A 72,089-nucleotide genomic window follows, 5' to 3' on the forward strand; every position below is an offset into this window, starting at 1 on the left:
CAGGCCCTTTTTCCTAGTCTGTCTTAGTCTGGAATCTCAGCTGAAACCTGTTCACCATGAGTGACCCTGCTGGCATTTGAATACCAGTGGCATAGCTTCCAGCATCACAGCAACATGCAAGCCCCCACAGTATGATGAACTGAGAGACACATGGGGGTGAATAGATATAACTGCCAAATTTTATGATGCTGGAGTGAGGAAAACTTTCCTTTGTTTTGCCAGCCCTTGCAACTGACTGGGCTGGATGTGTGTAAACTTGACATTAGAGGAGAAATGCCAAAATATCTAATGACTGAATTGTATATGGCACCTTGCCGCTGGCCATGGTTCTAAGAATATCGGTCAGCCTGCATTCTCCTCTGCCTCTGGGCTCTCCATTTGTTTCATATTTTGACAGAGGGCTTCTGGGCACTGTTGAGTGATGGAATGCTATGAGAGCTCTGTACTTACAGGATCTGGGGAGAGTTTCTTGTTGCTGACTACTCCTAGAGATGTTGCCCAATGCTGGATCTTCATGGGAATTTGCCTAATATTTTCATTTTGTTTTGCCCCCCAATCTTCCCCAACTGCCCTTCTGAACTCTTGCATGCTTTTCCAGTGAGCTGGAAGTTTCCCTTTATACTCTTAACTTTTCTTGGAAGTTTTGTTGCTTCTATCAGATTTATATTGCACTAGTTGGTTTTTAAGTACTCTTTGAATGATGTTGCTGTAGTTTGCTGATTTTTCATACTTTAAAAAAAGAGAAGTCATTAGCAAAATGGAGTAGTTCATCAAGCAGAAGGGCTATATTGCCTCTTCAGAAAAATCCACCTCTGTGAAAATTTGAGAATCTTTCATATAATGTAGGAAGCTCATCAACAAGTTTTTGAGGCAATTGGAAAAATTGCTTCAGACAAACAGCATCTTAAAAAAAAAACAAAACCCAAACACTTTTACTTGGATGCTTCTGTGTACCTAGCATTAGAAATTGATTCCCAATTTATAAATATTTCTTTGTTATCATGATTAGCAGAAGCCCTGGTGGCATAGTGGTTAAGTGCTACAGCTGCTAACCAAAAGGTCAGCAGTTTGAATCCGCCAGGTGATCCTTGGAAACTCTATGGGGCAGTTCTACTCTGTCCTATAGAGTCGCTATGAGTCAGAATCAAATCGATGGCAGTGGGTTTGGTTTTTTTTCTTTTTTTTTTTTTAATTCATGATTAGCACGTCTATCACTTCCTTGTTACTTGGGCTGTAGATTGGGGGTACAACATGAGAATCACAATGCTATAAAACATGCCAGTCATTTTCATATTCTTTTGGGGCTTGTTAGAACCAGGCTGTAGATACACATAAGAGAGGGCCCTATAAAAAAATGGTACCAGCTGTTAGGTGGAAGTCACAAATAGGGAAGCCTTTTCTCAGTTTTGTGGATACCCTTTGTATGACAGCCAGGATATATGCATGTCCTCTGAGATCACTGTGCGCATGTGCTAATATAGAAACTGATAAACTTCTAAAAGTGACCACACTGAGTAATTCTAAGGAGAATTTAGGAAGTGGAAGCTAGGTCTGGCTTGAGTGTTAACAAGAAGCAGGGTCAATTCAGTCATTAGATATCTTGGTAATTTCTACCTAAGAAGTAGGAAGATTCAAGTGAGTTAATTTTGTGAACTAATTGTTTTCTACTTTGAATTTTTTGTTGATACCGTGTGTTTTCATTAGCGGAAGCATGCTGAATCATTGTGTCTGAATTTTTAGTAGGTAGTATTTTTTTTTTTTTTCTTGTCCCTTCCCACAAGCCTACTCTAAGTGTTTAGTGGTACATATGAAGTACCACTAATTATACCTCAGAGTGAGATCTAATGGTACACATGTGTAACAAATAAAAATTGTCAAAATTTCTATTTTTCCTACAAAAAATTCAGATGCCTTGTACGATACCCTGTAAAACAGTAATTTGTGGTACATACCTGTTTCTTCATTTTCAAACTGTCATAAAGGCCCCTGCCTTGAGGCAACACGTGCAGCAGCTTCCCAATAAACCTTCAGAGGCAGGAAAAGTACTTGGTCCCTAGAGGTACCTGTGAGCACCAAAGGGTTAAAGAAAGCATATTGATTCAGGTTATCAGAAGAGGGGAATGCTTAGCTATTTTTGACATCTTGTCCTCATCTTGTGGAAACCCTGGTGGCATAGTGGTTAAGTGCTATGGCTGTTAACCAAGAAGTCAGCAGTTCGAATCTGCCAGGCTTTTCTTGGAAACTTTACAGGGCAGTTCTACTCTGTCCTATATGGTCGGTATGAGTCAGAATTGACTTGACAGCAGTGGGTTTGGGTTTGTCCGTATTTTGCTACAGACATAATCACAGAAGTGTTTTTTTTTTCCCTGGCTTGTTCCGTCTTAGTCAAGGAGTGACCTTTTTAATTATTGTTTTTAGCTTACAAGGGTTGTTTATGTTCAGTTGGGAACGTTATGGCTAACAAGTTAACTGCCATTTCCAGGTTCTTAATGCCACTGATAGTTTTCTCTCTCCATTTATCTTTATACTTTGCTGAAGATAAGATGATTCTACCCAAAGACAGTACACACTACTGGGGAAGTCAGCACCACTTGTACAAGGCAAAGTCATGGAAGCTCCATAGACACATCCAAACTCTCTGAGGGACCGAATTGCTGGGCCGAGAGCTGTGGGGACCATGGTCTCAGAGAACATCTAGCTTAATTGGCATAACATAGTTTTTAAAGAAAATGTTCTACACTCCACTTTGGTGACTAGCATCTGGGGTCTTAAAGCCCAGTATCTAGGATACTCTACTGGTCTTACCCCTTTGGGAGCAAGGAAGAATGAAGAAAACTAAACACACAAGGGAAAGATTAGTACAAAGGACTAATGGACCACATCTACCATGGCCTCCTCCAGACTAAGTGTAGTACACCTAGATGGTGCCCAGCTACCACCACTGACTGCTCTGACAGGGATCACAGTAGAGGGTCCCAGACAGAGCTGGAGAAAAATGTAGAACAAAATTCTAACTCAAAAAGAAAGACCAGACTTGCTAGCCTGACAGAAGCTGGAGAAACCCTAAGAGTATGGCCCCTGGACATACTTTCAGATCAGTAACGAAGTCACTCTTGAGGTTCGCTCTTCAGCCAAAGATTGGACAGGCCAATAAAACAAAATGAGACTAAAGGGGCACACCAGCCCAGTGGCAAGGACTAGAAGGCAGGAAGGGACAAGAAAGCTGGTAACAGGGAACCCAGGGTTGAGAAGGGAAAGAGTTGACATGTCATGGGGTTGTTAACCAATATCATAAAACAATATGCGTACTACCTGTTTAATGAGAAAATAGTTTGTTTTGTAAACCTTCATCTAAAGTACAATTAAAAAACCCCAGACCTTGGTGTTAATCATATTGACATAGTGGGTCTAATCCCATAGATTCTTCCATTGTCCTCATATGCTGGAATAATGCATGGGTTAATTGATAATATGAGATTTGCTTTATTTGGGAATTTGCTGTTAAATTTTCTTCTGTGGTTGGTGCATACTGATTGCCTAACAAATGAGTTTCCCATAGATCATCACAAAGAGTGCTCATAGCTGAGGCCTGTGGGATTAGTACCTGTTCTCCTGAACATCTGTACTCCAGGTACTGATGCAGGATCAAAGAATATAGCCCTCTTTAGTTATTTTTAAGCTGAAGAAGAGAGGAGCTTCCCAGAGGGAGACATTTCTCATGTTGCAAACCTTAGTATATATCTTATTAAATCTCTGTGTGTGTGTGTGTGTGTGTGTGCATGAGAGAGAGATATGAGGATGTTTCTATGTCTGTTATGCTCATGCTGAAATAATCCTTTGAGTACTCATTACCATTAATATTAATTGAGGTTTATTAGTGTTAGCACCTGACCCAAGCCATGGTATTTCCAATCCCGTCATATGCATGTGAAAGCTGGACAATGAATAAGGAAGACCAAAGAAGAGTTGATGCCTTTGAATTGTGGTGTTGGCGAAGAACATTGAATACACCATGGACTGCCAAAGAAGGAACAAATCTGTCTTAGAAGTACAACCAGAATGCTCCTTAGAAGCAAGGATGGCGAGACTGTGTCTTACATACTTTGGACATGTTGTCAGGAGGGATCAGTCTCTGGAGAAGGACATCATGCTTGGCAGAGTACAGGGTCAGTGGAAAAGAGGAAGACCCTCAACGAGGTGGATTGACACAGTGGCTGCAACAATGAGCTCAAGCATAACAACGATTGTAAGGATGGCACAGGACCAGGCAATGTTTCGTTCTGTTGTGCATAGGGTCGTTATGAGTTGGAACCAACTCGACGGCACCTAATGACAACAGCAACATTAGTGTTAGACAATTTGATTCCCATGTATTATATTATCTATAGCTAACTAACTAACTAAATACTGTCATGAGAAAAGTTCTATTGTGAGAAACGAGATCTTGAAAGCTGAATTAACTTGCAGAGGGACACTGCTGGTGAGAGGCAGGACTGGGACATGAATCACATTCTAAAACCAAAAAAACCCAAACCTGTTGCCATCAAGTTGATTCCGAGTCATAGACCCATTCTGTGAGATTCCAAATGTTGTGTTTTTAAATACTACCCTCTGGTAAAGCATGCAATTTTAAAGGAACATTTTGTATATATAGACACTTATAGATAGTGGGCTCCATCCAATAGTACGGAATCAAAATCTCCAGGACTGGACTACAGTTATTCAGTCTTTAAAAAACATTTCCCTGGTCATTCTAATGCTGCTGCCCATTGGAATTCGCCCAGAAGTTACATGGGAGAAATGCCAGGTGATCTATTTCTGTAAAGATTACAGCCAAGAACATCTTATGGGCCAGTTCTACTGTATCACATGGGCCCACTAGGAGTCAGAATTGACTTGATGGTACCTAACGACAACAACAAATGTAGGCTACACACCAACATAGTTTTTAGCTAGGAATCTGTCCATAATATTGCTTTTTATCATCAAGCATTCATTTATTCAACATTTATAGAATTTATATGTGTGAAGCTCTATTCCAGATGTGACCAAGTCAGAGAAAGAAAAAGTATCTCAACTGCCTTACAGATAGTAGGGAAGGTGATATTTAAGTATACAGCATATGTATACGTGTTACATATATGTAAGTTATATGTGAGTCACTCCAAAGACAGGAAGTGATAAATAATATTTATTGATACAAATGGAGTGCTATGGATATTGATTGTAAGAAGAAATTACTTTCAGGGGTAGAGGGTTGGCAGCAAAAAAGGGTCAAGCTGGGAAGACTTCATGTAAAAATTGACTCTTGAAGTAGGATTTGGGCATATGAAGATGTATTGTTTTACAGAAAGCCACTGTATGTGGCTTTCTGGCTTTGAAGAGAGCTGCCATGTGGTGATAGGACTTTCGGAAAGGACCGTGTGGCAAGAAACTGTAGGCAGTTCCCAAGAGCTGAGAGCAGCCCTCTGCCAGCAGCCAGCAAGAAGGCAGGAATCTCAGTACTACAGCCACAAGAAGATGAATTCTTCCAACAGTCTGAGGGAGCTTGGAAGCAGATCCATCCCCAGTTGAGCCTCGGTTGAGAACCCAGTCCTGGTACACCTTGATTGCAGCCTTGCAAAGGATGAAGCTAAGCCAGGTTGGGATTTCTCGCCCACAAAACTGTGAAATAATAATCGTGTGTTCTTTAAGTCACTAAGTTGGTGGAAATTTGTTATGCAGCAAGAGATAACTAACACAGATTTTGGAATTACACCACAGATTTAGTTCCTTGTTAAGCAATACTCACTTTCTGGTTTTGGCTTCATAAACAGTACTACAATAAACATCTTTGAAGAGACAGCCTTATGAATTTGAACTTTGATTTCTCTAGCTTGGTTTGCAGGAGTGAAATTCTGGTTGGCAGGATTTTTCTTCTTCTAAAAGTATATTTGCCAGATTCCGTGTAAAGTGAAATAACACTTCAATCTTCCATTAATAAAGTAAAATAACACTTCAATCTTCTATTAATAATAATAATATCCTTTTCCTTCTGTCACAGCAAGTAATAGGCATTATCATTTTTTTCTCAATTTTTGGCAGCTGGATGGTGTAAAGTGGTTATCCTTATTTTAATTTACATTTCACTATTAGTAAGATTGAGCAACTTGTCTATGTCGGTTGGCTTTTGGTTTTGATTTCTTAAAAAGAGGCACTGTCAGTTAGCCAGCCTGGTTGTTTGCATGTACAGAAAACTAGAAATTGAGGCTTAAATTAGAAGCACTTTTTTTCTGATCCCATTTAGGGCTTCTTTCACCTCGTGGTTTCTCAGGCTGTAGATCATGGGATTTACCATAGGGACCATAATGCCATAAAACATAGAAGCTGCTTTTTCCTGCTCTTGAGTCTCAGTGGTACTATGGTGTGGATACATGTAAGAAAGAGCCCCATAGAAAATGGAGACTGCTGTCAGGTGAGAGGCACAGGTGGAGAAGGCTTTTTTCCTCCCAGCTGTAGAAGATATCTTCAAGATGGTGGCCGGGATATATGTATAGGAGAAGACTACAACCAACACAGTGAACATCAAGTTAAACCCCACAAAGACTGCTAGTAGCGTGATGTTGAAATCAGTACTGGAGCATGCAAGGGCAAGAATTGGAGGTTCATCACAGAAAAAGTGGTTAATTGCATTGGATTTACAAAAGTTCAAAGAGAAGGTAAAACTTGTGTTTACAGAGGCGTTTATGAAACCCATGAGGTATGAGCCAACTAACATTTGAATGCAGACTCTCTGGGACAAGACTACTGGATAGAGGAGTGGATTACAGATGGCCACATAGCGGTCCACCGCCATGGAAGCTAGGATGTAGAGGTCACTGGTTGAAAAAATACCATAGACTAGCAATTGTGCCATGCATGCCATAAATGAGATAGATTTTTCTGCCCCTACGAAGTTTTGCAACATCTTGGGAGTGATAGCAGAGGCATAACAGAGATCAACAAAAGCCAAGTGTTGGAGGAAGAAGTACATAGGGGTATGAAGGCCAGAATCAATCTTGATGAGTAAGATCATCCCAATATTACCCAGTAGGATGACCACATAGATCACTAGAAACAATATGAAGAGGATATGCCAAAATTTGTGTTGACCAGCAAATCCCAGGAGAATGAATTCGGTGACTTCAGTACCATTTTCTTGTTCCATGGGTAGCAAAGTTAAAATATCAGCTGAAAAGTTCCAAATAAAAAAAAGTGGAGAAAGGTAATATCATTGTGGTCCTTTAACTAATTTCAGAATTGGAAATGGTTTAATATTTGGTTTCATAGAGGGGCCAGAGGATATTTTCTGTGACATAACTGATTTGCACATTATAGACAATGTTGCAGGTGGCTGAAACCTGCCACCAACCTTGACAACTTTATTGTACAATTCGAGGACATTGCCATGGGCCAGTAGCTGTGTTCTCAGCGTGCAAACTAACATCTCATAAATACATCAACTAAGAAACATTAAGAAATATACTTTTATTTAGTTTTGTATTCTTTTTTATGCACTACATTTTTAATTAAAATATACCCATATACCTGAATACAAATTATTTTATCTGAAAATCTTGAGTCACCCATGGAGTTCTTTATTATCTTGCTCCTACTTAGCTGCCTTTCCTCATCTTGCATCTCTCGCTTCATTTCTAACAGTGCACTAGCCTGAGTGAAAATGGCTGATGAATGAAACAGGAATAAAACAGGATTTCACCACAAGCCCTGCAGATGTAAAAACGATGATAAGGAACTACTCTGAACAACTTTTATTTTTGTTTTTTAGCTGCGGTCAAGTTGGCCCTGACTCAACACTATTTAAAAACTCCCCCCCCAAAAAAAACCCAAAAAACAAAACAAAAAAAACTTTGGTGTCAATCTAACAAAAACCTGTACAGAACTTGTATATGGAAAATTATGAAATGCCGATGAAAGAATATCTAAATAAATAGATATACTTGTTCATGGATTAACCTGTTTCCGTCCATGAGTTGATTTCAACTCCTAAAGACCCCTATAGGACAGAGTAGAACAGCCTCCATTGGGTTCCCAAGGAATGGCTAACAGATTCAAACTGCCAACCTCTTGGCTAGCAGACAATTCTCTTAACCACTGACTGCCAGGGCTCCGGTCATGGACTGGTAGACTCAATGTAGTAAAATGTCAGTTCTCTCCAAATTGATATACAGGTTTAAGCCAATTTGTATCAAAATCTCTGTAATAATTTTTAGTTATAGATAATGTTATTATAAAATTGATATAGAAAGAACAGAACTAGAATAGCTAATACAATTCTGAAAAGAGGGAAAAAACTGAGTACATTAGCCCACCTGGCCTTGAGATTTATTATGTAGCTAAAGTAAAAAAAAAAAGTAATAAGGACCGTGTTATTGGTGGAAGGGTAGAAATAAAGATGGAACAGGAGAGAAAACTCAGAAATATATCCATGCATATACAACTAACTGATTTTTTTTACAAAAGTGCAAAAACGATTCAATAGAAGAAGGAAAATATTTTCAACGAAAGGTGCTGGAGAAATTGGCTATCCATAGACAAAAAATCAACCATGAGCTAAACCTCACACCTCTTCCAAAATTAGCTCAAAATGGGTTATAGCTTTATATGTAAAATATAAAACTATAAACCTTTCAGATGATATCATATCTTTTAGACTATTCCACAGGGACCTAGGGCTTGGTAAAGAATTCTTAGAGATGATACCAAAAGCACAATTCATTAAAAAAAAAAAAAAATCAGTATATTGATCTTCATCAAAAGTAAAATCTTTTGCTCTGCAAAAGACCCTGTTAAGAGGATGGGAAGAAGTGTTACAGACTGGGAGGAAATGTTTGCAAACCACGTATTTGACAAAGGACTCATATTTAGAGTATATGAAGAACTCTCAAAACTCAACATTAAAATCAATCAATCCAATTAGAAAACAGGCAAAAGTCTTGAATAGATATTTCACCAAAGAGGCATATATGATGGTAACTAAGCACATGAAAAGGTGTTGAACATCATCAGAGAAATACAAATGAAGAACACGATGAGATATTACTACATACCTATCAGAATGGCTAAAATTAACAAAACAAAACAAAAAACCACAAAAAACAAAAACAGTGACAATACGAAGTGTTGGTGAGGATGCCAAGAAACCATCTCTCATACATTGCTGGTGGGAATGTAAAATGGTACAGTCACTCTGGAAAAGAGCTTGACAGTTTCTTTAAAAAACTAAACACACACTTATCATACAACCCAGAAATTCCACTCCTGGGCAATTATGTTCACACAAAACTTATATCTGCACAAAAACCTGTACATAATTTTTAATAGCAACTTTTTTTTTTTAAATTTGTAATAGCCAAAAAGTATACACAACCAAAATGTCCTACAATAGGTGGGTGATGAAACAACCTGTAGTACATTTATACCATGGAACTGTACTCAGCAATAAAGAGGAAAAGCTATTGATAAACACAACTTGAGTGGCTCTTGAGTACATTATGCCGAGAGAAAAAAAGCCAATCTCAAAAGCTCATATACTGTATGATTCCATTTGCATAATATTCACACAAATGACAAAATTATAGAGATGGAGAACAGATTGGTACCTGCCAGGGATTAGGGAGAAGTGTGAGTGTGGGTCTAAGTGGTAGTACCAGGGAGATCTTTGTGGTGGTAGGATAGTTCTGGATCTTGATTTTAATTGTGGGTACACAAATCTACATGTGATAAAAAGACACAGAACTACAAACATGCCTTATACCAACATCAGTGATGTCCTAGCGTAATTGTGTAAGAGGTAACCATTGGGGGAAAACTGAGTGAAGGGTACATGGGGTCTCTCACTGCTGTCTTTGCAACTTCCTGTGAATTTATAGGTATCTGAAAATAAAAAGTTTAAAAAAAAAGAAGGGGAGGAATAAGTAAATCCTGCTTTTCAAAGATGCGAGGTTCAAGTGAGCAGATTTATGTAAACTTCCCAGCACAGAGCCGCGTACTGAATGGGCTCTCCACAAATGACAATAATAGCGCAGGCAAACAATACATTAAGGTCATATAATATTGATTGAATCATTCATTCGCTCAATTTTTCCATGATTTGTTCATTCATATCCTTTCCCAGCCAACACTCAACCCAACTCAGTTCCCTTACTCCATTTCCTTTACAGCATTGGCAATGAAATATTCTGCTAGGTTTTGGTGTGAAACATACTCTAACTTGATCTCTGACCCTTTTGTTCTGCCACTTCCTGTACAAACTGCAATGATATTCAGCTAATTTTGAAAAATGGAATTTTCTTTGCTTTACTTACACTAGATTTTCTTCCTACACCTAGCGAAGGCTGATTGCCCACCAATGTCTATCTCTGTGGTTCCACCCGATTAGGGGTTTTATAGCTGAGGCCTAAGGGATCAGTGTTGGTCCCTCGAGATTTTGAGGTTCCTGGGACTGAGATGGAATTGGGGAAAAACAATATCCATTAATTATTTTTTGCTGAAGAAAGTTAAGCTCTCCAGAGGTAACAAATTTTATTTTTATGTTGCTGCCTTATGGACTTCTTGCTTTCTTTTTTGAGATTTGCCTTTCTATCTACCAACAGCTTTTTACCCTTCCTTTCTGCTGTTCTGTCTTCCTTATTCCCATAAACACAACACATTCACACAGTAAAAAATTCAAAAGTACGAGCATAATACAGTAGAAACTAAGTTTCCCCCCTTTCTCTTGATTCCTAGTCCCCAGTTCCCCTACCTGGAGGTCACCCACAGTTAAGAGCTTTTGTAATTCTTCTAGAGTTAAGCCTGGCATTTGCAGACATGTTAATATTTATATTCTTCCCCCCTCCCCCTGAAGCTTGCATTTTCACTTAGTGTATCTGGGTGATCTGTCTACATCAGAGTGGAAAGAGAAGCCTTATTATTTTTCATGGTGTATTATATTTTATTGAATAGCTACATTCAGATTTCCCTCAATTGGTAGGCATTTAGATTGCTCCCAATATTTTGCTAATATAAACAGTGCTATGATAAATGATAAATATTAATGTACATAAGTATGAATATATCTCTAGGTTTAAAAGATATTTGGGAGAGGCATCTCTGATTCAAAGAGCATGGAGCAATGTATATTTTGATAGATATTATCCAACTGCTCTCCAGAGAGAGGCTGTATCAATTTACATCATTTCTAGCAAATCTAGAGTGCATATTTCTCCAACACGATGTTAAGAAACATTTATTAAACTTTGTCAATATCTTAATATTAGAGAAAAATAGTATATCAGAGTTTTATTAGCTTTTTTCTCCTATGAACAAGGTTGAACATGTTTTCATATGTCTAAGAACCACTAGAGTTATGTTTTCTGTGAACTATTTATATCTGTTCCCCTCTTAAAAATATTTTATGTGTTTTTTAATTTACATATATTTTTTACTGTGGTAAGTGTATTTACAACAAAACGTTTGCTGCTTCAACATTTTCTGGTTGTACAATTCAGTGACATTAATTACATTCATCACGTTGCGCAACCATCATCACTATCCATTTTCAAAGTTTCCTACAACCCTTAACAAAATCTCAGTGCCCTGTAAGCAATGATTCCTTCTTATCCCGTTCCCTTCTACCTCTGATTACCACCAATAAACTTTGGTCTCCATACATTTGCCTATTCTAGATATTTCAGATAAGTGGGATCATATATTTGTTCTTTTGGGACTGACTTATTTCACTCAGGTATAATGCTTTCAAGGTGTAGCATGTATCAGGACTTTTCTGTTTATTGTGGTTAGATGCCTTTGAGTTGGTTCCGATTCATAGTGACCCTATGTACCACAGAGGGAAAACATTGCCAGGTCCCGCGCCATGGTCACAATTGTTATGCTCAAGCCCACTGTTGCAGCCACTTTGTCAACTCATATCGTTGAGAATCTTCCTCTTTTCCGATGACCCTCGACTTTATTGACCATTATGTCCTTCTCCAGGAACTGATCCCTCCTGACAACATGTCCAAAGTAGGTAAGACGAAGCCTTGCCATCTTTGCTTCTAAGGAGCATTCTGGTTGTACTTCCTCCAAGACAGATTTGTTCATTCTTTTGGCAGTCCATGGTATACTCAATATTCTTCGCCAACACCACAAATCAAAAGTGTCAATTCTTCTTCTGTCTTCCTTATTCATTGTCCAGCTTTCACATGCATATGATGTGATTGAAAACACCATGGCTTGGGTCAAGTGTGCCTTAGTCTTCAAGGTGACATCTTTGCTTTTCAACACTTTAAAGAGGTCCTTTGCAGCAGATTTGCCCAGTGCAATGCATCTTTTGATTTCTTGACTGTGGCTTCCTTGGGTTCTGATTGTGGATCCAAGTAAAATGAAATCCGTGACAACTTCAACCTTTTCTGCATTTATCATAATGTTGGTTATTGGTACAGTTGTGAGGATTTTTATCTTCCTTATGTAGAGGTATAATCCATACTGAAGGCTGTGGCCTTTGATCTTCATCACTAAGTACTCCAAGTCCTCTTCACTTTCAGCAAGCAACTTTATGTCATCTGCATAATGAAGGTTGTTAATGAGTCTTCCTCCAATCCTCATGCCCCGTTCTTCTTCATATAGTCCAGCTTCTTGGATTATTTGCTCAGCATATAGATTGAATAGGTATGGTGAAAAGATACAACCCTGATACACACCTTTCCCGACTTTAAACCATGAAGTATACCCTTGTTCTGTCAGAACAACTGCCTCTCGATCAACACAATTAAGTGTTCTGGAATTCCCATTCTTTGCCATGTTATCCATAATTTTTTATGATCTGCACTTGCCTTTGCATAGTCAGTAAAACACCGATAAACATCCTTCTGGTATTCTCTGCTTTCGGCCAAGAACGACTTGACATCAGCAATGATATCCCTGGTTCCATGTCCTCTTCTGAATCCAGCCTGAATTTCTGGCACTTCCCTGTCAATATACTGCTGCAGCTGCTTTTGAATGATCTTCAGCAAAACTTTGCTTGTGTGTGATATTAATGATATTGTTCGATAATTCCTACTTTTTGTTGGATCACCTTTCTTGGGAATGGGCATAATATAGACCTCTTTCAGTCTATTGGCCAGGTATTTGTCTTCCAAAGTTCTTGGCATAGACGAGTGAGCGCGGTGCTACATCCGTTGTTGAAATATCTCAACTGATATTTCTTCAATTCCTGGAGCCTTGTTTTTCGCCTATGCCTTCAGGGAGGCTTGAACTTCTTCCTTCAGTACCATCAGTTCCTGATCATGTGCTACCTCTTGGAATGTTTGAATGTTGACCAATTCTTTTTGGTATAATGATTCTGTGTATTTCTTCCATCTTCTTTTGAAGTTTATTACGTTGCTTAATATTTTTTTCCCATAGAGTCCTTCATTATTGCAACTCGAGCCCTGAATCTTTTTCTTCAGTTCTTTCACCTTGAGAAATACTGAGCGTGTTCTTCCCTTTTGGTTTTCGATCTCCAGCTCTTTGCACATATCATTACAATACTTTATTTTGTCTTCTCCAGCTGCCCTTTGACATCTTCTGTTCAGTTCTTTTTACTTCAGCATTTCTTCCTTTTGCTTTAGCTGCTTGACATTCAAGAGCAAGTTTCAGAGTCCCTTCTGGCATCCATTTTGGTCTTTTCTTCCTTTCCTGTCTTTTTATTGATTTCTTGCTTTCTTCATGTATGATGTCCTTGATGTCATTCCAGACCTTGTCTGGCAAGACTCAAAATGAGAAGAAACAGCTATAAACATCCATTAATAATTTGAATGTGACATGTATGAAGTATGAATCTAGGAAAATTGGAAATCATCAAAAATGAAATGGAATGCATAAACATCTATATCCTAGGCATTAGTGAGCTGAAATGGATTGGTATTGGCCATTTTGAATTGGACAATCACAAGGTCTTCTATGCTGGGAATGACAACTTGAAGAGGAATGGCATTTCATTTTTGACTCCAAACCAGAAACCCCTTGCTGTCAAGTTGATTCCTACTCATGGTGTCAGTATAGGAAAGAGCAGAACTGTCCCCTAGGGTTTCCAAGAAGTGCCTAGTGGATTTGAACTACCAACCTTTTGGTTAGCAGCCATAGCACTTAACCACCACACAACGAGGGTTTCCTTTTTGACTCCAGGTATGTTTAATTGATGGGCTTTAACTATATAGACTTCCTATTTAAGAATTTGATTAATCTTATTAATTATATTGAGTAGATAGCCTATAACTTAAATTTTTTTGACAACCTGATTTGTCATGGACTGGACGAGGTGAATTAATATTTAGTATTACTCTTGTGTTTATTTTGTCCATCTATTTCTTTTTTTCTTCTGTATGAATGTTAAAGCCATATTATTTAGCACACGGAATCTCGATGAATATCTCACATTTTTGCACAGTCTAGTTTCTCTGAAAAAAGGTATTTAAAACCAATTTAAGACTGTTGGTATAAACAGACATACCAGGATAATAAAGCTGAGAGACACCTCCCTCTCTAGAGATGGTCCAAGGTTGTAAAGATAAAGACCTCTTTTTCCTCTTTCTGGAGAAGATTTGCTACACTCCAGTCAGAAGTTAAGGCTTCTATCTCCAGAGGGCAGGATGGGAAAGTCACCAGGAACCCTACATGGGCAAAAAGTTTCCTAATTTAGGGATTCCTCCTGTAGTGTCCATGTGATTTCTCTTGCTATTGTTTGTGTTATGATTGGCTTCCAATGCTAGTGTTCTTGCCTAAGCCCATAGATTTGGAACTTCTGGAAAGGTTGAGAAAAGTAGTTCTCTGTGGCACCACATTCTGCATTGGGTATTGTTTTACTAAGGTGTACAGTTGTGATGAAGTATAGCTGTAAATTTAAGTTATATTTACCAATGCAATTTGCTAATTGGTTAGGGACATATAGGAAAAAGAAAGATATTAATCCCTAATACCCCAATATCTATGAGAATTCACTTAGCTGTCCCTTTCTCGCCTCTTCTTTTCTGCACATTTTCTCCAAAGACATGGCTCGTTCAATTTTCTCTTTATGGTAATTAAAGAGCTTAGCTACAGAGAAGTAGAAAGAGTAACAGTACCTATCAAAACAAGACCAAAAAAGATTTTTGTTTTGGTGAGTCTTTATAATGTAGTTAATGTGGGTACTTATGAAAGATTGATTGTACCTTACTCTTTTCTTTTTAGATGGCAGGCATTTGAGAAAAGGAATCATCAAAAAAGTACACAAGCAATACCAATGATTTTTTCAGATGTTTTGACTTCAAAAAACACATGAATTATGAACTTATTTAATCACTTGAGATGCCTTTCAAAATATTTCAAATATTATTGGTATAATTAAGAACACTTTTGTGCCTCACAAACATTTGCTACATCTTCTGAGATTGGAAAATAAGAGAGTACAGTTGGTCTGATAGTGTTGAGAGTTAGAAATCAAGGCTCTAACTAGAAACACTTCTTTCTGATTCTTTTTAGAGCTTCTCTCACATCTTGGTTTCTTAGGCTGTAGATCAGGGGGTTTATCATGGGGATTATAATGCCATAAAATACAGAAGCTGCTTTCTCCTGCTCTTGAGTCGCATTAGTACCATGGTGTAGATACATATAAGAGAGAGTCCCGTAGAATATGGTGACTGCTGTCAGGTGAGAGACACACGTGGAGAAGGCTTTTTGTCTCCCAGCTGTAGAAGATATCTTCAGGATGGCAGCAAAGATATATATGTAGGAAAAGATAACAACCAACACAGTGAACACCAAATTAAACCCCACGAAGACTGTCAGTAGCATGATGTTCAAATCAATATTGGAGCATGCAAGGGCAAGAATTGGGGGTTCATCACAGAAGAAGTGGTTAATTGCATTGGATTTGCAAAAGCTCAATGAGAAGGTAAAACTTGTGTTTATAGAGGCATTTATGAAACCCATGAAGTATGACCCAATTAATAGTTGAATGCAGACTCTCTGCGACATGACTACTGGGTAGTGGAGGGGGTTACAGATGGCCACATAGCGGTCCACTGCCATGGCAGCCAGGATGTAGCAGTCACTGGTTGCAAAAGTACCATAGACTAATAATTGTACCAAACATCCTATGAACGAGATAGATTTTTCTGTTCTTAGGAAGTTTTGCAACATCTTGGGTGTGATAGAAGAGGTGTAACAGAGATCAACAAAAGCCAAGTGTTGGAGGAAGAAGTACATGGGGGTGTGAAGGCTGGACTCAATCTCAATTAGTAGAAACAGCCCAATATTACTCACTAGGGTGGTCACATAGATCACTAGAAATACTATGAAGAGGACATGCCAAAACTTGTACTGAGCAGTAAATCCCAGGAGAACGAATTCAGTCACTTCAGTGCCATTTTCTAGTTCCATGGTTAACAAAGTTTAAATATCAGCTGAAAAGTCAAAAAGAAAGAAGAACAGAGAAAGCTAAGATGATCTACAGTTTGTGGAAATTTCCTGGACACAATAAGATGGACATCTCCTTATGTAGCAACTAAAGAACATACAAAACACACTATAATTTTGCTTCCTTTTATGCAATATATATTTTAATTAAAATGTTCTAAATACGAATGATTATTTCTGAAAATATTGACTCTTGATCTTGCTCCAACTTATATCCTTATCTCCATGTTATACCTTTCCTTTCCTTGCTAACTCTGCTCCAAGCATCATGAACTCATGGCCATGAACAATCCTCTATGAAAATATTTCTCCAACTATTTATGGTAAAGGTCAAGATTCTTTTTAAAATTTACAATCTCTTCTGGACCAGCACTTTTGTACAAAACAATAAAAGGCCTCAGCCAGCATTGTCAAAATTGTATACAATTTGTAAATGCTCAATCTCACTTTCTGTCCTTGTCTCATCATAGACAAGTAACAGAACATCCATGGACTGGTGCTGGTCCACGTACCACTGTTTGAGTACCAGTGCTCTGTGGTGTCCATCCACCATTTCTCTATCTGCTTTCCTGGTGATTGGATACCAGATTGCCTAAGACTTGAATCAACTACAAATAATTCTACGGGAAACTGTCTTTGGGATATATTTTCAGAAATAAACTTGTTGAGCTTACAGGTATGCATACATTTAACTTGATCAAGTATTGCTCTATTGTTTTCCAGAATGGATGCTCAGTGTATACTACAAATTATTGCATGGTTGTTTTCCATACCCTCACTTCCTTGTAGACATTGGCATTACCCTAAATTTTGGTCAGGAAAATAGGTGTAAAGTGATAACTCATTTTTATTTGCTTTATCTATTACTAATGAATTTGATCATTATCTAATATTTTTATTCAAATTGTGGGATTCTACTTTTCTGTAAATTGCCTGTTCATATACGTTGCCAATGTTGCTATTAAGTTGATTTATAGATGCTTGTTGTTTATGCTTGTCAGCTTTTAACATTACAAAGTTTTTTTTTCCCATTCTGTTATCTTTCGGTTCTGTCTATGGTTCCTCTATGGATCATTAATTGTAAAGTTTGAGATAAAAATTGATCAGTGTTTTGCATTATGAATTGTTCTTTTAAGCCACTTTCTAAAGGAAATCCATACCTGTCCCTGGCTCATAAATATATTTTCCTAGGAGAGTCAAAAGCAGTAATAAAATTTATTTTCCTTCTTGTACTAGTTTTCTGGTACAAGGTCTTTGTTATATTATGGTACTTTATACCATGCATATGATTTTATAATGTTATTTTGTGTTTATCTAATATTTAATTTTTTCTTTTTTAAAGAAGAAAGCAGACTAAGCAGATAAGGGTAGTCGGTGTATGTGTACATGTGGGGATATGAACTAATTTGGAACTTGTGTTGATGAAAGGTCTGAAATATATATTTGAGCATGGACAAGAAGGAAAGGATGGACAAATATCCATGAGAGCATTTGCTGGAAGATACTATGGAAGAGGGGAAAGTAATGCAATTAAAGAAAAAATCTCGGTGAGCCAGATGTTGAATAGAATTGTAAAGTGATGAGTGAGGCTGAAGCCTGACAGATATTGGGCATAGGACCTGAAATCCAGCATTGGTTCCTGGGAGTTCAGCTATGGATAATAAAACTTAATGTCATCATCAAAAAGCAACAAAGTCAAACACATGTATAGCATATAGCTTCTAAATAAGTAACAGAAAGAAAGGGAGCATTGAAAAATTTATTAGTGCAACAAAATGCAAGAAAATGGAAACAGGAGCAAAGAGAAAGGATGGTAAGCTGAAAATAATTAGAACTAAACTTGAGTTCAAAAGAAATATAAAGGGAAATAAATATGAGAGTTCAAGTTAATAAAATAGAAAATAAGACTAGCTAATGTCAACAAAGTAAAAAGGTTGGCTTCTTGAAAAAATTATTATAATTGACTAACTTCTGGCAAGAATGAGCAGGAAAAAAGGGAAGGCACAAAAATATTAAAAAAGGAAAAAAGGGCATAAGAGATCCCAAAACATTTATTGATGAACTATTTAATCAATTAAATGATTACTATGGACAAGTTTATGCCCATAAATACAAAATTTTTGAATACTTCAATAATTTTCTAGAAACACATAACTTCCCAAAACATGCACAAAAGGTGAAATTTGTACATACTTATAAAAACATTAAATAATTAGAATTGTTTAAAAATCTACTCCTCGCAAAAACTTCAGGTCCCATTATGTTTTAGTGAATTTCTATGAAATGTTATGGAACAACTAATTTTAATTTATAGAAACTTTTCCAGAAAATGGCAAACAATATTCTCTACCTCATTTCATGAGGCTAATACAACTTTGACACTAAAGCAAATGAAATATGAGAAAAGAACATTAGACTCAATCTCACTTGTGAATAGAGATACAAACTGCTTAAAAAGTACACATTCATTAACCAAATCAGCTTGTATGTTAAAGGAATATGATTGCTGGGATCTTAAAAAGGCTTCAGAAAATAGCCATTTTTTTCTTATCCCAGGATTTGAACAAGATGAGAAAGAAAAGAAAGTATAATCATAAAGACCATAGTATCACATCTAGATACCTGGGGGACAAGAAGATTATTACCAAAAACCAAGACCCAAACCCATTGCCATTGAGTCAATTCCTACTCACAATGACCCTTTATAGAAGCAGATCACCACCTCTTTCTCCCATGGAGCAGCTGGTGGGTTTGGACCACCAACATTCCAGTTAGTAGCTGAGCACTTAACCACTGCACCATCAGGGCTCCTCTTAGGATTATTAGGCAAGAATGTTTGCTACCCATGAACATCATCATTAGGTAAGGTTCCACATTGAGGGTGGAGCCTCTGGAATGCAGGGGAACATGGGCTTCCTGAAGGTTGGTAGATCCCAGGAGGATAAGGGAAGAGTGGATCGTGCCAGGTTACTCTTCTCAGATTTACCTATCTGATATGTCACTCAACCTTTGTAGGAGCAGTGTGAATAAAATGAGGATTGGGAGATTTGTATTACACAAATTGAACTCCCTTTGAAGGAACGAAACATCAGAAGCTGGAAAAGGCATTTCCCATCCAAACCAAGACCAAGTTGCATTTGTCCAGAAATGGAGTGATTTTTTTTTTAACATTAGAAAATGATATATAATTGATCATGTTAACACATTACAGGAGATAAGCCATGTGATCTTCTCAATAGATACAGAAAATTATTTGGTAAAAATAAAATGTTATGATAAAATATCAGCAAAATGAAAATAGCTGAGAACAATCTTAACCTTGTAAAAGTTATCTATCACATTGCTATACTAAATATTATGTTCAATAATAAATCATGAGTAGCAGTGCCTGTAAATTCAGAAATAAGACAAGAGTGCTTGTTATGACAGAATCTATTCTATGCTGTTCTGGAAGTCCTAGTCAGGGTAAAAAAGATAAGGAAAAGAAATTAAATGATGATTAATCATTAAATATAATGATTATAAAGGAGGAAATACAACCATTATTATTTTACTGATTTAATTATCTCTATAGAAAATTCTAGAGAATTAACAGATAAATTCTTAGTGAGTCTATCAACGTTGCTTAATATTAGGTTAATATGTAAAAGTGAATTGCATTTCTGTTTATCAGCAACAGTTAGACACATCATATTTTAAAAGCTGCTATTTATAATAGCAATAAAAATATAAAATGCCTAGATGTAAGTCTAACAAAGATTCTAATATGACTGTTACTGAGAAAATAAAACATTATTTAAAGGCTTGAACAAAACCAGCCCAGATAGACTATGTTCATGGAAAGAAATGCAGTATTGTTAACATTACGTTTCTTTCCAGATTAATCTATAAATTCAGTATAATTCACTCAACTGTGTGAGAAGATTTTATGTGTTTATTGAAAGCTTATTATAAAAATTTATATGGAAAAGAAAGGGCTAAGAATGGCTAAAATAAATTTAAGGAAATTGAGGGTGAACTAGGCCTACCAGATATCAGAACTTATTATAAAGCTATAATAATAAAGATAGTAAGGAACTGGTGTGAGGATAGACAAATAGGTCAATGGAACTGAGAAAAAGAAATCATTAACAGATCCACATATCTGTTAGTATGGGTATTAGCTTCACTTTTCAATATATAAAAAGAAAGGAGCCCTAATGCTGAAATGGTTAAGCCCTTGGCTGCTAACCAAACCGTCAGCAGTTCAAACCCACTAGGGGCTCCATGGAAGAAAAGACCCAACTATCTGCTTCCATAAAGATTCCAAAACCAAAAACCCACTGCCATGAAGCTGATTCAGTCTTATAGTGACCCCACAGGGTCTCCAAGGTTGTAAATCTCTATGGAAGCAAACTGCCACATCTTCCACCTATGGAGCCGCTGGGGGTTTCCAACCGCCGACCTTTTGCTGAGCTGCCAATTGCTTTAACCACTGTACCACAAGGGTTCCTTCCAGTAAAGATTACAGCCTAGAAAACTGTAAGGGGCAGCTCGGCGTTGCTAGAGGTTGGAACTGACGGCACAGAACAAAGTAAGCAAACATATAAAAAGAATTTCTGTAACTCAGCTTAATGGAAAAATGCACAAAAGGCATAAACAGGAAATTCATACAAGAGACAATCTAAAATGGTCAACAGAAATGTGAAAACACACAAAACTGACTATTGATCAGATAATTGTATACTAAGACTGCACTGAAATACGATTTTGCACTTATTAGTCTGAAATGCCAAGGTTTGTTGGTAATGCGGAGCCACTGGAACTCTTATTCAGTAAAACCTTGAAAGCAGGCAGAAACCCGTGAGAGAAGGAAAACTAAAATATTGTCCATAACAGAGAGTGATAGAAAAGTGATGAGACTACACACTGGAAAGGTGGAAAACTTGCGACATCTGGATAAACAAGGTGGTCCTGTCGAGTTCTGGCTCTCACAGGTTTCACTACATGCTCCAGGTGGGAATTTGAATTAGCACAATCATGGTGGAGACAAATTTGGAAATATTCAATAGAAAGAAAGATATGTTTTTCTATGGTCCAGCAATTCCATTTTAGGTGTATATTCTAGAGAAATTGTAGACCAGATAAACAAGCCTAATCACACAAATATGTTTATATGTGTATACAGACATGTATGTATACATAACACATACAGGAATGTTCACAGCAGCCTTGTTTTTCACGGAAAAGAACTACTAAATAAGTCTGTGAAAAATCGATGAACTGGAGCTACAATATCTACGTGGACATTTCTCTTAAATAGAGTCTTGAGTGCAAAAAGCAAGTAGCAGAAATTAGATGGTGACTACATGAGTGGTTGGTACACTATTCTTCATGTATTTTCATACATCTAAAATATTGTGCAGTAAGATAAATTGCTCAAGGAAGGAAAAACAGCATCCCCAATACATTATAGAGGGCTCCTTTACTCTGATGTCAGTAATGGCAGGCAGAACTGTACCTCCATAGATGAGATGTTCAGGTTTAGATAAAAATGCACCTTTACTGCTGAGGAATGTAGCACACTGAGCCTGTCATTGATGTGAGTTTCTCTGGTTCTTACAAATATGGAGAAATAAGCATGGTGGGTTAACTCTGCAGGACTGAGGAGCAATCAGTTTGTGAAAGTTGTTTCCTCGGGTGAATTTGCTGTAATATAGACGAACTGGAGCCTTTTAAGGAGCCTTCTACCTAGTGGGTAAAAGCACTTATCAGGAGAAGCTAGAATAGGTGGAAAGGTCCCCTTAAACCAGAATTTTGATAGAGCAATGACACCAGGTCAATGTGACTTTAAACATTCTAAATTCACATAAAATGATTATTATATTACAGGGACACTTCTCAAAAGCTAAGGGACCTAGAAAAGGGAACACACACATACACATAGAATCTGTATATCAAGGGTGGGCTGGCTCAGTATGAAATTCTTGTTTCATCTCTGATGAAGGTATTTGCTAATCGAATGAATGCGATGAAGAAGCTGGACAATTACCTGAGTGTTTGGAACATGCTTAACCTATTCTGACACTCAGTATTACTGTAGCTTCATTTATATTCAGTGTTGTGCACGAGGAAGGAAAAAGGCAGACCATGGTTTGAATTGTGACCCTACTACCTCTTAGAGACAAAGGATGGTACTCCTCTTGGCCTCGGTTCCTCATTCTGTAGTGTGGGGATCACAGAGCTTACTTGGAAGGTAACGATGTTCACGGCAACACTGTTTATAATAGCTAAAATTTTGGAAATAAACTCATTGCTGCTGAGTTGATAGATTTCCAACGTGTAGTAACCCTATAGGGCGGAGTAGAACTGCCCTGTATGGTTTTCAAGGTTGTAGTCTTTACAGAAGTAGACTGCCACACCTTTCTCCCAAGGAGTGGATGGTGGGTTCGAACCACCATCATTTTAGTTAGCAGTCAAGTACTTTAACCACTGCACAGCAGATTCACATTACGGGTCAACACACAGTCTAAAAATGGAGATAAACATACACTTCCATGGAAAGGTGCCCATGTCTTATTGTCACATGAGAAAAGCAAGTTGCAGAATAAGACGTAGGCTGCGGGCCCTTCTATAACATCACACTCTCTCTCTCTCAGTCTTGCTCTCATTCTCTTTATATTCATGGATAAAGGCCAGGAAGGATATACACCAAATTCTTAATGGTTATCCTTACTGATGGGGTTGGGGAGACAGAGAAAATTGCAACATTTAAATTTCTGCACCTTTTTTCTTTTTATAAAGATTTCAATTGTTTTAAAAAGAAGAGGGAGCGAAAAAGGTAAAGCCTGCTTTTCAGTGATGTGATGGGACTTTCAAACACGCAAAGGGCCAGGCATAGAATGGATGCTCAATTAATAGTCATAAAAACACATGCAAACAGTACATCAAGGGAATATATCATTCATTCATTTATTCCTTCAATAGCTCAATTATTTGGTCATTCATATCCTTTCCCAGGCAGCACTTGGCCCAACTCCATTCCCTCACTTCACTTCTATTATGTCACCAGCGATGAAGTGATTCTCCCTTGTCTTGGGGAGAAACGTGTTGCAACCTGGTGTCTGGCCCTTTTACTCTGCCGCTTCCTGCACAAGCTAGGATGATACATGGCTGATGTAAAAAACAGATTTGCTTTGTTTTACTCACACTGAGTTGCCTCCAGATTCTTTTTCTACAGCTGGTGCAGGCTGATTGCCCACCAAGGTCTTTGTTTATGGTTCTATCTGATCAGGGAGTTTATAGCTGGAGCCTAAGGGATCACAGTTGCTCTCTTGAGAATCTGTGGCTCCTGAGACTGAAATGAAATTAAAGAAAAATTTTTTCATTAGTTATTTTCTGCTGAAGAAATGTAAGAGGTGGCTGGAAAGAAAATGGTGACAGCTGTCAGGTGGAAAGTAGCTGGGGGTGGGGGGAGGTGAAAGTTTTTTTTTTTTCCTCTATAGCAGAGAAAGCTGTTAAAAAGCAAAGATGTCACCTTGAAGACTAAGGTGCACCTGCCCGAAGCCACGGTGTTTTCAATTGCCTCCTATGCATGCAAAAGCTGGACAATGAATACGGAAGACCGAAGAAGAACTGATGCTTTTGAATCGTCGTGTTGGTGAAGAATGGTGAATATACCATGGCCTGCAAAAAGAAGGAACAAATCTGTCTTGAAAGAAGAGCAACCAGAACACTCCTTGGAAGGAAGGATGGCGAGACTGTGTCTCACATCCTTTGGACATACTGTCAGGAGGGATCAGTCCTTGGAGAAGGACATCATGCTTGGTAAAGCAAAGGGTCAGCGAAAAAGAGGGAGCCCCTCAACAAGATGGATTGACACAGTAGCTGCAATAATGAGCTCAAGCATAGTAGCTGTTGTGAGGATGGTGCTGTACTGTTTCGTCCTGTTGTGCACAGGGTTGCTACGTCTTGGAACTGACTCAATGGCACCTAATAACAACAACATAGCAGAGAGCTAGCTAAAGATGGTGGAGGATATATGTGTAGGGGAAGGTGATGATCGATACAGTGAAAATGAAGTTAAGCCCACAAAGATTAACAAACAATTCTGTTAAATGTATTTTAATTGATATTTTCATTGAGATAATTGTACATTCACATGCAGCTTTAAGAAATAATACAGAAATATTCCTTATACACTTTGCCCAGCGTCCTTCTGTGGTAGGCAGAAAATGGCCCCCCGAAAAATGTCCATCCTAGTCTCCGGAACCTGTGAGTATGCTGGGTCACATGGCTAAGGGAAATTAAGGTTGCAGATGGAGTTAAGTTTACTAATCTGCTGATTTTGGGATGAGTAGATTATTCTAGATTACCCAAGTGGGTTCAATGTAACCATAAGGGTCCTTATAAAGAGAGAAGGAAGGCAGAAGAGCAAAAGTCAGAGAGATTTAAAGATGCTATGAAGCTGACTTTGAAGACAGAAAAAAGGGTTATGAGCCAGGAAAGCAGGTGACTTCTACAAGCTGAAAAAGGCAAGGAAATGGATTCTCCCCTAAAGCCAGCCACTAGAAAGGGACATAGCTTGGATGACACCTAGATTTTAGCCCACTGAGACTTATTTTGGACTTCTGACCAGAACTATAAGATGATAGATCTGTGGTGGTTTAAGCTACCAAATTTGTGGTAATTTGTTTGAAATACACTCTCAGTGGTAACACTTTGCAAAGCTATAGTATAATATGACAACCAGGATACTGACACTGATGGACTCCAATAACCTTATTCAGAGTTTTCCAGTTTTTCTTATACTAATTTGTGTGTGTGTGTGTATTCAGCTGTATATAATTTTATCACTTGTGTGATACTGAACATCACCCCATTGAAGATGCTGGAGTTCCTAAACCCCAGGATTCCTTGTGTTACTCTTTTGTAACAACGCCCACCTCCCTCCTGTTTCCTCTCTTCCCTGCTTTCATCCTCACCTGTCTCTTAACTGGATCTCAAATTTTCCCTTCCAGAGCTTCAGGGCATCCTCTGTCTACTTTGCTATTGACTTTCTACTAGTGATCTTTGGTTCCAGTCCATGAAGATACTTGGCCCTGCCCTAAGGGGAGTGGGAGGTTCTTTCCTTATAAAGACAGTCTTTTCTGGGGAATTTCAGGTTATCTCATATTGCCTTCAAGTTATTATATTTTTCTTGTCTTAGAGTTTATGAGGAATATTGAATTTGAAAAATGTATCTTTTTCTCTTGCCATATTCTGTGTGTGTTGCTACTTAACAGTGCACCGTCCGGCCAATTCATTATAACAGCTTTTGTTGTTTTGACATGAGAATTTTCTTCTTAATTTTATTTATTTATTTAAGAATTTTATCAACCTACCATGGGATTTTGAGAATTCAAGCGGAAGTTTCCTCAGCTACTCTTCAATTTAACTACCTTCAACATACCAAAGCTTTTTTGTCAATAGTTTTCCTGATTCAGAGGACTCTTTGCTTCCCGTGGACATCCCATGGAGTTTCCACAGTTTAAATTGTCTGAGTGATATGCCATATTATAAATGTATGGATACCCCTTAGGCTTCTAGCTCCACCTACATTCCAGATTCTGTATCTCTATTGGAGAGAGAAATAGAAAATGTTCCCTTTCCCTAGGTAAGGAAGAGTGGATTCAGAATAAAGAGGGCTACTGATAACAGAAATAAATGTTTTCAAATGCTAGGAAGTGTCACTAATATGAGAATATTTAGTAAAAAGGATAGCCTGAGTCATAAGATGCTTTTTAAAGCAATATATTTATTTTATATTCAGTCTTATATAGTAATTGGAACAAAATTTATGAAGAGGCTCATTGTAGACAATTTAGGGAACTTGTTTAAATAAATGGGAAATAATGAATTTTAATTTCAATATTGATTATATACAAATAAGGGTTTTTGTAGTCTATAAGAACATATTTGCAATATACTTCAAACAATTCAATACTTTGTAAAATATAAACATGATTCTGAATATTATAAATATTAATACAGTCTTTCTTGATGGGTAGTGTGAGATATGTTTCTCAACCACTATACAGGAAAGATTAGACCCAAAAGATGTTCTTACTATGTTTTCCACATTCTGAGATTTTATGTATTGAAAGAGGTAGTACTAATTTAAGACGGTAACAAGTTTCAATCTCAGAACATTAAATTTTTGCAAAACATTTATGCTGGATGCTTTGCTGTGTTGAATGTTAATAATATGTGTCCAGTTCAGAGGTTCTTTCCCATCACTTTTAGAGCTTCTTTTACCTCCTTATTTCTCAAGCTGTAGATCAGACAGTTCAACATGGGGTTGACAATGCTATAAAAGGTGGAAGCTACTTTCATACTTTCCTCAGAATTATTAGAGTGAGGCTGTAAGTACATATGAGAGAGAGTCCCATAGAAAATGATGACTGCTGCCAGGTGGGAGGCACATGTGGAGAAGGCTTTTTTTTCTCCCAGCAGTAGAAGACATCTTTAGGATGGCACCCAGGATATATATGTAGGAGAAGATGACGACCATCACAGTGAATGTCAAGTTAAATCCCACAAAGACAAGAAGTAGCATGATGTTGATACTGGAGCAAGAAAGGAAGAGAACTGGGAGAACATCACAGAAAAAGTGACAGACGATGTTGGACTTGCAGAAAGATAGTGAAAATGTAAATCCTGGCTGTACTGAGACATTTTTTGAGCCCCACAACATACGAAACAAGTACCAATTGGATGCAGACCGTTTGAGACATAACAATAGCATAGTGGACTGGGTTACATGGCTACATTCTGGTCCCCTGCCATAGTAACCAGGAGGTTATAGTCAGTGGTCCCAAATGTTTTATAAACCAACAATTGTATTACACATTCAACAAATGATACTGACTTATTCTCTACTAAGAAGTTTTGCAGTATCTTGGGAGTAATGGCAGAAGTATAACAGATATCAACAAAAGCCAAATGTTGTAGGAGAAAGTACATGGGTGTTTGAAGTCTGTAATCTGTTTTGATGAGTGGGATCATTCCAATATTACCCACCATGGAGGTCACATAGATCACTGGAAATACACTGAAGATGACACACCAAAACTTGTGTTGGCCATCAAATCCCAAGAGAAAGAATTGAGTAACTTTAGAGACATTTTGTTGTGTCATGGCTACCAATAGTCTAGAAAGGACTAAGAGGAGGACAAAGAAAAGAAAGTACATCTCTGTGACTTCTTGAAATAAAAAAGGCTCCTAATTTCATGTCACTTTTTTGACTTGGAAGTTCATGCAAACAACAATAGGATTTATTGCTTTACAAGTATTCTATTTCCTTTTAGACATGTAGACAGTCATAAATGAGCCATCAATTTATTTTCAAAATGAAGAAGATTGCCATATAAGAAAACGTAGATTTACTCACTTTTTAACTGTATTAAATAGATAGCTACATTTGTATAAAGCAATATTATAATATCATATAATTATACAACTTTTTCAAAAATCAATAGCTTTTCACAATCATTTATCATTTAATTCTGGACCAACCTGTTGAAATTGGTAGCATTAATTAGAGAGTAATTTCATCTAAGATATGTTCATGGTTCAAATGTGTCTCAAAGCACCAGCGTATCTTTGAACTATTATGTCTAACATCTAACCTAAAACAAGAATGCACATAGGTGGACTAAATTATTTTTGAAAATCTCTCTAAATGTCTGCACAGGATATATAGTGTAGAAGTTAATTAATAAAAACGGGCTGTAAAACAACACTGGAAGTGCTGGATAAAATACAAAAAAGGTCACTTTAAAGTCATACCACCCTCTCAAGCAAGTAAAGGAAATGCCTGTCATCTGAAGATTGAAAAGGAACCTGCAAACCAGAGTGGTTGTCTTGATGATGCTTGGGCTTCCCCAATGACTTTTGCCATCACAGGAAACTCTGACGTTTCGTTTAAAGGTGAAAGATGAGAAATTATGTCTCAGATATGCACAGGGTAGCTGGACCCAAAGATATTGAGGACCCTTGAAGGGTTACAATTTCAGTAAAGAATGGCTTAATCCATGACGGAAAATAGTTTCTGCCTTGGCCAAAAAAAAAAAAAAAAAAGTTCCACCTGATATTTTGTAACTACTGCCTGGAATTCACATTGATTCCGAGTTTAAATTTGCATTATCAACCTGAGAATTAACAAAAAATTGTTCTGGATTGTGAGCCTTTTAGGCCATCGGGCAGAAACGAAACAAAGGCTGGTGGTAGAATATACCAATAATCCGGGTTCTTCAGAAACCCAAAAGATCAAATCAATAAATATTATCTTACCATGTAAAAAATTAAAAAAATACTAAGAAGTCATCCTTAGCAAAAGAGAGCAGAAATGATAAATAGCAGAACTAAACAACATAAAATTTGAGATATTGGAATTACTAGGTTCCGAGAAAAAAGAACTAGAGTTATATTACTTAAATAAATTAAACAATTTAAAATAATAGTAAGAAAAAAATATTATCAAAGATTGCAAACAGATTTATAAAATAATCACACCAAAGTAATTTAATATTGGTAAAATAACAATCTAATACATATTCACTGTTCAGATTCCCTCACTGTTCCCAGCAATATCCTTTATACCTATTTTCTTTATTTCAGGTACAGAGTCCAATCAAGAATTACGTATTTAATTTAGGTGTAATTGAGGTTCAAACTAGAAGCACAGCTTTCTGATTCTTTTTAGAGCGTCTCTCACGTCTTGGTTTCTTAGGCTGTAAATCAGGGGGTTTATCATGGGAATCATAATACCATAAAATACAGAAGCTGCTTTCTCCTGCTCTTGAGTCCCATTGGTACCATGGTGTAGATACACATAAGAGAGAGTCCCTTAGAATATGGTGACTACTGTCAAGTGGGAGACACATGTAGAGAAAGCTTTTTTCCTTCCAACTGTAGAAGATATCTTCAGGATGGCGGCTAAGATATATATGTAGGAAAAGATAACAACCAACACAGTGAGCATCAAGTTAAACCCCACAAAGATCGTTAGTAGCTTGGTGTTGAAATCAATACCGGAACATGCAATGGCAAGAATTGGGGGTTCATCACAGAAAAAGTGGTTAATTGCATTGGGTTTGCAAAAGTTCAATGAGAAGGTAAAACTTGTGTTTATTGATGCACTTATGAAACCCATGAGATATGAGCCAACTAACATTTGAACGCAGACTCTCTGGGACATGACTACTGGGTAGCGGAGTGGATTACAGATGGCCACATAGCGGTCCACTGCCATGGCAGCCAGGATATAGCTGTCACTGGTTGCAAAAGTACCATAGACTAGTGATTGTACCAAACATCCTACGAATGAGATAGATTTTTCTGTCCTCATGAAGTTTTGCAACTTGGGTGTGATAGCAGAGGTGTAACAGAGATCAACAAAAGCCAAGTGTTGGAGGAAGAAGTACATGGGGGTGTGAACTGAACTTGAAGAATTGATGCCTTTTAATTGTGGTGTTAGCAAAGAATATTGGATCTACCATGGATGGCTAAAAAAAAGAACTAATGCATCTTAGAAGAAGTTCAGCCAGAATGGTCCTTAGAAGGGAGGATGGTGAGACGTCATCTCACACACACTTTGGACATGTTATCAGGAGGGATCAATCCCTGGAGAAGGACAGCAGGCTTGGTATCATAGAGGGTCAGTGAAAAAGAGGAAGACCCTCAACGAGATGAATTGACACAGTGGTTGCAACAATGGACTCAACACAACAACAATCAGGAGGATGGTGCAAGACCGGGCAGTGTTTCTTTCTGTTGTACCTGGAGTTGCTATGAGTTGGAAATGACTCAGCTGCACCTACCAACAGCAAGAAATACAGACACATGTATATATAAGTATACAGATATACACATGTATATGTACATATACACATACAAGGAATGTTCATAGCAGCATTGTTTGCCACAGAAAAGCACTATTAAACTAGTCTAGAAAAAATCAGTGAACTGGAGCTACAATATCTATGTGGTCATTTCTCCTAAATAGAAACTTGAGTGCAAAAAATCAAGTTGCAGAAATTAAATGGTGACTATATGAGTGGTTGGTACACTATTCTTCATGTATTTTCATACATCTAAAATATTGTGTAGGAAGATAAGTTGCTCATGGCAGAAAAAACAGCATCCCAAATACATCATAAAGGGCTTCTTTACTCTGATGTCAGTAATGCCAGGCAAGACTTACCTCTATAGATGAGATGTTCAGTTTTAGATAAGATGCATCTCTACTGCTGGGGAATATAGAACACTGAGCCTGCTGTTGATGTGAGTTTCTCTGGTTCTTACAAATATGGAGAAATAAGCATGGTGGGTTAACTCTGCAGGACTGAGGAGCACTCAGTTTGTGAAAGTTGTTTCCTTGGGTGAATTTGCTGTAATATTGATGAACTGGAGACCTTTAAGGAGCCTTCTATCTAGTGGGTAGAAGCACTAATCAGGAGAAGTGGAAGGGTCCACTTAAACCAGAATTTTAATAGAGTAATGACACTTACCAGATCAACATGACTTTAATCATTCTAAATTCACATAAAATAATTATTATATTGCAGGGACGCTTCTCAAAAGCTAAGGGACCTAGAAAAGGGAACACACGCACACACACACACGCATACACACACAGAGACACAGACACACACAGAACCTGTATATCAAGGGTGGGTTGGCTCAGTATGAGATTCTTTGTTTCATCTCTGATGAAGGTGTTTGCTAATTGAATGAATGTGTAGAAGAAGTTGGACAACTACCTGAGTGTTTTGAACATGCTTAACCTATTCTGATACTCAGTGTTACTGTAGCTTCATTTATATTCAGCGTTGTGCACTGGAAGGAAAAAGCCAGGCCGGGGTTTGAATTCTGGTCCTACTACCTCTTAGAGACAAAGGATGCAACTCCCCTTGGCCTCAGTTCCTTGTTCTGTAAAGTGCTTAGAAGGTAATGATGTTCACGGCAACCCTGTTTATAATAGTTAAAGTCTGGAAATAAAGCCATAAACTCATTGCCATTGAGTTGATAAATTCTGACTCATAGCAACCCTGCAGGGAAGAGTAGAACTGCCCTGTATGGTTTTCAAGGTTGTAGTCTTTACAGAAGTAGACTGCCACACCTTTCTCCCAAGGAGTGGATGGTGGGTTCAAACCACCAACATTTTAGTTAGCAGTCAAGTACTTTAACCACTGCACAGCAGATTCACATTATGGGTCAACACACAGTCTAAAAATGGAGATAAACATACACTTCCATGGAAAGGTGCCCATGTCTTATTGTCACATGAGAAAAGCAAGTTGCAGAGTAATGTGTAGATTGTGAACCCTTGTATAATATCAAACTCTCTCTCATTCTTGCTCTCATTCCCTTTATATCTATGGATAAGGGTCAGAAAGGATTTATACCAAACTCTTAATGGTTATCCTTGTGCATGAGGTTAGGGAAGGAGAGAAATTTGTAACATTTAACTTTTTGCACCTTTTTTCTTTTTACAGTGGCTTTAATTGTTTTAAAAAGAAGAGGGAGAGAAAAAAGTAAAGTCTGCTTTTCAGTGATGTGATTTTCAAGTATCCAAAGGGCAAGACATAGAATGGTTGCTCAATAAATAGTCATAAAAACACATGCAAATAATACATTAAGAGAATATATCATTCATTCATTTATTCTTTCAATAATTCAATTATTTGGTCACTCATATCCTTTTCCAGGCCACACTCAGCCCAACTCTGTTCCCTCACTTCGTTTCTATTATGTCACCAGCAATGAAGTGACTCTTTCTGGTCTTTGGAAGAAATATGTTGCAACCTGGTGACTGACCCTTTTCCTCTGCCACTCCCTGCACACACTAGGATGATACATAGCTGATGTAAAAAATAGGATTTGCTTTATTTTACTCACACTGAGATGCCTCCAGGTTCTTTTTCTACAACTGGTGCGGGCTGATTGCCCACCAAGTCTTTGTTTGTGGTTCTATCTGATCAGGGAGTTTATAGTTGGAGCCTGAGGGATCAGTGTTGCTCCCTTGAGAATCTGTGGTTCCTGGGATTAGAAAACAAAAACAGAACAAAGTTCAGTAAATATTTTCTGCTGAAGAAATGTAAGAGGTGGCTGGAAAGAAAATGGTGACAGCTGTCAGGTGGAAAATAGCTGGGGGGTAGGGTGGGGAGGAGGTGAAAGCCTTTTCCTTTCCCTGTAGCATAGAGCTAGCTGAGGTGTTGGAGGATATATGTGTAGGAGAAGATGACGATCAATACAGTAAAAATGAAGCTAACTCTAGCATAGATTAACAAACATTTTTGTTAAATATATTTTTAATTGATATTTTCATGAGCTAATTGTGCATTCACATACAGTTTTAAGAAATAATACAGAAATTTCTCTTGTCCCAGTGTCCTTCTATGGTAGGCAGAATAATGGCCTCACTAAAGATGTCCATCGTAATCCCCAGAATCTGTGAGTATGCTAGGTGGCACAGCAAAGTGAAATTGAGGTTACAGATGAAATTAAGTTTGCTAATCTGATGACCTTGAGATGAGTAGATTACCCAAGATGACCAGAGTTGGACTAAAGTAATCAAGGGTCCTTATAAGGAGAAAAGTGTGTAAGAAGAGCGAAAATAAGAGAGAGATTTAAAAATGCTTTGATGTTGGCTGTGACGATGGAGAAAGGGGTTATGAGGCAGGAATGCAGGTGACTTCTACAAGCTGAAAAATGCAAGGAAATGGATTCTCCCCTAGAGCCACTAGGAAGGAACGCAGCCCTGATGACACCATTGAGTCTTATTTTGGACTTCTGACCAGAACTGTAAGATGATAGATCAGTGTTGTTTTAAGCCACTAAATTTGTGGTAATTCGTTTGAAATACGCTCTCAATGGCAACACTTTACAAAACTATAGTATAATATTACAACCAGGATATTGACATTGATGGACTCCACTAATCTTATTTATAGTTCCCTAGTTTTTCTTATACTTATTTGTGTATGTGTGTATTAAATTCTATACAATTTTATCACCTGTGTGATACAGAACATCACCACATTCAAGATACTGAACAGTTCCTAAACCCCAGAATTCCTTGTGTTGCTTTTTTGTAATAAGACACAACTACCTCCTGTCTCCTCTCTTCTCTGCTCCCACCCTGACTTTTCTGTTAATTGCATCTCGTTTTCCCTTCAGAGCTTCAAGCCATCCTTTATCTACTTTGCAGTCATCTTTGGTCCAGGTCCATGAAGATACTTTGCCCTGCCCTGGGGTGGTGGGGGAAGTTCTTTCCTCACAAAGGCAGTCTTTCCTGGGAAGTTTCAGTTCATCCTGTATTGACTTCAAGTTATTTTTTTTCTCTTCTTAGAATTTATGTGGGATATTGAATTTGAAAAATGTGTCTTTTTCTCTTGACCAATTCTGTGTGTGCTGTTACTTAACAGTACACTTTTCTGGCCAATTCATTATAACAGCTTTTGTTATTTTGACATGAAACTTGTTCTTTTATCAAGGTAGCATGGAATTTTGAGAATTCAAGTGGGAGTTTCCTCAGCTATGCTTCAGTCTAACTGTCTTAAACCTACCAAAGCTTTTCTGTCGATAGTTTTCTTCCCGATTCAAAGGACCCTTGGCATCCCTTGGAAGTCCCATTGAGTTTCCATAGTTTAAAATTATTTGTCTGATTGATATGTCATATTATAAATGTGTGGTTACCCTTTAGGTTTCTAACTCCACCTGCATTCTAGAATCTGTACCTCTATTAGAGAGAGAAATACAAAATATTCCCTTTCCCTAGGTAAGGAAGAGCATATTCAGAGTAAAGGGGGTAGCTAATAATAGAAATAAATGTTTTAAAATTCTAGAAAGTGTCACTAACATGGGAATACTAAGTAAAAAGGATGGCCTGAGTCATAAGATGCTTTTTAAAGCAATAGATTTCATATTCAGTTTTGTGCAGTAATTCAAGCAAAGTTTCTGAAGAGACTCATTTTAGATGATTTAGGGAACTTGTTTAAATGAATGGAAAACAATGAATTTCAATGTTGATTATATACAAACAAGTGTATTTCCAGTCTTTAAGAACATATGTGAAATACACTTCAAACAATTAAATACTTTGTGAAATATATAAATGTTTCTTAATGTTACAAATAATCTTGATAAAGTCTTTCTTGATGGGTATTACAGGAAAAATTAGACCCAGGAGATGTTCTTACTATATTATCCACATTCTAAGATCTTATGTATTGAAAGAAGTAGTATTAATTTAAGATGGTAACAAGTTTCAATCTCAAAACATTAAATCTTTGCAAAACATTTATGCTGGACAGTTTGCTATGCCGAGTTTTAATTACTTGAATCCAGTCTAGAACTTCTTTCCCATCATTTTTAGAGCTTCTTTTACCTCCTTATTTCTCAAGCTGTAGATCAAGGGGTTCAACATGGGGATTACAATGCCATAAAAGGTAGAAGCCTGTTTCATATTTTCCTCAGAATTATTAGAGTGAGGCTGTAAGTACATATAAGAGAGGGTCCCATAGAAAGTGGTGACTGCTGTCAGGTGGGAGGCACACGTGGAGAAGGCTTTTTTTCTCCCAGCTGTAGAAGACATCTTTAAGATGGCACCCAGGATATATATGTAGGAGAAGATGACGACCATCACAGTGAATGTCAAGTTAAATCCCACAAAGACACGAAGTAGCATGATGTTGATGTTGATACTGGAGCAAGAAAGGGAGAGAATTGGGGGAACATCACAGAAAAAGTGATTGATGATGTTGGACTTGCAGAAAGATAGTGAAAATGTAAATCCTGTGTGCACTGAGGCATTTATAGAGCCCATGACATATGAACCAACTACCAACTGGATGCAGAGTGTTCGAGACATGACAATGGGATAGCGAAGTGGGTTACAAATGGCTACATACCGGTCCACTGCCATAGTAGCCAGAAGGTAACAGTCAGTAGTTACAAATGTTGCATAAACCAATAATTGTATTATACATCCCATGAATGATATTGATTTATTTTCTGCTATGAAGTTTTGCAGAGTCTTGGGAGTAATGGCAGAGGTGTAACAGATATCAACAAAGGCCAAATGTTGTAGGAAGAAGTACATGGGTGTTTGAAGTCTGGAATCTGTCTTGATGAGTAGGATCATTCCAATGTTACCCACCATGGAGGTCACATAGATCACTAGAAATACAATGAAGAGGACATGTTGAAACTTGTGTTGGCCACCAAATCCCAGTAGAAAGAATTCAGGTACTTCAGTGGCATTTTGTTGTGTCATGGCTACCAACAGCCTAGAAAGGACCAAGAAAGAATAGGCATCTTTGTGACTTTTTGAAATAAAAAAGGCTTTTATATTTAATGTCACTTTTTTTGACTTGGATGTTCACACAAAGAATAGGCTTTATTGCTTTACAAGTATTTATTCTATTCCTTTGGTAAGAAACCAACAAACAGTCATAATCGAGCCATCAATTTATTTTCAGAATGAAAAAGATCATCACAGAAAACTGAGTTCTAATATATGTTTCAAAGGTCTTACAGTTTTTAAATAAGAAGTTAGTGAGAAATATGTAAAAAAAGAAACATTTTATGCAAAAATAAATTCGAGATACGTATTTGTTTCTTAGTGTTTAGAGCTGCAGTATTCCAATAACCAAAAGGAGTCAATGAGATTGATTTATTCCTAAGGTGAGGAGACAGTCAGTCCGCTGAACTAGTTTCTGAAATGTTTTTATCAGTATTATTGAAACAAATGTGCGTCCTTCAAGAAGTCCACTTTGAAGGACTATGTTCATTTGAACCTGTGAGTTCTGGTGACTTGGACAGTTTAAAATAGTCCTGAAATTTAACAAAGCTGAACAAAATAAAGCAGCTTTATTTAATCAAAGGCACACTGTTTTACAAGACTTTAGATAAACAGGGTATGGAACTAAAGTGTCAATTCAGTTCAAAAGAAAAATAGAACATCTCATATGTTGAGAATTTGAGCAGAGACTTAGGGTCTATAATGGTAAGTTACATCCACAGTCCTCAAGATATTTAGGTTGATCGTATGTGACAAAATTCAGGGCTAATATGTCACAAACCAACAAAACAAAACAAAACAAACCTGCAGCTGTTGAGTTGATTCTGACTCTTGGTGACCCCATGGGTTACAGAGTACATCTGCACTTCATAGGGTTTTCCGGTCTGTAATTTTTATGGGAGCAGATTGCCAGGGTTTTAGCGCAGGTCCTTCATTTGTGGGACCACTGGGTAGGTTCAAGGAGTCAAATATAAGGTAGTAGTTAGGCAAAAACTGTTTGTGTCACCCAAGACCCCAAGTGTGGTATTTGGTATTGTCCAAAGGGAAATGCATATCAAATACTGTTTGATTTTAATTCAGGGAAAGATCTCAACCATTTAGGGCATCTGTAAAACTTTCCTGAAATAAGTGGCTTCACATTTGGCATTAGAAATATGTTTGGAATTGTACCAGGTGGAGATGTGCACTGCCAGGGAAGGCAACTCCAACAGAGGAAGAAGCTTGTGTAAAAGCATGGTGAGGGTGGCCCGTGAGCTAAGGGTGAGAAGCAAAAGAGACTCATATTTACATAAAATTAAGTCAATACTTCTCTAATTAGCAGCAGTTTCTAAAATTCAAGCATTACTGACCTTTCCTGCACCCCTTTCAGAGATATTCTTAACTAAAGCAAACTTTGGGTCTAGATCTGTCTTCTCTCTTTCCCAAAGTGGTAGCTGGTAAAGAGGAACAAAAGGACTTTTATTGACCATCGACAATGCTCAAGGCATCGTTTTAAGTGCTGAACAGCCAAAGTACTCCCAACTCACCCTGTCACTAAGCAGATGCTGCTACTCGGGTTCCACTTTGGCTTTTGGAGGTGAAGTGCTGCAAATAAGCAAAGATAAAATGCCTCGTGTTTTCTCTGATGTCAAGACTGGGCTTTTTCTTCCAGACACTACAGCATTGTTTCTGTGCTTAGAAAAAATACAATCAGAATTACTTTTCAGAAGTCATATTTATATCAGAATATGCCTTTCTACATCTGCTGCAGGCTGATGGCTCCCAAGGTGATATTGTTGTATTTGTACAAATGAGGATTAATTTTTGAGGACTGTAGGATTAGGACCTGTTCTCACGAGGATCTCAGACTCTGGGGGTTGAGTTGAATGTGAATAATTGAGATTCCCAGTTGAGACCTTTTTTTTTTTTTTTCTTTTTTAAGTTTCTGTCCTTTAGGGACTTTGTGTCTTGTTACTTACATGAGCCTATGTATCATCTGTCTCATCTTGGTGCAGGACTTGGATTCTGAAAACTTGGTTTTGAATTCTGGATCTTCCATTTACTCTAAACCTTAGTCTTTTTCTATGTAAAACTGGGCTAATGACAGCAGACGTAGCTGCCTTGGTGGTGTTGAAAGAGCAACTGAGGGAAACAGATGCACATAACTTTGAACTGGGAATGGATTTGCCAGGAAAGATCTTATCATTTTTAGAAGGCTTCTCCAAATCTGTTATTGTTGTTAGGTGCTGTGAGTCGTTTTCCAAACACAGCAGCCCTCTGTACAATAGAACGAAACACTGCCTTGTTGTGTACCATCCTCACAATTGTTCTTATGCTTGTACCCATTGTCACAGCCACAGTGTCAGTCTATCTCCCTGAGAGTCTTCTTCTTTTTTGATGACCCACTCCTTTACCAAGCACGATACCCTTTTCCAGGGACTGGTCCCTCCTGGTAACATGTCCAATGTATGTTAGATGAAGTTTTGCCACCCTTGCTGTTAGGGAGCATTTTGGCTGTACTTATTCTAAGACAGATTTGCTCATTCTTCTAGAAGTACATGGTATATTTAATATTCTTTGGCAACACCATAATTCAAAGGCATCATTTCTTCAGTCTTTCTTATTCACTGTCCAGGCTTTGTATGCATATGAAGACATTGAAAATCCCATGGTTTGGATCAGGCGTACCTAATTCCTCAAAGTGACGTCCTTGCTTTTCGATCCTTTAAAGAAGTCTTTTGCAAAAGACTTGCCCTATGCAATATGTCCTATGAGTTCTTGATTGCTGCTTCCAGGGACATTGATTGCGGATCCAAGTAAAATGTAATCCTTGAAAACTTCAATATTTTCTCCATTTATCATGATGTTGCTTATTAGTCCTGTTGTGAGGACTTTTGTTTTCTTTCTGTTGAGGTGTAATCTGTACCAAAGGCTGTAGTCTTTGATCTTCATCAGTAAGTGCTTCAAGTCCTCTTCACTTTCAGGAAGCAAGGTTGTATCATCTGCATAACTCAGGTTGTTAATGAGTCTTCCTCCAATTTTGATGCCCTGTTCTTCCTCATATAGTGAATCCTCTTGGATTATTTGCTCAGAATACAGATTGAATAAGCATGGTGAAGGGATACAACCCTGATGCACACATTCCTGACTTTCAACCATGCAGCATCCCCTTGTTCTTTTCAAATGACTGCATCTTGGTTTATGTAGGATCCCTCATGAGCACAATTCAGTGTTCTGGAATTCCCATTCTTCACAATGTTATCCATTATTTGTTATGGTCCATACACTCGAGTGACTTTGCATAGTCAATAAAACACAGGTAAACATCTTTCTGGTGGTCTCTGCTTTCAGCCAGGATCCATCTGACATCAGCAATGATATTCCTGGTTCCACGTCCTCTCCTGAATCCAGCTTGAATTTCTGACAGTTCCCTGTGAATGTATTGCTGCAAGTGCTTTTGAATTATCTTCAGAAAAATTTTACTTGAGTGTGATATTAATGATATTGTCCGATAATTTCTGCATTCTGTTGGATAATCTTTCTTTGACTGGGCAAAAATATGGATATCTTCCCATCAGTTGACCAGGTAGCTGTCTTTCAAATTTCTTGGCATAGATGAGTGAGCGCTGCCAATGCAACATAAATTGGTATTTCATCAATTCTGGGAACCTTATTTCTCGTCAATGCCTTCAACGCAGCTTGGACTTCTTCCTTCAGTCCCGTTGGTTCTTAATCATATGCTACCTCCTGAAATGATTGAATATTGACTAAATCTTTTTGGTACAGTGACTTTGTGCATTCCTTCCATCTTCTTTTGATGCTTCCTACATAATTCAATAAATTCCCTGTAGAATCCTTCAAAATTGCAACTTGAGGCTTGACTTTTTTCATTAGTTTTTTCGGCTTGGAAAATGCTGAGCATATTGTTCCCTCTTGGTTTTTTAACTCCAGCCTTTCATTATAATACTTTATTTTGCCTTCTCAAGGTATCAGTTATAGGATAATATCCATAAGCCTACAAGGAAGACCAGTTCATATGACTATTATTCAAATTTTCACACCAACCACTAAGCCTAAAGATGAAAGAATTGGAGATTTTTACCAAATTCTGCAGTCTGAAATTGATCAAGTATGCAATCTATATGCATTGATAATTACTGGTGATTGAAATATGAACGTTGAAGCCAAAGAAGAAGGACAAGTAGTTGGACAGAATTTTGCAAAACCAACAATTTCTTCACTGCAAGTGCCTTTTTTCAACAATGTAAATGGCAGCTGTAAACATAGACCATGCCAAATGGAATATACATGAACCAAATTGAGCACATCTGTGGAAAGAGATGATCTCATCAGTCAACTGATATGAAAAACCAAACCAAACCAAACCCACTGCCATCGAGTCGATTCCTACTCATAGCGACCCTATAGGACAGAGTAGAACTGCCCCATAGAGTTTCCAAGGAGCACCTGGCAGATTCAAACTGCCAACCTCTTGGTTTGCAGCCCTAGCATTTAAATACTACTCCACCAGGGTTTCCAGAGCTGATATCAGGAGAACCGTAATATCATCAGTCAGAACAATGCCAGTGGTCAACTGTGGAACAAACCATCCATTGCTCACATGCAAGTTCAAGGTGAAGCTGAAGGAAATCAGGGCAAGTCAGGAGAGTCAAAATATGACTTTGAGTATATCCCACCTGAATTTAGATACCATATCAAGAATAGATTGGAGACATTGAACACTAACAACCAAAAACAAGAAGAGCTGTGGAATGACATCAAGGACATCATACATGAAGAAAAGCAAAAGTCATTACAAAGATATGGAAGAAAAGACCAAAATGGATGTCAGAAGAGACTTTGATACTCGCTGTTGAACCTAGAGTAGCAAAAGAAAATGGAAGAAATGACAAAATAAATGAGCTGGACAGAAGATTTCAAAGGGTGGCTCTCCAAATCTGGGTGCCCCCTTTTCATTACTGTGGCTGACATCATTGGCACATGGCGCAAGGACTATTTGGGGCCTGATAAAGTCAGGATTCACAATTGAAGCTCTATCCCAACACCACTTACATGTCTTTCTATCTTGGTTAACCTCATGCCTCACTTTATTAACTCTGTGGTGGCCTTTAGCAGAAAGAAGTCCACAGGCATTACCCTGGAGTTCCAGACCATTAGTTCCTAGAGCTCTGTATGGATCTTGCTTAAAGTTAACTGCCAAGATATTCTACAGAATTGAAATCCTTTCTCCTCCAGGCAGTAGCTGCCCTGGTAGGAAGTCTTGCTGAACACAAAAACATTGTCTTAGATTCATTTTTTTTTTTGGCTTCCTCTTTTCGTATTTGGTGATGTCCCAGTGGTTATCATGAATTATGAAATAGCCATTTCCTTGATTTTCTTTCTAGGAGGATGGGCAAGTTGATGTATGGCACAGGTGTTTAAAGCATGAACTCTTGGAGTCGTTCTGACTGGATGCAAATCCTGAGTCCAGTATTTATTAACTGAGTAATGTGGTCAAGTTTCTGAGCCTCTTTGACATCTCAGACTTCAGGATTCATGGGTTTAAGGATTGTTTCCTTCATTCACTTATTTGATGATTGTTTACTGTTGTGCTTGATACACTTGAATTTGTTGCCTGTATATCTACCAAGTGCAAGGCACTACTCTTGTTGCACTTTGACCCAAAGATGACTGTACTAGAAGCAGAATCCATATTGAACATTCTAGTGCCGATTGGCATTGCTTACCATGAATTGATGGGATATCAATTGAGATGTTTCAACGAACACATGCAGCACTGGAGGTGCTCACTCTTCTACGCCAAGAAATATGGAAGACAGCTTCCCGGCCAACTGACTGCAAGAGATCCGTATTTATGCCTATTCCCAAGAAAAGCGATTCAATCGAATGTGGAAATTATAGAACAATATCATTAATATCACACACAAGCAAAATTTTGCTGAAGATCATTCAAAAACGGCTGCAGCAGTATATCAACAGGGAACTGCCAGAAATTCAGGCCAGTTTCAGAAGAGGACGTGGAACCAGGGATATTGCTGATGTCAGATGGATCTTGGCTGAAAGCAGAGAATACCAGAAGGATGTTTATCTGTGTTTTATTGACTATGCAAAGGTATTCGACTGTGTGGATCATAACAAACTATGGATAACACTGCGAAGAACGGGAATTCCAGAACACTTAATTGTGCTCATGAGGAACCTTTACATAGATTAAGAGGGAGTTGTTTGGACAGAACAATGGGATACTGATTAGGTTTAAGTCAGGAAAGGTGTGCGTCAGGGTTATATTCTTTCACCATGCCTATTTAATCTGTATGCTGAACAAATAATATGAGAAGCTGGACTATATGAAGAAGAACGGGGCGTCAGGATTGGAGGAAGACTCATTAACAACCTGCGTTATGCAGATGACACAACCTTGCTTGCTGAAAGTGAAGAGGACTTGAAGCACTTACTAATGAAGATCAAAGAACACAGCCTTCAGGTCCTCACAACTGGATCAATGAGCAACATCATGATAAATGGAGAAAAGATTGACGTTGTCAAGGATTTCATTTTACTTGGATCCACAATCAACAGCCATGGAAGCAGCAGTCAAGAAATCAAAAGACGCATTGCATTGGGCAAATCTGCTGCAAAGGACCTCTTCAAAGTGTTGAAGAGCAAAGATGTCACCCTGAAGACTAAGGTGCGCCTGACCCAAGCCATGGCATTTTCAATCATATTATATGTATGTGAAAGCTGGACGATGAATAAAGAAGACCGAAGAAGAGTTGATGCCTTTGAATTGTGGTGTTGGTGGAGAATATTGAATATACCATGGACTGCCAAAAGAACAAACAAATCTGTCTTTGAAGAAGTGTGGCCAGAATACTCCTTAGAAGCAAGGATGGCGAGACTGCATCTTACATACTTTGGACATGTTGTCAGGAGGGATCAGTCCCTGGAGAAGGACATCATGCTTGGCAGAGTAGAGGGTCATCGGAAAAGAGGAAGACCCTCAATGAGGTGCATTGGCACAGTGGCTGCAATAACGAGCTCAAACATAACAACGATTGTAAGGATGGCACAGGACCGGGCAGTGTTTCTTTCTGTTGTGCATAGGGTCGCTTTGAGTCAGAACCAATTCGATGGCACCAAACAACAACAACAACAAACAACCATGTACCACTCCCATCAGATTGTGAATGCATGTGAAAGCCAGACCATGGATAAGGAAGACCCGAGAATAATTGATGCGTTTGAATTGTGGTGTTTGGGAAGAATATTGAATATACCATGATCTGCTAGAAGATAGTACAAGTCTGCCATGGAAAAGCAGCCCTGGTGGTGCAGTGGTTAAGAGCTTGGGATGCTAACCAAAAGGTCAACAGTTTGAATTTACCAGCCAGCTCCTTGGAAACCCTATGGGGAAGTTCTACTCTGTTCTACAGGATAGCTATGAGTCGGAATCTACTCCAGAACAATGTTTTTTAAATTTTTTATGGTGATGGAGAAGTATAACCAGAGTGTTCATTGGAAGCAAGGATGGTACTTTGGACATATTACCAGTAGGGACCAGTCCCTGGAGAAAGACAGCATATTTGGTAAGGTAGAGGATCAGCGAAAAAGAGGAAAACCTCAAGGAGATGGATTGACATTGTGGCTGGAACAATGGGCTCAAATATAGCAATGATTGTGAGGATGGTGCAGGTCTTGGCAGTGTTTTGTTCTGTTTTACGTGGGGTCACTATGAGTAGGAACTGACTAGATGGTACCTAACAACAATATGACGAGGAACACAATCTTGGTGTGACGTTAAGTCTTAGAAAGTTGTACCTTTTCACTCTCTTCTATTCCACCTGCAATGTTCTTGAGATACTGTCAGATTTACTCCTCACTAATTCACGTCTCCTTTCACTATGGTGATTCACGTCTCCTTTCACTATGGTGATGGAATGTCATTACTTTTTGCCCGCTATCACCAATACCTTTGGCAGTAATCTGATGACATGTTTCTTAACCTCATTAGTTAATTACTAAGTCAAAATCATGTCAACATTACAGATTAATCAATAAAATGTATGACTCTCCTGCAGGGCTTCAAACTGTAATTTTTTGTGTTTTGGTTCAGCAAAAGTATAAAAATTTATTTCTGTTCTGGTTTAGCTTTGTCCATCATGACTGAACCGATTTGAACTTGCTTTTTACTGTCTAATCTTAAATTTGTATTCTACAAATGGATAATCTGGATTAATTTCATCTGAAGAAATACGGCTGCCAATTTCGTTCCTTATATTGCGAATGATATTCTGTTTTTATATTAACTTGGATTTTGCTCATCCCCAAATTTTGTAATTAGTTTTGAAAGTAGGAATATTAAACTATTTCTTTCTACATATTTTGGTAACAATTAAATCTAAAGTGACAATGATTTTCAATTCCTATCTCAAAAAATTTCAATATAAAGAGAAACACAATGTAAAATACATTGTTATTATTTTTGGCATCTTACTGTGATTTAGGTGAAAGTTTACAGCTCAAGTTAATTTCTCATTCAAAAATTCATACACACGTTGTTTTGTGACATTGGTTGCAATCACCACAATGTGACAGCACACTCCCCCTTCCTACCCTGGATTCCCTGTGTTCATTCTCCCAGTTCATGTCCCTTCCTGCCTTCTTGTCTTACTTTTGGACAGGAGTTGCATATTTGGTCTTGTATATTTGATTGAACTAAGAAGCACATTCCTCACCTGTGTTATTTTTTGTTTTATAGGCCTGCCTAATCTTTGCCTGGAAAGTAGGCTTCGGGAATGGTTTCAGTTCTGGGTTAGCATAGTGTCCATGGGCCATAGTCTTGGGTGTTCCTCTAGTCTCTGTGAGACCAGTGAGTCTGGTCTTTTTTCATGAATTTGAGTTCTGTTCTACATTTTTCTCCCATTCTTTTCAGGACTCTTTGTTGTAATCTCTGTCAGGGTGTTTCTGGGCTCAGGCTGGTGGAGCCTTTGTTCATGTGGTCCTTTAGTCCTTGGGCTAATGTTTTCCTTGTGTCTCTGGTTTTCTTCATTCTCCCTTGCTCTGGAAAGGATGGGACCAATAGTTGTGTGTCTGATGGCCCCTTGTAAGCTTTTAAGACCCCTTGATGTGTCAACACTCTCCTCCTCTTGACAATGGGTTCCCCATTTCCATTCATCTGGTTTTCCTGTCCCTTTTTGCCTTCTAATCTTTGCTTTTGGGCTGGTGTGCCCACACTGTCTCTTATACATGGTTGAACTACATACGTTATTGTTTGTTTTATAGCCCTGCCTAATCTTTGGCTGAAGAGTAAATTGCAGGAGTCACTTCACTACTGAGTTAAAAGGGTGTCTGGGAGCCATAATCTCAGGGTGTCTCTAGTCTCTGTCAGATCAGTAGGTCTGGTCTTCTTTTTGTGTTTGAATTTTGTTCTGTTTTTCTCCAGCTGTGTGTGTCCAGGACCCTCTACTGTGATCTCTGTCAGAGCAGTCGGTGGTCGTAGCCTGGCACCCTTTAGTTGTCCTGGACTCAGTCTGGTGAAGGCTGTGGTATTTGTGGTCCATTAGTCCTTTGGACTAGTTTTTCCCTTGTATCTTTGGTTTTCTTCATTCTCCTTTGCTCCAGATGGGATCAGTAGGTGCATCTTAGATGGCCTCTAGCAAGCTTTTAAGACCTCGGACGCTAGTCACCAAAGCAGGATGTAGAACATTATCTTTATGAACTGTGTTATGCCAATTGACCTAGATGTCCCTGGGGACTATGGTCTCCTGCTGCCAGCCTCTGATGACTTGGTCCTTCAAAGAGTTTGGATGTGTCTAGGAAACTTCTGCGCTTTTGCTTTGATCCAGCTATGCTGACTTCCCCTATATTGTGCGCTGTCTTTCCCTTCACCAAAATTGACAGTTGTTTGCTCTCTAGTTAGTGATTTCCCTCCTTGTCCCTACCCACCCTTGTAACCACGAAATAATTTTTTGTGTGTGTGTACAAATCTTTTCTTGAGTTCTTATAATAATGGTGTCATATAATATTTGTCCTTTTGTTACTGACTTATTTCACTCAGCTTAATGCCCTCCAGATTTATCCATGTTGTGATATGTTTTGCAGATTCATCATTTTTCTTTATTATTGCATTGTATCCCATTGTGTGTATGTGCCACAATTTCTTTATCCATTCGTCTGTTGAAGGGAATTTAGGCTGTTTCCATCTTTTTGCTATTATGAATAGTTCTTCAGTGAAAGTGTTAGTGCATATGTCTACTCCTGTGATGGCCCTTATTTCTCTAGGGTATATTCCTAAGAGTGAGGTTGCTGGATTGTATGATATTTCTATTTCCAACTTTTTAAGGAAGTGCCATATCATTTTTTGAAATAGTTGTACCATTTTATATTCCCATCAGCAATGCATAATAGTTCCAATCTCCCTGCAACTCTCCAACATTTGTTATTTTGTATTTTTTGGATTAGTGCCAGAATTGTTGGGGTGAGACTGTCTCTCATTTTAGTTTTGATTTGCATTTCTCTAATGGCTAGTGATCACGGGCATGTCCTCACGTGTCTGTTGGCTGCCTGAATGTTTTCTTTGAGGAAGTGTCTGTTCATATCCTTTGCCCATTTCTCAATTTTATTATTTGTATTTTGTTATTGAGGTGTTGAAATATTTTGTAGATTTTAGAGATTAGATCCTTGTTGGATATACCATACCCATTTTTTTTCCCCAGTCTGTAGGTTCTCTTTTTACTTTTATTAAAGAATTCTTTGATGATCACAAGTGCTTCATTTTTAGGAGCTGTCAGTTTTCTAGTTTCTATGCTGTTGTTTGTGTGTTGTTAAGTTATGGCTTCTATGCTATTTATACTGTACATTAAGGACTCTAGTGTTGTCTCTATTTTTTCTTCCAAGGTCTTTATTGTTTTTGATTCATTTTGGGTTTGTTTTTGTGTATGGTGTGAGATACGAATCTTGTTTCATTTTTTTACAAATGGACATCCAGTTATGCCAGTACCATTTGTTAAAAAAAAAAAAAAAAAAAAATTTTTTTTTTTTTTATTGGTTAGAGACTGTCATTTCCCCATTTAATGGATTTAGTCCTTTGTAAAATATCAACTGCTCATAGACGGATGAACTTATGTCTGGGTTCTCAGTTGTTCCATTCATCTATGTGCCTGTTGTTTCAACAGTACCAGGCTGTTTTGACTACCTTGGTTGTACAATAGGTTCTAAAATCAGGTAGTGTAAGGCCTCCCAATTTGTTCTTCTTCTTCATTAATGCTTTACTAATCCAGGGCCCCTTTCCTTTCCATACTAAGTTGGTGACTTTTTTCTCCATTTTGTTAAAGAATGCTGTTGGAATTTGGATAGAGATTGCATTGTATCTGTAGATTGAAAAGCAATACATTTATTTTATATTCAGTTTTGTGCAGTAACTGGAACAAAATTTATGAAGAGGCTCATTGTAGAAAATCTAGGGAACTTGTTTAAATAAATGGAAAATTATGAACTTTAATTTCAACTTTGATTATATACAAACAAGCATTTTTCTAATCTTTAAGAACATATTTGAAATATACTTCAAGTAATTAAATCTTTCGTAAAATTTGTACATCCTTCTTAATATTGCAAATAACCTGGATAAAGTTTTTCTTACTAGATAGAGTGAGATATGTTTCTCAAACTGTATTACAGGAAAAATTAGCCCAAGAGATGTTATTGCTATATTTCTGACATACTAAGATATTATGTACTGAAAGAAGTATCATCAATTTAAGAATGTAATGTTTCAATACCAGAACATTAAATTTTTGTAAATTATCTATGCTGGATGCTTTGCTCTGCTGAATGTTAATAATTTGAGTCCAGTCTAGAACTTCTTTCCCATCACTTTTAGAGCTTCTTTTACCTCCTTATTTCTTAAGCTGTAGATCAGGGGGTTCAACATGGGGATTACAATGCCATAAAAGGTGGAAGCCACTTTCATATTTTCCTCAGAATTATTTGAGTGAGGCTGTAAGTACATGAAAGAGAGGGTCCCATAGAAAATGGTGACTGCTGTCAGGTGGGAGGCACACGTGGAGAAGGTTTTTTTCCTCCCAGCTGTAGAAGACATCTTTAGGATGGCCCTGATGATATATGTGTAGGAGAAGATGACGACCATCACAGTGAATGTCAAGTTAAATCCCACAAAGACAAAAAGTAGCATGATGTTGATGTCAATACTGGAGCAAGACAGGTAGACAATTGGGGGAATATCACAGAAAAAGTGATTGATGACATTGGACTTGCAGAAAGACAGTGAAAATGTACATCCTGTCTGTACGAAGGCATTTATTGAGCCCATGACATATGAGCCAATTACCAATCGGATGCAGACTGTTCGGGACATGACAATGGGATAACGGAGTGGGTGATAGATGGCTACATACCGGTCCACTGCCATGGTAGCCAGGATATAACAGTCAGTAGTGGCAAATACAACATAAACCAATAATTGTGTTATACATCCCACAAATGATATTGATCTATTTTCTACTATGAAGTTTTGCAACATCTTGGGAGTAATGGCAGAGGTATAACAGATATCAACAAAGGCCAAATGTTGTAGGAAAAAGTACATGGGTGTTTGAAGTCTGGAATCTGTCTTGATGAGTAGGATCATTCCAATATTACCCACCATGGAGGTCACATAAATCACTAGAAATACAATGAAGAGGACATACCGAAACTTGTGTTGTCCATCAAATCCCAGTAGAAAAAATTCAGCTACTTCAGTAGCATTTTGTTGTGTCATGGCTACCAATAGCCTAGGAAGGACCAAGAGAAGGACCAAGAAAAGAAGGGAAGTCTGTGACTTCTTGAAATAAAAATGCTGTCATATTTCATGTCACTTTCTTGACGGGTTTTCATGCAAACTACAATAGGGTTTATTGCTTTACAAGTATTTATTCTATTTCCTTCATAAGAAACCAACAGGTAAACTTGAGCCATCAATTTATGTTCAAAATGAAGAAGACTGTCATAGAAGAAACCAAAAACCATTGCCATTAAGTTGATTACCACTCATAGCGACTATATAGGACAGGGTAGAACTGCTCCATATGGTTTCTGAGGAGCGACTGGTGGATTTATACTGCCAGCCTTTTGGGTAGCAGCTGATCTTTTAACTACCGTACCACTAGCGCTCTTTGTAAAATAAAACTGAGTTCTCATAGGTGCAGTTCTAAGAGACACAGATGAACACATTTTTCAACTATATTAAATAGATATCTATGTTTGCATAAAGCAATATTCAAATATGATTAGTGTAGCATTTTCAACAACCAATAGTTTATCTCAGAGACTTATCATTTAATTCTGGACCAACCTCTTGAAATTACTAGCATGAATTAGAGAGGAATTTCACCTAAGATATATTTATGCCTCACATGTGTTTCAAGGTTTCAGAGTATCTTTGTACTATTTTTTCTAATATGTAACACAAACAAGTATGCATACAGGTGGACAGAATTATTTTTTTGAAAGTCTCTCAAATGTCTGTACTAGGATGTATATTGTAGAGCTTAGTGAGTAAAACTGAATTGTAAAAAACCTCTGGAAATGCTGGTTAAAATATAATGAGGATTATTTTATACTCATACCCTGTTCTCAAGCAAGTAAAGGAAATGCCTACCTGCTGAAGATGGAAAAGGAACCTGCAAACCAGAGTGGTTGTCATGATGGTTCTTGGGCTGCCCCAAAGACTTTCGCCATTGCAGGAAAGTCTGACCTTTGGGTTAAAATGCCAAGTGGGTGACAGGAAACTATGTCATGGATATACACAGGGTAGGTGGACCCAACGAGTGTGGACACTTGAAGTCTACAATTTCAGTAAGGAATGTCTTAGTTCAAGATGGAAGACAGCTTCTTCCTTGGCAAAAAAAAAAAAAGTTCCCCCTGAGAATTTGTACTTACTGCCTAATATTCACATAGATTTGGAGTTTAACTTTGCATTATGAAGCTGAGAAATTAGCAAAAAATTGTTCTGACTTGTGAACACTTTAGGCTATCTGGCAGAAACAAAGCAGAATCCTGTGGTAGAATACACCCAAAATCCAGGTTCTTCAGAAGTCCTACAGATCAAATCAACAAAAATTATCTTACTATGCAAAAAATTTAAAAAAATACCAAAAAAGAAGTCACCCTTAGCAAAAGATAGCAGAAGTGACAAATAACAGAATTGAACAACATAGAATCTGAGATATTGAAGTTATAAGGTACTGAGTATAAAAAAACTAGAGCAATATTATTTAAAAAAACTAATCAATTTAAAATAGGAGCAAGAAATAAAATGCTATCAAAGATTACCAAGAAGATTTTTAAAATAATGTAATAGGCTAAATAATAGATAATATGCACTTCAGAATTGTTGAGATGGCAGACATATATGAAAAAATTCTCCAGAATATAGGACAGAATGATAAATAGATGGAAATTATGAAAGAGAGATTAAGAAACATGGACATTAGAATAGAATGCATTAAATTGGCATTTCAGAAACAGAGCATATGCTTCAGGAAGCATATTTAGGTTGACTGTTTTCAACAACTGCCAAGAGACCAAAAAAAGAAAAAAAAAATTGATTACCATGAAGAATCTCAAGTAGAAACAATAAAAATTGTCCACATCTTGAAATGCCCTTGTGAAAAAAAAGCAAAACAACAAAAGCAAAGCAAAGATCATAGGAGAAGGCAAAGAGAAAGGAATGACAGAAATCTGAAAGGTAGACTTCTCAGTAGCTGTAAGGAAAGCCAGAAGAGAGTGAAATAAAGTGCTGAGAGTGCTTAGAGAAAACAACCCCAGTCTGTAGTTGTACCTACAAAAACAATTGTACTGGGGAGAGGAACATCACCTATGTTGTTTACCTGCCAAAATCATTTATCTTGAATCTAATCATGAGGAAAAAATCTATAAAATCCACAAGACGGGAAATTTACAAATCAACTGACTTAGATAACTTCAACTATGTTAATTTCATGAAAATAACAAAGCAGCAAAAAACGAACAAAAGGATAAATAAAAACAGAGGAACTGTTCAAGATTAAAATGACTAGGAAATCATTACACCTAAATTAAATACATAATTTTTGGTTGGATCCTGAATCTGAAGTAACGAAAACAACTATAAAGGAGATTGTTGGGTAATGTGAGGGAACTTGAAAAATGAATGCATATTAGATTTTTAATTTTTCAATATACATTCCTTTGGTGTGAACATTTTATAAAGGAGATTTACTTTGTTCATAAAACCAAAACAGCAAACCCGTTGCCGTCGAGTTGATTCTGACTCATAGCAACCCTGTAGGACAGAGTGGAACTGCTCTGTAGGGTTTCCAAGGAGCACCTCATGGGAGGTATGGTAAATATTTCTATAAATCTGTTTATATAGAGATAAAGCGATATGGCATGAAAAAGAATTGGTGAATCTAAGTGAAATATACAGCAGTACTATAATTTTAGTATTTATAAAAGTTTTACAGGTTTTAAATAAGAAGTTAATGAAAAACATGAGAAAAAAATAAAACATTTTTATGCAAAAATAAATGGAGAGAGTTCCATCAATGCGTGTGTACCCAAGATATTTTTAAAGTTTATTGTTCAGCAGAAAGGAATTACAATCCCTAGAGAAAGTCTGAAAAATGAGAAGAAATGGTAGCTTAGAAATAGGTACCAAAACCCTATAGGACAGATTAGAACTGCCCCATGGAAGCCCAGAGGAGGGGCTGGTGAATTTGACTGCCAACCTTTTGGTTAATAGCCTGAGCTCTTAACCATGTACCACCAAGGCTCCAGAAATAGGCAAGTGAGTGAATAAATTGGAATAAATAAAGCCAGTAAAAAATATTAGTAATACTATCCATGTTGTTGTTCTTAGGTGCCTTTGAGCCAATTTTTGACTAATAGCAACCCCATGTGACAGTGTAGAACTGCCCCAAAGGGTTTTCTTGGTTGTAATCTTTGCGGAAGCAGCCAGTTCTTTCTTCCTCAGGGACTGCTGGGGGACTCCAACTTCCAATCTCTTGGTTAACAGCTGAGGTCTTAACCATTGTGCCACCAGGCGGGATGATAAAGAAAATGAAAATAAAAGATGACACTAATATAGTAGATTGAGGAGTTCATTAGGTTTAAAGTGCTCTAAAATTCTTTACTTTAGACTCTAATATAGACGTGCATGTTTTTGGGAACAAGAAGAAGGATGAAAATGAAGTGTATGTAGTTTTTGAGTTTAGGGAAAATATAGAATTTTAAAATCAATCCAAATGGAGGCAGAAAAGAGTATAAAAAGAAAAATAGGAAAAAGCAAGTTTAATAGATATCACATTGCTGTTGTTGTTGTTAGGTGCTGTCGAGTTGATTCCAACTCATAGCTACCCTATAAGAAAGAGCAGAACTGCCTGATAGGGTTTCTAAGGAACGGATGGTGGACTTGAACTGTCATCCATTTGGTTAAAAACTGAGCTCTTAACCACTGTGCCACCAGGGCTCTGATGTCACATGAGGTGTCATAAATAATCCACATAAATTAGTAAGGATAATAAATGTAAACGGACAAAACTCATCATTAAAATGCAGAGATTGTCTAATGGAAGTTTAAAAAATAGAAATCAAACCATTTTATATAATACAAAAAATTTATAGAGAAATTAAATAATTAATGATTAAATAGATTATGACATATAAAATAATAGAACAATATGTAGTAGTGAAAATAAACTCACTAGAGGTACATTTCTCAATCCAAATCTGGAAAAACATAATGTGGGGAAAAGAGCTAATTGACTAATTACAGTATGATATAATACTGAGGCTTCAAAAGTATTCTTAGTCTATATCTGCAATGATTTGGCAGTTACTAGTGTTCACTGCACATTCCATATGACTTTTGGTAATTATTAAATATTTATAGAATGTATTTTAATCCCTTCAACAGCCTTTAAAGCAGTTTACAGACATACTATCTTTCAGCAGTCTGATCTGCAATCAGTCATGGGGATGGCATAGGACCAGGCAGCGTTTCATTCCCTTGGGGATGGAATTGACGTATGTGGGGAGTCGGCACGTTAGGGCACTCGGCGGCAACTAACAGCAACATCCCTTTACAGGTGGAAACGCTGACACTGTCAGTTCTAACATTGGAACATATTGCCATTTTTTGGCTGAGTCCTAGATTAAGTTGTTTGCACTTAGAAGTCATGTTTCATGAAAAATCTTTATCTTGAAATTCAAGATTCATATTTATTTCCTTGTTTTTAGACCTGTAGCATTTCAACTGACGAAAAGAGTCAATGAGATTGATTTGTTCACAAAGGTGAGGAGGCAGTCAGTTCACTGAAATAGTCTGAAACGTTTTTATCAGCGATAATGAAACAAATGTGCCTACCTCAAGGAGTCTACATTGAAGGACTACAGTCACTTGAATCCAAGAGTTCTGGTGTCTTCAAAGGTGAAAATAGTCCCAAAATTCAACAAACCTCAACAAAATAAAGCAGTTTTATTAAATTAAATCTATATCTGTTTTATAAGCCATTAGGAAAATAGAGTATGAGATTAAGGAGTGTCAACTCAGTTCAAAAGAAAAATCGAGCGTAGCAAATGTTGAAATTGGTCTGTAACGGTAAATTACATCCTGAAGACATTTAGCCTGGTTGTCTGTGCTAAAAGTCAGTTAATATGTCAAAACCGCCCCAAAACCAAACCCATAGCCATTGAGTTGATTCCGACTCATGGTAACCCCACGTGTTGTTATTTTCATGTGTTACAGAGTAGTACAGCAATCCATAGGGTTTTCTTGATCTTAATGGAAGCTGATTGCCAGGGTTTTCATGGAGGCTTTTCTTCTGCAGGCACCACTGGGTGGGCTCAAGGCCAACTTTTAAGGAAGTAGCTGAGTACGTTTGCCTCACCTAGAACCCTAAGGGTGGTATTTGGTACTATCCAAAGGGAAATGTATATCAAATGGTGTTTGATTTTAATTTAGGGAAAGATCTCACCTGGTTAGGGCATTTATAAACCCTTCCTGAAATAAGTGGTTTCACATTTGATATTCGAAATATGTTCGGGATTGTATGTACCAGGTGGAGATCAGTACTGCCAGGGCAGGCAACTCCAAGCAGAGGAAGTAACTTGAGCAAAAGCATGGTCACGGTGGCCCATAAGGTAGGGGTGAGGGTCAGTGTTGCTCTAAATAAAAAAAAAAAAGGTTCTAAATTCAAGCATTACTGACTTTTCCTGCAGCCCTTTCAGAGATATTCTTAACTAAAGCAAACTTTGGGTCTAGACCTGACTTCTCTCTTTCCCAAAATGTTGGCTGGTAAACAAGACTAAAAAGGCTTTTATTGACCATCAACAATATTCAAGGTATTATTTTAAGCGCTGAGTGACCAAAGTACTCCCAACTCACCCCATCAGCAAACTGATCCTGCTACTCTGGTTTCACTTGGGTTTTCTGGAGGTGAAGTGCTGCAAAGAGGCAAAGATAAAATGCCTGGTGTATTTCTCTGATGTCAAGACTTGGGTTTTTCTTCCAGACACTACAGCATTTTCTGTCTGCTTAGAAACAAACACAAGAGAAGTTACTTCTCTGAAATCGTATTTATGTTAGAATATCCCTTTCTGCATCTGCTACAGGCTGATGACTCCCAAGGTGATATTCTTATATTTGTACATAAGGGGGTTTATTTTGAGGGCTGTGAGATTAGGACCTGTTCTCTTGAGAATCTCACACTCGGGGGCTTGAGTTAAATATGTGGAGTTGAGACTCCCAGTTGAGACCTTTTTTTTTTTTTCTTTAAGTTTCTGAACTTTAAGGACTTGGCATCTTGTTGACTTACATGAGCTCAGGGACTGTGTGTCCCTGCATGGGGAAGGTCTTGGATTCTGAAAACTTACTTTTGAATGCTTGGTCTTCCACTTACTCTAAACCTTAGTCTCCTTCTATGTAAAATCGGGCTAATGGCAGCAGACATGGATGGCTGCCTCGGTGGTGTTGAAAGAGCAAGTGGGGGAAAAACATGCAGATACCTTTGAACTGGAAAAGGGTTTGCCAGGAAAGGTATTATCATTATTATAGTTTCACTCCTGTGGCTGTCATCACTGGCACATACTATCTGGGGCCTGACACAGCCATGACTCACAACTGAAGCTCTGTCCCAACGTCGCTCACATGCCTTTCTATCTTGGTTAACTCCATGCCTCACTTTATTAACTCTAAGGTGGTCATTAGCAGAGAGAAGTCCGCAGGCTTTATCCTGAGTTCTGGACCATCAGTTCAGAGAGTTCTCTATGGTTCCTGCTTGAACTCAACTGCTAAGAGATTCTACAGGATTGAAATCCTTTCTCCCCCAGGCAGTAGATGCTCTGGTAGGGAGTCTTGCTGAGCACCAAAACATTGTCTTAAAACCAACATTTTGGCTTCCTCCTCTTGTATTTGGTGATGTCCCAGTGGCTATAATGAATTATTAAATGGCCATTCCCTTGATTTTCTCTCTAGGAGGATGGGCAAGTTGATATGTGGCATAGGGGTATAAAGCATGAACTCTTGGAGTCAGGCTGACTGGGTTCAAATCCTCAGCCCAGATTTTATTAACTATTTGAACAAGGGAAAGTTATTGAGCTTCTTTGTATTTCATGTCTCATAGGTTTAAGGATTGTATCTTTCATTCATTTATTTAATCAGTGTTTACCAATATGCTCAATACATTGGCATTTGTTGCCTGTATATCTTTCAAGTGCAAGGCATCATTATTGCACTTCTATTGACCAAATGCTGATTCTACTAGAAGGAGAATCCATACTGAACATTTTAGTGGTCATCAGCATTATTCATCATGTATAATTCCCATTAGACTGGCGAAAGCATGCAAAAGCCGGACAATGAATAAGGAAGACCAAAGAGGAATGGATGCCTTTGAATTACGGTGTTTGTGAAGAATATTGTATATACCATGGATTGCTGGAAGAATCAACAAGTCTGTCTTAGAAGAAGTACAGCAAGAGTGCTCCTTGGAAGCGAAGATGGTGAGACTTTGTCTCACATACTTTGGACAGTCACTGGCGAAGGACATCGTGCTTGGTAATGTAGAGGATCAGCGAAAAAGACAACGACTCTCAATGAGATGGATTGACACAGTGGCTGCAACAATGGGCTCTAACATAGCAATGATTGTGAGGATGGCCCAGGACCAAGCAGTGTTTTGTTCTGTTGTATATGGGGTCGCTGTGAGTTGGAGCCGACTAGATGGCATTTCATAATAGCATACGATGAGGAATACAACCTTGGTATAATGTTAAGTCTTAGAAAGTGGTGTCTTTGTACTCTCTTCTATTCCACCTGGAATATTTCTGAGATATTATCATGTTTATCCCTCAACAATCCACATCCCCTTTCACTATGGTGATGGGAAGTCATTAGCTTTTGCCTGCTAGCACGAGTATCTTTGGCAGTAATCTGATGACATTTTTCTTAACCTCATTAGTCAGTTACTGCATAAAAATTACGTCAGTATAAATGATTAATCCATAAAATGTGTGATTTTCTTTCAGGACTTTGAATCATAATTTTTTCTATTCTGGTTCACCAAAGTTACAAAAATTTGGTTCTGTTCTGGTTTCACTTTTCAACCATGACCAAACTGGTTTGAACCTGTTTTTTTACTCTCTGATCTTAAATATATATTTTGCAAATGGATAATCTGGCTACCAAATTGTTTCTTATCTTAAAAATAATATTGTGTTTCTATATTAACTCAAATTTTGTTCAAGATTTTGTAATTAGTTTTGAAAATAGCTATATCAAACCATTTCTTTCTACACATTCATTAATAATTAAATCTAAAGTGACAGTGATGTTCAACTTTAATCACTGTCTCAAAGCATTTCAATAGGAAGAAAAACATGATGTAAATATATTATTTTTCTAAAAAATTCTATTTTTTAAAATACACTAGAATTCACTGCAATGTTGAGTTGGTTTAAAAATAGTATTGTGATAAAAACACGTCTAAGATATTGTATAATTATCAAATTGATTTGAAATACTTTTTTATAAGAAATTTTGGTAGGAAATTTTCAATTTAATAATATAAGGTACACTGAACACCAAGTTAATTTTGATGTAGGCTACATTTCATTGCTAACACTTAATAAAAATTTATTAAATAGTCATGTAAAATTGATAAGAATTTATTCACAAAATACTAGAAATACCAAGTATTCTATCATACGTAATACATCAATACATAAAGGCAAAATGCAATAGAATAAATACTTTAATATTCACCCCAGTTCTAAGCTGAAGAATTGCCATAACATTATTTAAAGTAAACATTTTATTGCAAACATAGATTTAATTCAGAAACAATTATACAGTTCACTCAGGAAACATCATTGCAATAAACCGTAATTGCACCTAACTTAAACAATGTCCTCTAACATTTTTTAATTTAAGCTATCCCTGTTGTCTTACAAGATGAATTTCAAATCTGAGAAAGCTCTCTCAACACTGACCTAAGTAGCTGGTGCACCCAAAACTACAATTTCGTATTTAATTGGGGATATTTTTCTTCTCAACCCTTTGTACACCATCAAAGCTTGTTAATGGAGTCAGTATTAACACTGCATTTGTTTGATCTCAATTAAGGTTTTTTTCTTTCATTTTGAGAAATAATTCCATCTCATCGACTTCATCATTTGAAATGAGAGTATTTCTAGAATGGCTTTTCCTTGTCGCACTTTCAATATTGCTCCTTTTCAGATTTTCTATCATTTCCCAAATGCTTTTTAAATGTTATATGGTCTTCACCTTCACTTGACAACTAACCAAAAATTGATAACAAAGACCTAGATAAACTGCTCCTAAGATGCTGTCATTTTCAATGTTAACTTTCTCCCTGACATTAAATTTCTCAATCAATGTGTTTCCAAATGTATTAAGAGTTTTTAATTTTAGCTTAGTTTCCACCCACATACCAAAAACATCACTCCTGGTTAATTGTTCACTTTGCAATCTTGCTGTAACTTTTTTTTTTAAAAAGGTTTTAAAGTTTCCAAAATTAATTTGACATATGCCCATTTGTTATTAAAAAAGTAATATTTCATATTAATCTCAGCTAATACATCACAGAGAATATTTTGCAGCTTAGTAAAGTTTCTGACATGGTATACATACTGTTCCATCTTGCTGGGCAATCCAGGACAGGTTTTCTTAAATTATTTTCAGAAAATTTGGTTGACAACGTCAGAATATGAAGTATTAGAATGAGTTCATGACATTCTCTAATAAGTTCTTCCAGTTCAGCATTTTTTATTGCACCTTTAATAACTAATTGAAGTGTGTACGGACCACGCTTTACACCAGTCAATTTTTTTCTTATAAGCCTTGTCGCTTTCACCACATTCTGTGACGGTTAATGTCTGTGAGTCAGAGTGCACTGAGCCCGTCTTCAAAAGTATCATTTTGCTTAGGCATTTGCCATTAGAGTTCACTATCATTTCTGAGCAAATCAACAAATTTAATCATATTAGAGCCATTATTCATGGTTACAGAATAAATCTGCTGTAAATCAACGTCTTTCTCTAAAATTCGATAAGCAGTGTTTTTTATGTACAAACCTGTGTGTCTTTCTTTTAATTCTTTCATTGCCAGTGTCAACAGGTGTATCTTACTGTGTTGTGGGAACTGAGTGTTAACTCCTAGAATTGACCGAGTCAATCTACTGGCAACATCCACTTTCAAAGAGAATATTTGTTTTTTTAGATTACTACTAATTTTGGCTCTAAGTTTTAAGGAGAAATGAGGTATCATTTCCCTAATATTCTCTGAATTGATTGAAAATTTTGATGAATTCAAGTAATAATTGGATTTGAAATTTTACAAAATCCTCAACGTTCAATTAACGCAAAAGAACTACAATTAACAATAATTCGGCATATGCCTTGACAATTGTTTATCTAATTTCACCTTAAGACATTCTGGAATGGCAAACTCATCCAAATGTTTTTTTGTTGCTTATTCAGAGCACTGTTGACACTTTCTTCAGTCCTCTTGGTCTTCTTGCTTTGCATTGCACCGTGTTCATCCATATGGTGATGCTTCAGGCGCCTGTCTAAATTTCCTGCATGGTATTCAACAATATCTATGTTGCAAATTTTACAAGTGCTTTTTTTTCCAATCTTTTCATACTTGAAAAATTCTTGACATGGATTTTCTCTGGTTTGTTCCATATTAAGTATAATATTAACAATTAATAGTAACATTAGGTCATATTTTATAGTCATTATTTTACATCACAGAGCCCTGGCAGCGCAGTGGTTGTGTTTGGCTGCTAACCAAAAGGTTGGCAGTTCGAATCCACCAGCTGCTCCTTGGAAACCTTATGGGGCAGTTCTGCTGTGTCCTATAGGGTCACTATGCGTTGGAATGGCCTTGATGGCAATGTTTTTTTTTTTTTAATATTACCTTGCAGTAAAAACAAGTCTTCGACTTTGATAACATAAAGAAAATAGAATGCATAAATGCATTTATAGAAGTCAGTTAGAGCTAATATGTAGTAAAATGCTTCTAGCCACGTATCGCCAGCATATTAAAAAAACTGGAATAACTTTGATTTTACATTTGCACGGTTTGCTGATTTCTTTCAGTCGAAGTCTCAGTTCACAACATTCTCGTACATTTATTCAGTACTTTTGGAAGAAAAATCTCACTTCATAGTGATGCCATCAAGTTGTTTTCAGTGAAACAGTGGTGTATCACAATGAAACATTAATTTCCTTTCGCCTAGTTGCTGATGTTTGCTAACATTTCAATTTTCGAGATAAATATCAAATTTAAACATATAAGTACAGACAATGTATGACAGCATATTTAAATAGAGACCGAATACAAGAATGGGATCATCAAAAATTATACACAATTTTCTATTTTTTGAATGTAAATATCACACTTCAAAATGTGAATAATGTGCTTTTAAAATATTTACGCTCACCTGACAAATTTCCATTCACATGAAACTCTGTTCAGAGGACGATGTCGTTTAGCCAGCTCTTGCGGATTTCTGACCTGAGTGTTCTGAATCGCTGAGTGTTGCTCACATCCTTGGTAGGCACAGCCCTCGCCCCTGTGAGAGAGGTCAAGCACGGAGCGGAAATAGTGAACTCTGAGTGGCCTCTGAATGATCTTACCTAACAGCAGTCATCGCCAATAGCTGTGGCTGTGCAGTCTTGCTTGCCGAAGCAATGAACTGTGTCTCTTCCAGCCATGTGTCATGGAAGGATTTGGCATAGACCAACGCCAGATGAAGGTCAAACGTAAATGGTCCAATGGTCTTTCTTACAACTTAAAAAATATCGGTGAACCAAAAATAGCAGAGCAAGAAAAAGAAAGTTTTCGTTTTCAGTTCAGGTTGGGAAAAGCATATTCGATTGGGTTTTGGTTTTACAGCTGTCAGGGGGAAAGTAGATGGGGAGGAAAGCCTTTTCTTTCCGTATAGCAGAGGGTTAGCTGAGGATGGTGGAGGCTATAGTGTATGGGAATGATGACCAATACAGTGAAAATGACGTTAACCCCAGCATAGATTAACAAACATTCCTGTTAAATGTATTTTTTTTTAAAGCAAAAAGAAAAATTTTATTCAGCATATACCCAAAGAGGAAAAAGTAGGAAGCACTCAACCATGTTGCTAGAGCCATGTCTGCCCGAGACCAAGGAATGCTACAGAATCATCAATATATATTAACATCACTAATGGGCAAAACCACTGAAAGCTTCACCTTTTCACAGATTGGCAAGAAACTACCAATCTCCGTGATTCTACATTTTCAATTGTTTTTCTTAACAATCATTGGTACAGCTTTCAGGAACGACAGTCAGGAGGGTCTTTGTTGGTCCAACAAATCTTCTATTCACTAATGCCGAAAAGACTGGAAAGTCTTTTGTGCTCTGTTTTATTAGTCTCTGTGAAAGGTTCCCTAAAAAGATATTTTCCAAGATTGTCCTAGCTATTCTCTTTGTACCTCAGGGCTCAGTTGATGCGTTCTTGTGAGTCCTTGTGGGTCCAGGTCCAACTGGGCCACCTTCTGGGACAAGGGATAATGGCTCCAACATTACCTCCTAAATCATTCCCTTCTTTTGATTGGATATTGGAGGTAACACACGGATGATCGATACTTGGACTTAGTTGGGCTCCTAGATAGTGGCCATGGCAGGCTTTTTAAACTCACGATGTTGGTTTTCCACTGAACACCATCTGGTTATTCACCAGGATCTCAAGTAAGAGTGACATTCTCATCAATCACATTGCAGGAATGCGCAAACTCAATGTATATCCACATTTTAGCCCGAGGTTTTCTTTTGCCTTTTAAGTGTATGAGACAATAGGAGCCCTGGTGGAGTAGTGGTTAAGAGCTCAGCTGCTAACCAAAAGGTCAGCAGTTCAAATCCATCAGCTGATCCTTGGAAACCGTATGGGGGCAGTTCTACTCTGCCCTCTAGGGTTGCTATGAGTTGGAACTGACTCAACGGCACTTAACTATAACAACAACAAGATAGTAGACGGTAAGTTTTATTATGCTTAATACTATTAAGATGGAGACTAAGAACTTGACTTTTCCTTGTAATAGTGATCTAGCCTGTGTGCTTATTCTTGATGGTAACCAACCAAATGAATCTGGTGCTTGTAAGGGTGTTACAGTGTGTAACCAATAGCTTGCTGTCTAATTCTGTGTATATCCTGTGCTACTTCTGTGTTATTTATCCAAATGCAACAAGAGGTATCTGCTGCAGCACAGACTACACTTTCTTGGGCTAATAAAAAATGCAAGGCTATTCTGTTATCTCATGTCACCTTGGCTAATGAGGGCAGAGATCACTGTTGTGTTTCCATCCAATTACCAAAAGGAGACAGAAAGACCACATAAACTCACTGAACAATACCACACAAAACAAGGATCCCAGTTTCTTAAAGTGTGTATACCAATTTTTGATAAGATCGACTCAATTCAATGGAAAAAACAGGTTCTAGATAAAACTTATTAACTTGTCAGAACCTCAAACGGAGGAATATTAAACCTTTTGACAAAACTTGAGCATCAAGTAAAAGTTCCCCCCAAAGGAAAAGACAACACAAATGAAGCTCATTTTCCCATGGTTGTCACTCATCTTCCAAATTATTTCTAGTATATTCACTTTATAGTGTTTTTAAATATGAACCCCAAACTAGTGTCTCGGTAGCAGGGGGGAAAATCTAGCCTCATTTATTAAAGATGTTAAGCTCTAAGGTTCAAGCTTTTGGTTTCCTTCTTTTTGAACTTAATTCATTCTGCTGGCTCGAGACTTAGTCTCCTTTTTTAGGCCCTAAATATACTAGTTTCTCTGATTTGGAAAGTACTTTAAAATAGCTAGTGACGATTTTAATTTTAACATTGTGATTCATGATTGAGAAACTATATTATAAAACAGGTACGGAGCTACCATTTCTGCCTTAAATTTCATAAAACAGGTCAGGAGCTGTCACTTCTCCCTGTGAAATCATAAAACAGTCAGAAGCTGCCATCTGCCCCTGCAAATGTGGCAAAACAGAGCACTATCTACCAGGTTTTCTCTGAGTCACAAAAAGAACCCTAATGTGGAAAGCCATGAGGTTTGGACAGTGTTTTGCTTAGACAAATGTGTCCTGTCCCAGGAGTCTTCAATGCTCATGATGAGCTCTGGTAACTGCCCTAATGGCTTTTACTGGTTGACCAGTGCCCAAATTTTGCAACTTATAGTGACTCAGAGCTCTTTGAAAATAGAATTCCCTCTTTGATGTTGCAAACACCAGAATCTGGACCTAAACTTCAGTTCCCCAAAACGGTTACTAGATACCAAAAGATCAAGCAAAAATCTAAGAAAGACTCTTCTTAATCAAACAACCAGTTTTCAAACAAATATGCCAAACAAAGCTTAAGAAAACATGAGAAAGGGAACAAAGAAGAATAAGCAAAGGCTCATTTTCTGAGAGGACTTACACCATCAGTGTCAAAGAGACATTGAGTACAAACACATAGGTCTAGAAGACAGGACTGCTCTTTGCCAGCTTCTGTTCCGCAGTCCAGGTATCCTCGAGTTCGACTGGATTCATAGCTTCAGAAATCCTTGATGACTGTGCCATTAACTATTGTAGGATAAAAATATCACAAAGTTTAGTAAAGCAAAAAGAAAATTTTTATTTGGCATATATTCAAAGAGGCAAAAGTGGGAAGCAGACAACCGTGCTGCCACAGCCATGTCTGTCCTAATCCAAGGGATATTACAGAATAGACAAGAGTGGAAAAACGGACAAGCATCCTACTAGAGCCATGTCTGCCCAAGCCCCTCTATTAAATGTATTTTTGATATTTTCATAGAGATAATTGTACATTCACATGCAATTTTAAGAAATACGGAAATATTCCTTTTATGCTTTGCCCAGTTTCCTTCTGTGGTAGGCAGAATAATGTCTCTCCACCCATCCCCCCCAACAATGTCCACCCCAATCCCTGGAAACTGTGAGTATGCTAGGTCCCACGGCAAAGGGAAATTAAGGTTGCAGATGGAATGAAGTTTACTAATCTGCCGACCTTGAGAGGAGTAGACTATCCTAGATTACCCAAGTGGGCCCAATGCAATTACAACGGTCCTTGTAAGGAGAAAGAGAGGCAGAAGAGCCAAAGTCAGAGAGACATTTAAAGATGTTATGATGTTAGCTGTGAAGATAGAGAAGGGGGTTATGAGGCAGGAATGCAGGTGACTTCTACAGGCTGAAAAAGGCAAGCAAATAGATTCTCTCCTAGAGCCACTAGGAAGGAACGCACCCTGATGACAACTTGATTTTAGCACACTGAGACTTACTTTGTACTTCTGACCCCCAGAACTGTAAGATGATAAATCTGTGTTGTTTAAGCCACTAAATTCGTGGTAATTTGTTGCAGCAGCAACAAGTTCCTTTTACAAAAAAGAAATTCCTTTTACTGAAGAGAAATACACTCCCAATGGTAACACTTTGCAAAACTATAGTATAATATTACAACCAGGATATTGACTTTGATGGAACCCACTGATCTTATTTAGATTCACCAGTTTTTCTTGTACTTATTTGTGTGTGTGTGTGTGTGTGTATTAAGTTCTGTACAATTTCATCATCTCTGTGATACTCAACATCACCACATTCAAGATACCGAATAATTCCTAAACCACAGAATTCCTCATGTTGCTCTTTTGTAACAACACACACCTCCCTCCTGTCTCCTCTCTTTCCCACCTTCATCGTCACTTTTGTCTTAACTGGATCTCAAATTTTCCCTTCCAGAGCCTCAGACCATCCTCTGTCTACTTTGCTAATGACTCTCTAGCAGCGATCCTTGGTCCTGGGCCATGAAGATATTTGGTCCTGCCCTGGGGTGGGATAGGTGGTTCTTTCCTTACAAAGGCAATCTTTTCTTGGGAGTTTCAGGTCATCCTATATTGACTTCAATTTATTATATTTTTTCTCTTCTTAGAATTTATGTGGGATATTGCATTTGAAAAAATGTATCTTTTTCTCTGGCCCAATTCTGGGTGTGCTCTTACTTAACAGTTTGTTTTCTGGCCAATTCATTATAACAGCTTTTGTTGTTTTGACATGAGACTTATTCTTTTATAAAGGTACCATGGGATTTTGAGAATTCAGGTGGGCGTTTCCTCAGCTGCTCTTCAATCTAATTGCCTTCAACCTACTAAAGCTTTTCTTCCTGATTCAAAGGACTCTTGGCCTCCCTTGGAAGTCCCACTGAGTTTCCGTAGTTTAAAATTACTTGTCTGATTGATATGATTGGTATGCCATATTATAAGTGAATGGCTACCCTTTAGGTTTCTAGCTCCACCTGCATTCTAGATTCTGTTTCTCTATTGGAGACAGAAATAAAAAATGTTTACAAGAGTTCCTTTCCCCTAAGTAAAAAAGAGTGTATTCAGAGTAAAAACAAAAAACCAAACCCACTGCCGTCGAGTCGATTCTGACTCATAGCAACCCTCTAGGACAGAGTAGAACTGCACCTTAGAGTTTCCAAGGAGCGCCTGGTGGATTCGAACTGCTGACCTCTTGATTAGTAGCCATAGCACTTAACCACTATGCCACCAGGGTTTCCATCAGAGTAAAGAGGTTAGTTGATAACAGAGATAAATGTTTTCAAATGCTAGGGAATGTCACTAATACGGGGATATTAGGTAAAAAGGATAGCCTGAGTCATAAGATGCTTTTTAAAGCAATATGTTTATTTTATATCCGGTTTTGGACAGTAATTGGAAAAAAATTAATGGAGAGGCTCATTGTAGACAACTCATGGAATTTGTTTAAACAAATGGAAAAGAATAAACTTTAATTTCAATATTGATTATATACAAACAAGGGTTCTTTCCAGTCTTAAGAACATATTTGAAATATACTTCAAATGATTAAATACTCCCTAATATTACAAATAATCTTGATAAAGTCTTTCGTGATGGGTAGTGTGAGATATGTTTCTCAAACTATATAACAGGAAAAATTAGACACAGGAGATGTTCTTACTATTTTTCACATATTCTAAGATCTTATGTATTGAAAGAGATAACACTAATTTGAGATGATAACAGGTTTGTAAAATGTCTCTGCCGAATGCTTTGTTGTGCTGAATTTTAATAATTTGAGTTAATAATTTCAGCCCAGTCTAGAACTTTTTTCCCATCACTTTTAGAGCTTCTTTTACCTCCTTATTTCTCAAGCTGTAGATCAGGGGGTTCAACATGGGGATTACAATGCCATGCGAGGTGGAAGCCACTTTCATATTTTCCTCAGAATTATTAGAGTGGGGCTGTAAGTACATGTAGGAGAGGCTTCCATAGAAAATGGTGACTGCTGTCAGGTGGGAGGCACACGTGGAGAAGGCTTTTTTCCTCCCAGCGGTAGAAGACATCTTTAGGATGGCCCTGATGATATCGGTGTAGGAGAAGATGACGACCATCACAGTGAATGTCAAGTTAAATCCCACAAAGACACGAAGTAGCATGATGTTGATGTTGATACTGGAGCAAGAAAGGGAGAGAACTGAGAGAACATCACAGCAAAAATGATTGATGATGTTGGACTTGCAGAAAGACAGTGAAAATGTAAATCCTGTGTGCACTGAGGCATTTATTGAGCCCATGACATATGAGCCAACTACCAATTGGATGCAGAGTGTTCGAGACATGACAATGGGATAGCGAAGTGGATTACAGATGGCTACATATCGGTCCAATGCCATAGCTGCCAGGAGGTAACAGTCAGTAGTTGCAAATGTTGCATAAACCAAAAATTGTATTACACATCCCACAAATGATATTGATTTATCTTCTCCTATGAAGTTTTGAAGCATCTTGGGAGTAATGGCAGAAGTATAGCAGATGTCAACAAAAGCCAAATGTCGTAGGAAAAAGTACATGGGTGTTTGAAGTCTGGAATCTGTCTTAATGAGTAAGATCATCCCAATATTACCCACCATGGAGGTCACATAGATCACTAGAAATACAATGAAGAGGACATGCCGAAACTTGTGTTGGCCACCAAATCCCAGTAGGAAGAATTCAGTTACTTCCGTGGCATTTTGTTGTGTCATGGCTACTAGTAGTCTCGGAAGGATCAAGAGAAGGACCAAGAAAAGAAGGGAAAGCTTTGTGATTTCTTAAAATAAAAGCTGTCACTTTTTTTAGTAGAATTTTCACGCAAACAACAAAAAGGTTTATTGCTTTGTAAGTATTTATTCTATTTCTTTTATAAGAAACCAACAAGTAAGCAGCTGTATTTGAGCAATCAATTTACATTCAAAATGAAGAAGATTGTCATGGGGGAAAACTGAGTCCTAATAAATGTGGTTCTAAAAAACATAGATTAACATACTTTCCAACTACTCTAAATATATATATATATATATATTTATGCAAAGTAATATTCAAATAGGATTATGTATCATTTTCAACAACGAATAGTTTTTCTCATATATTTGTTATTTAATTCTGGACCAACAAGTTGATATTAGTAGCATACAATTTCACATAAGATATGTTCATGGTTCACATGTGTTTCAAGGCTTCAGAGTATCTTTGTAGTTTTTTTTCTAACACGTAACAGAGAACAAGTATGCACGCAGGGTGGGTAAAGTCATTTTTGAAAATCTCTTCAAACATCTGTACCAGGATGTATAGTGTAGACACTAGTGAGTAAAAGCCGTCTGTAAAAACCCTGGATGTAATGGATAAAATTTAAGAAAGATCATTTTAAAGTTATATCACACTCTCAAGCAAGTAAAGGAAATGCCTGTTATCTGAAGATTGAAAAGGAATCTGCAAACCAGAGTGGTGGTCATGATGATGTTTGGGCTGCTCCAAAGACTTTTGCCATCACAAGAAACTCTGACCTTTGGTTTAAAATGGTAAGTGGGGGATGAGAAATTATGTCTTGGATATGCACAGGGTAGATGGACCCAAAAAGATAGTGTGAGCCCTTGAAGGTTACCATTTCAGTAAAGAAGTCCTAGTCCATAAGTGAAAATAGCTACTCAGTTGGTACAAAAACCAAAAAAACAAACAAACAAAAAATTCCACCTGAGAATTTATAAGTACCACCAGGAATTCATATAGTTTTGGAGTTTATATTTGCATTATCGAGCTGAGAAATTAACAAAAAATTGTCCTGGGTTGTAAGCACCTTAGGCTGTCTGGCAGGAATCAAACAAGGGCTTGTAATAGAGCACACCAATAACCCAAGTTCTTCAGAAGCCCCACAGATCAAATCAATAAAAGTTATCTTACAATGCAAAAAATCAAAAAATAGTAAAAGGGAAGTCATCCTTAGCAAAAGATAGCAGAAATGACAAATAGCAGAATTGAACAACATAGTATTTGAGATATTAGAATTATCAGGTACCTAGTGGCGTCCAAAAAAAATTTTTTTTTTAGTGGCGTAGTTATAGGGTCACTGGAAACACTATTGGCTTAGTGGTTAAGTGTTGCGGCTGCTAACCAAAAGGTTGGCAATTCCAATCCACCAGGCACTTCCTGGAAACTCTATGGGGCAGTTCTACCCTATCCTCTAGGGTCAGTATGAGTCTGGATTGACTTGATGGCGACGGGTTTGGGTTTTTGTTTGTTTAATATAAAACAACCAGATTTATATTATTTCAAGAAATTAAACAATTTAAAATAAGAGCAAGGAACAAAATATTACCAAAGATTACCAAACCGATTTATAAAATAATGTAATAGATTTCCTAGGGGAAATAAAAATCATTAAAACAAAGGACTATGAAGAAAACCAAAAGCACAAAAAAACTAAACTCTTTGTCCTCTGGTTGATTCTGACTCATAGTGACCCTAAACCATAGAGTAGAAGTACCCCAAATAGTTTCAAAGGAGCTCCTGGTGGATTCAAACTGCCAACCTTTTGGTTAGCAGCCATAGCACTTAACCAGTATGCCACCAGGGTTTTCCACAAAAGACTATAGATGGGCTAAATAATAGATTAGTTGCAAGTAAGAACTGATGAGCTGGAAGAATATATGAACAAATTCTCCAGAATATAGGACAGAATGATAATGAGATGGAAACTATGAAAGTTAAGAAACATGAACGTTAGAATAGAATGCATTAAATTGGCATTTCAGAAAGAGAGGACACACTTTAGGAAACATTCAGGTCGGAGGTTTTAACAACTGCCAAGAGAACAAAAAAAAGGGAAATCATGAAGAATGTCAAGCAGAAGCGATTAAAATTGTCCACACTTTGAAATATTATTTGTGAAAAAAAGCAAAACAAGAAAGGCAAAGAGAAGATCATAGAAGTAGCCAGAGAGAAAGACGTGATGGAAGCCTGAAAAGTAGACTTCTCAAAAGCTGTAGTGAGGGCCAGAAGGGAGTAGAATAAAATCCTTGGGGGGCTTAGAGAAAACAACCATAGCCTGTGGTTGTACCTACATAAACAATTGTTCAAACTTATGTTATTTAGTTGCCAAAACTACTTATCTCGAATCTAGCATGAGGAAACAATCTGAATAGCCCACATGATGGGAAATTCACAAATCAACTGACTTAGACACTTCAACAATGTTAATTTCATAAAGACAAGAACAACCAAATAGGCAAAAAAAAAAAAAACAAAAAACAGGGAGCTTCCCTAGATTGAAGAAGACCAGGAAAACATTACAGCTAACTTAAATACGCAATCCTTAGTTAGATCCTGAACCTGAAATAAAGAAAACAGCTATAAAAGATATTGTTGGGAAAAGAGAGAGAATCTGAGGAGTGAATATATATCAGATTGTTTATTTATGAATATTAAATGCCTTTGAAGTGAAAATTTTATAAAGGTGATTTTCTTTGTTCATAGGAGGAATGCTAAATATGTAAATCTGTTTATATAGTGATAAAGCCCTATGGCAGGAAAAAGAATTGGTGAATCTAAGTGAAATATACACCAGTATTATGATTTCATTTTTATAAAGTTTTTACATTTTTTTAAAGTGAGAACTAATGAATAACATGAGTAAAAAATAAAATATTTTAATGCAAAAATAAATACAGAGTTTATCATCAAAGGATGTGAACTGAAGATGTTTTTAAAGTCGCTGTTCAAAAGAAAGAAATACCATCTCTAAAAAAAGTCTGAGAAACAAGAAGAAATAGTGAGCTTAGAAATAGGTGAACAAGTGGATGAATTGGAGTAAAGACAGGCAGGAAAAATACTAATAATATTTTCCTTGTTGTCGCTGTTAGGTGCCGTTGAATTGATTTTTAATTCATCGCAACCCCATATGACAGAGTAGAGCTGCCCCGTAGGGTTTTCTTGGCTGTAATCTCTGAGGAAGCAGAGCGCCAGGTCTTTCTTCCTTGGAGGCTGCTGGGTGGGTTCCAACCTACAATCTCTTGGTTAGCAGCCAAGTTTTTAACCAAAGTTCTACCAGGGGGAATGATAAAGAAAATAAAAATATCAGATGACACTAATAGAGTAGATTGAGGAGTTCATTACATTTAAAGCGCTCTAAAATTCTTCAGACTCTCATGTAGATGGTGCATGTTTTCAATAACTGTAAGAAGAATAAAAATGAAGTGTATTTAGTTTTAAGTTTAGAGAAAATACAGAATTTTTAAAATCAATGAAATGAAATGGAGGTAGAAAACTGTATAAAAAGAAAAACAGAAAAAAACAAGAATGGTAGCTATCACATGAGGTGGCAAAAATAATTCCACGTGTGTTTTTTAGTAATGGTAATAAATGTAAATGGAATAAACTCCTCATTAAAGTACAGAAAATTTCTAATTGAATTTTGAAAAGCAGAAATCAATTCATTTTATATAATAGGAAAAATCATAAAACCCAGTGCCGTTGAGCCGAAATTATAAACAACCAAATAATGATTAAAGAAATTATGGCATATAAAAGAACAGAGCATTATGTAGCAGTGAAAATGTATTTACTAAAGCTACATTTCTCAATCCAAATCTTAAAACATAATGTAGAGGAAAAGAGCTAATTGACCGATTACAGTACGATGTAATTCTGAGACTTCAAATGTATCGATATTTTACATCCTCAATAATTTGGTAGTTACTAGCGTTCATTGCATATTCCATATGACTTTTTGTAACTATTAAATATTTATAGAATGTATTTTAATCCCTTAAATTGCCTTTAAACGCAGTTTATAGACATACTATCTCTCAGGGGTCTGATCTACAATTAATCAAGAGGATGGCATAGGACCAGGCAGAGTTTCATTCTGTTGTGCATGGAATTGCCATGAGCGGGGATGCACAGGTTGGGACACTAGAGGCCAGTTAACAACATTTCTCAGCTGCCACTTTAAAAAAAAAAAATTATTTTTATACTTTTTTTTTGTATTGTGCTTTAAGTGAAAGTTTGCAAATCAAGTCAGTCTCTCATAGAAAAACTTATACACACCTGGCTGTGTACTCCTAGCTGCTCTCCCCCTAATGAGACAGCACAAGCCTCCTCTCCACCCTGTATTTCCTGTGACCATTCAATCAGCTCCTGTCCCTCTCTGCTTTCTCATCTCTCCTCCAGACAGGAGCTGCCTACATAGTCTCCTGTGTCTACTTGAGGCAAGAAGCTCACTCCTCACCAGTATCTTTTTCTGTCGTCTAGGCCAGTCCAATCCCTGTTTGAAGAGTTGCCTTTGGAAGGGTTCCAGTCTTGGGCTAACAGAGCATCTGGGGACCATGACATCCGGGGTCCTTCTAGTCTCAGTCAGACCATTAAGTCTGGTCTTTTTATGAGAATTTGAGGTCTGTATCCCACTGTTCTCCTGCTCCATCAGGGATTCTCTGTTGTGTTCCCTGTCAAGACAGTCATGGGTGTTGGCAGCCCATTATCTAGCGTTTCTGGTCTCAGGCTGATGTAGTTTCTGGTTTATGTGGCCCTTTCTGTCTTTTCGGCTCATATTTACCTTGTGTTGTTGGTGTTCTTCATTCTCCTTTTCTCCAGGTGGGTTGAGACAAATTGATGCATCTTAGATGCCCGCTTACTAGCATTTAAGAGCCCAGATGCCACTCACCAAAACACTGCCACTTTTAATTGTAGCACTGGACCATATTGCCATTTTCTGGCTGAGTTCTAGATGAACTTGTTTGCATTTAGGGGTCATATTCCATGAAATAACATTACCGTGAAATTCGAGATTCATATTCATCTCTTGGTGTTTAGAGCTGCAGCATTTCAGTTGACAAAAGGAGCCAATGAGATTGATTTGTTCATAAGAGTGAGGAGACAGTCAGTCCACTGAAGTAGTTCCTGAAATGTTTTCATCAGTATTATAGAAACAAATGTGAGTATCCTCAGGAGTCCACATTGAAGGACTACATTCATTTTGATCTGAGTTCAGATGCCTTGGACAATGAAAACAGTCCCAAAATTCAACGAAGCTCAACAAAAGCAATCAGTTTTATTAAATTAAAGGCACACTATTTTACAAGATGGTGAATAAACAGGGTATGGAATTAAAAAGTATCGATTCATTTCTAAAGAAAAACATTGCATATGTTGAAATTTCTGAGCAGAGACTTTGGGTTTATAACGGAAGTTACATTCACAGCTCTCAAGACATTTAACATGATTGCATGTGATAAAAATCAGAGTGAATATGTCCAAAACCAAACCTGTATCCATTGAATCGATTCCGAGTCTTGGTGACCCCATGTGTTACAGAGTAGGACTGTGCTCCATAGGGTTTTCTTGGCTGTAATCTTTATAGAAGCTCATCACTAG

At 37.5% G+C, this 72,089-nt stretch overlaps 5 protein-coding genes and 2 pseudogenes across 5 annotated transcripts; all 7 read right to left on the bottom strand.

Moving 5' to 3' along the window:
• Positions 1 to 6,123: 6,123 nt before the first annotated feature.
• On the bottom strand, positions 6,124 to 7,908 carry LOC100675528 (putative olfactory receptor 5AK3). The gene has a single exon (XM_003421374.3). The coding sequence runs from the start codon at positions 7,184 to 7,186 to the stop codon at positions 6,251 to 6,253; it is 936 nt and encodes a 311-aa protein (XP_003421422.1). The 5' UTR covers positions 7,187 to 7,908; the 3' UTR covers positions 6,124 to 6,250.
• Positions 7,909 to 15,388: 7,480 nt separating this feature from the next.
• LOC100675247 (olfactory receptor 5AK2-like) lies at positions 15,389 to 16,805 on the bottom strand. Its single transcript, XM_003421373.3, has one exon. The coding sequence runs from the start codon at positions 16,414 to 16,416 to the stop codon at positions 15,487 to 15,489; it is 930 nt and encodes a 309-aa protein (XP_003421421.1). The 5' UTR covers positions 16,417 to 16,805; the 3' UTR covers positions 15,389 to 15,486.
• Positions 16,806 to 26,687: 9,882 nt separating this feature from the next.
• On the bottom strand, positions 26,688 to 27,609 carry LOC100674961 (olfactory receptor 5AK2-like; annotated as a pseudogene).
• Positions 27,610 to 29,146: 1,537 nt separating this feature from the next.
• Positions 29,147 to 32,911, bottom strand: LOC100674672 (olfactory receptor 5AK2-like; annotated as a pseudogene).
• A 1,914-nt stretch (positions 32,912 to 34,825) lies between these two features.
• Positions 34,826 to 35,798, bottom strand: LOC100674388 (putative olfactory receptor 5AK3). The gene has a single exon (XM_010600893.3). The coding sequence runs from the start codon at positions 35,750 to 35,752 to the stop codon at positions 34,826 to 34,828; it is 927 nt and encodes a 308-aa protein (XP_010599195.1). The 5' UTR covers positions 35,753 to 35,798.
• Positions 35,799 to 47,535: 11,737 nt separating this feature from the next.
• LOC100674107 (olfactory receptor 5AK2-like) lies at positions 47,536 to 48,661 on the bottom strand. The gene has a single exon (XM_010600892.3). It carries the CDS (start codon positions 48,558 to 48,560, stop codon positions 47,634 to 47,636), a length of 927 nt encoding a protein of 308 aa, XP_010599194.2. The 5' UTR covers positions 48,561 to 48,661; the 3' UTR covers positions 47,536 to 47,633.
• Positions 48,662 to 65,503: 16,842 nt separating this feature from the next.
• Positions 65,504 to 66,546, bottom strand: LOC100673827 (putative olfactory receptor 5AK3). The gene has a single exon (XM_010600891.3). It carries the CDS (start codon positions 66,428 to 66,430, stop codon positions 65,504 to 65,506), a length of 927 nt encoding a protein of 308 aa, XP_010599193.2. The 5' UTR covers positions 66,431 to 66,546.
• Positions 66,547 to 72,089: the final 5,543 nt, after the last annotated feature.

The sequence above is a fragment of the Loxodonta africana genome, chromosome 7 (assembly GCF_030014295.1).
Source record: "Loxodonta africana isolate mLoxAfr1 chromosome 7, mLoxAfr1.hap2, whole genome shotgun sequence".
NCBI classification, from domain to species: Eukaryota; Metazoa; Chordata; class Mammalia; order Proboscidea; family Elephantidae; genus Loxodonta; species Loxodonta africana.

Bases quoted from the DNA above. Each gene is read 5' to 3' on its own strand.
- LOC100673827 (XM_010600891.3), bottom strand. From the start codon at position 66,430: ATGACACAACAAAATGCCACGGAAGTAACTGAATTCTTCCTACTGGGA.
- LOC100674107 (XM_010600892.3), bottom strand. From the start codon at position 48,560: ATGACACAACAAAATGCTACTGAAGTAGCTGAATTTTTTCTACTGGGA.
- LOC100675528 (XM_003421374.3), bottom strand. From the start codon at position 7,186: ATGGAACAAGAAAATGGTACTGAAGTCACCGAATTCATTCTCCTGGGA.
- LOC100674388 (XM_010600893.3), bottom strand. From the start codon at position 35,752: ATGACACAACAAAATGCCACTGAAGTACCTGAATTCTTTCTACTGGGA.
- LOC100675247 (XM_003421373.3), bottom strand. From the start codon at position 16,416: ATGGAACTAGAAAATGGCACTGAAGTGACTGAATTCGTTCTCCTGGGA.